Genomic DNA, 72,089 nt, shown 5'->3' with positions numbered 1-72,089 from the left:
TCAATATAAACATCAAAGTCAATGTAAATGTAAATATCAACCTTAAAATCCACATCAATGTCAACGTAAACGTGAATGTCATTATGAATGTAAATATGAATGTCAACATTAACGTGAATATGTATGTCAAAGTCAATATATATGTCTATATAAACACGAACTTAAAGTCAATGTCAACATCAACGTAACGTCAATGTCTACGTCAACATTAGCATGAATGTCAATGTAAATGTTAACGTCATAATAAATGTCAACATGAATTGCATTATCAAGGTGAAGGTCAATGTTAGCATCAACGTCAACATAAATGTCAACATGAATGTCATTGTCAAGGTGAACGTCAATGCGAATGTGTGCGTGAATGTGAATTTGAATGTCAATGTCAATGTCAATATTTATGTCAACATAATTGTTTATGTAAATGTCATTTTAAATGTCAATGTCAATGTCAACGTAAACGTCAATGTCAACGAAAACCTAACAATCAATTTCAAGGTGAATGTCATTATAAACATGAACATCAATGTGATAGTCTACATGAACGTCAACATGAATGTCTACGTGAATGTCAACTTCAAACTAAATGTCTATGTCAATGTGAAGTTAAATGTGAAAATCAACGTGAATGTTAACGTGAACGTGAATGTCAACGTCAATGTGAACGTGAATATGAATGTCAATGTAAATATGAACATTAACGTTAATGTCAATGTCAATGTAAACGTGAATGTGAATATCAACTCTAATATAAATGTTAACATGAACATCAACATAAACATTAATTCCCATGCCAATCTCGATGTCAACGTAACTATCAATATAAACGTCAATATTAATGCCAATGTCACCATCAATGAGAATAAAATGTGAATGTTACTATTTATATAGACGTGAATGTCAATGTCAATGTCAATGTGAACATTAATGTCAACGTCTATGGCAACGTGAACATGGACGTCAATGTTAATATTAACTTGAATGTCAATGTCAACGTCAATGTGATTGTCAACATGAGCATCAACGTCAATGTCAACATTAAAATCATTTTCAATATAAAAGTAAATGTCTATGTCAATAATAACGTCAATGTTAATGTAAATGTCAACATGAAGATCAACATGAATGTTAACATCAACGTCAACGTGAACATCAACATGAATGTCAATCTGAAATTCAACATGAATGTCAAAGTCAAAATAAACCTTAACGTCAATGTAAATATCAACATGAACGTCAACATGAATGTTAACGTGAACGTCAATGTGAATTTATATGTCAATGTAAATGTGAACTTTGACGAGAACATGAAAGTTAACCTCAACATGAACCTGAACGTGAGTGTCAACATCAATGTATATATAAACATCAACCTAAACATAAACATCAACATGAATGTCAACTTCAATGTTAACGTTAATGTGAACGTCAACATGAACGTAAATTGGATTGTGAATGTGAATGTTAACGTCAATATCTACGTCAATATCTACGTCAACATAAATTTGAAAATAAAGTCAACATCAACGTCAATGTCAAATTAAACATCTATGACAATTTAAACTTCAATATTAGCATGAACGTCAACATCAATATTAACATCAACAAGAACGTTATTTTAAAGGTGAACGTCAATGTGAACGTCTACGTGAATGTTAACGTTAATGTGAATGTGAATTCCAATGTTTGTCACATCCGAGTTTACCCCTAGATGTAACCGGCGGTGACATACTTTTCAAAGACTAAGACTAGCCTCTTAGTCTCATGTTATTACATTCATAGGTTAAAAAATGCAGAAAAATTCAAACTTTAATTATCACTACTTTGAGGTTCACAGAGACCTCTACATACACATAATATATATGCATATCGAGTATACATAGACTCCTCGTATAGGAAGGTTACATCGCCTTGTATTTTTATTGCACATACACATAGATAAAATATAGAAATAGTCTCGACAATTGTCTCATCTCATACCATCTTAACGATTATCACAATATGGGCTTATCCCTTACTTTATTTCAACAAGACCAGGTATAGGTCATACGAAAGTACAATAATCAATTCAAAAGGTAAGGAATGATACTGTCAACAATCTCATAACAAAGTCTGCAAGCTAGAGAATGGCATTGGCCGCAAAATTTGAGGACCTACCATAGTTGAATGAAACGAAGAATCCGAGCCTTCAACAATGTCGCCTTGAAAAATCTGCAGCCACCGGAACATAAAATGTTAGAAAAAAGTGAAGAAAGTGGGGTTGGTACTCCGCATGACTAAGTATAAGATCTTATGCACAATCACAAGAAAAATATATTAAAATGGATTTTTATCAAAACATGACAAATTACCCGTATAGGGACTTAATGCAAAGTCAAGTAAGTCATATCAATGAACCAAACATGCTTACTATCTTAACAAGTAATACTTATCCCTACATACTTGAAAACATGATTTACTACGACCCTAACATAAATGATTAAATATCACAACAATGGATAAAAATCAAATATATCATAATAAGAAAGACGACTACTCATAACTCCTTATCAAGTAAACAAGTGCAATGAACAAGCAAAGCCCCATAACATTTCTCAATCAAGTATCCTCAAAATGAAATATTTGACGATGTCCAACTTTACATATCATGGCATTTAGGTTTACATTTCAACATATATTAACATTATAACCCGAGGCATACTCATAAATAAACTAATCAACATATAGTATCAATAACATGTCATGATCAACATATATACATCAAATATTATCATAAAATAAACATATATAAGAAACTCATCAAAAAACTCCCCTCAAGGTTAACTAGTGCAATGTATAGGTAGAGTCCCATACCCCTACCTAGAATAATCTTGACCTCTTAGGTTATCAAAGTTAGAGTTGAAAATCTTTAATTCATTTTAACTTTTGGGAACATCTTTCCCCAATCTACATAAACCACATAAGCTAGCATGTAATCCGCTGTAATAAAACCCTACGCCGAAAGAACGTGGACTGCTTGCCAAGGTAGTCCAAAAACGTGAAACATAGCAACTACGTGCATCCACTAGATAGTATTACTATGTGAGCAACATAATCCTAGAACTAGGAGAAATAGTTGAGACCCACTTTATGTTCCATGCATTATAGTCTCCAATCTCAAGCGTTATGTACTATTTCTACCTTCCCTATGTTGGAATGGACACTCCTCTATCTAGTTCACTTGGTGCTAAGCTAGAGTCCTTTTTGAAATGTCTTTAAGCATTTAATTGTCAATCATACCTTAATTTAGGCCATACGGTCTACCCTTGTTTAATCATCATCATCAATAGCTCAATAAGAATTGTATAAGTCCTTTCATCACAACTCATATAAGTGAGGTCAAAACATTAACATTTCATAGCATATTAAGCAAGATTGATAGTTTTCACCATCCTTATGTCACATACACCTCAATCAACCTCGCAACATAGTCTAGAAATTTCAATTCAACATTATACCACCCTATAGTAGTAGTATAAAACATACTCCAATGTAATATCATAACATAAAAAACTTAATCACAAATGGAAGTAAAGATAGTGATTGTAAGACTTACCATGTCTTCCTCATAGTCTATCATCATGGTCTTACCATCAACTTATAACTAAACCAAACTTTGGGAGTAACATCATCACATAATTATAACTAATAGAATAATGAGGTGAAGTGCTTATCTATAACATAATTCAACATTATATCAGAACTTGAGACAAGATACATAGGCTAATTTCATATTATAATTGAAAACCTAAATCACATCTCAATAACTAGCATTATAGGACTATAATTCATCTTTATTTATTCATAATAGAACCATAGGATAGTAATCTTATCAACAACAAACTCAATTAAATGATCCTAATACAATATAGGTCAAGATCACAACCTAGGGTTAGGGATAGAGGATCATATTCTTCAATTAGGACCAAATCATCATCAATTACCATACATAGGTTGAATTACATGTTAATCTACTCAATATAACCTTTAGATATCAGCAACAACTCAATTCGTAACTTCAATTTCATAATTGAATGAAACCTATAAGAAAACTCATCTTTTTGAAGGAGGAAATAGACTCAACACTGGCAGCCCAACCAATCAATATTAAATAAACAAAAATCATATCATTTCAACAACGCAAATATAGAAACTCATATTATCACACATAAGGCTCAAAACACTCCATCATGAGGCATTTTCCTTCTCACAACAATCATGAGCTCCACATATATTACATGACTCAATTAGCACAATGTTAAGCTTAACAACATTCTACTTATCATTTAGGAAACCCCACCCTATCAAAATGCACAACACAACTCAAAACAAGCAAAAAGCATAATTTCATGTTATTAAGAGAAATACGATAGTAACTTCACTACAATTTTTTCAAAAATGCATAATGTGCAAAACATCACCCAAAAATCAAGAAACTTCAATTTTTAGTAATATTTATATCATTAAAAATAATTACTAACCTTAACTCTCAAAGAGATGAGCGTAATAAGAATTCATCTCGGCCTTGACCTCCCATGTTGCACCCTCAACTAGATGATTTTTCGATAACACCTTTACCAAAAAAACCTCATTATTCCTAATTTTCTTGACATACCTATCGAGAATTTTAACCGGAAAGTCAACATAAGAGAGATTATCCTTGACACCAAGACTCTCAATTGGAAAAATGGATTTGGGATCACCAATAAACTTTTCCAACATAGAAATATGGAAAACTTGATGAACCGAAGCCAATATTCACTAGGAAATTTCATTTTATATGCAACCTTAGCAACCCTTTGCAAGATGTCATAGGGAACCACATTATGACGACTCAATTTCCCTTTCTTTCCAATTATAACCACCCCTTTCATTAGTAAACTTTTTAAAATAAACCTTATCACCTTCTTCAAACTCCAAATCTCATTTCTTATGATCGGCATAAAAATTTTGCCAATTATAGGCTGTTTGCAACCGGTTTCTTATGATATATAACTTTTCAAAAGTCTTATAAATAAAATCGATACCAACAAAAGATGGCTCACCCACTTCAAACAATCCAATATGAGATCTACACCTCCTGCCATACAAGACTTCATAGGGAGCAAAGACAATAAATGAATGAAAAATATTGTTGTAGGAAAATTTACCAAAGGTAAAATGTGTATCCCAACTCCCTTTAAATTCAATGATGCACGTCTAAGCGTATCCTTATGGGTTTTATCATGACAGTAGTCTAGACCACAGATGAGACCGGCGTCGTTGACCTCTCAGAAGTCGCATAGAAGCATACATATTTCATCGGTAATTGATTTAGGTTAATTTTAGAGGAAAATTTGAAATTTTTGTTACTAAACTTTCATATAAGACATTCTACTTAATCTCATAAACGTTAACAATCAACTATTTAATATTAATCTCTTCAAATGAAAGAAATAGTTCCATACTACATTAAGTGTATACTTTCAAAAATGTCACCCATATAATGTCTGTAATAAGATGAGAAAGAAACACTTGTGGGTTAGGGATAGGCATCCTCGAAAGTATGAGGGAATACAAAGTCCGGATGAATGCTCCACGTCCGGATAACGTCAGTTTAGTCTTGTAATGCTTAAGAGTTCACTTGCACCATTACCTAAAAGTAGAGGGTTCTATCAGATTAGTACAGACTTGTACTGAGTACTGTAATATTCAAGCATACACCAAGCACATGCATGATTTAGAAGAGATCTTTCCTATCGATAGAAATTTTTGAAAGTCAAGTTAGTGGACTTGCAAATTTTGGAATAGGAAAGTCATGCCATGAGAGTAACATGTATGATCATACTTATCATTTTGCAAACAATACACAACATACAACATAAATAATATCACATAGATCATATAATTCATTCCTATGCCATGAGACCTTGAAATCATGGACTTCACATTAGGACATCCAAAAATGAGGGCTCAACATATCGGGCCTCAACTAGCGAGCCTTTTTTAACAAAGACATAGTTTGCTTCATTCATTCATACGTAATTCATTTCCATTCTTTCATATACTAGTACAGCCAACAATCATACCTAGGATCTAGTTTAAGACTCTCATCGGGTTCGCTGATATCACACCCGGAGACTAGACCCTAGATGAGACCGGTGTCGTTGACATCTCAGAGGTCGCAGACAAGCCTACTTATGTCATTCTTACTTCCTCTAGGATAATTTATATGGAAAATTTGAAACTTTTTTTGTTTTTTATCATGAATAAAGATCATTCTACTTACATTCATAATGATCAAAATCAACCATCTAACATTAAGATTATCAACTGAAACAAATAGTTCAATACCGTATTAAATGTATAATTTCCAATATGGCACCAATGCAATGTCTGAAATAAAAATGGAATGAAACACATGTTTAACATACTCCACTAGCTCTATGATATAAATAAGCTAGAATATTATAGGCAACCGTATACAAACACATGAGGGACTACAAAGTCCAGATGAATGCTCCACGTCCGGATAGTTTAAGTGTCATTCTATGGATCTAGCATCCACCTGTGCCTGCACCTAAAATTGTAGTGTTGTATAGGGTAAGTATACACTTGTACTAAAATTGCATGAGTAAAAATAGCTCTTTCATAACAATATTTTTATGAAAGTCAAGTTAGTGGACTAGCCAAATTCTGCCGACTCTAGGCAGTAGCCAACCTGTCCCTAATAAAACTTACCTTCTTTAAGGCCTCACGAATGATATCTGGACCTAAAATGGATGACTCTCTAACCTGAAACCACCCAACAGGAGACATACACCTTCTACCATACAAGGTTTCAAACGGTGCCATCCCAATACTGGAAGTATAACTATTAGTATACGAGAACTCTATCAAAGGTAGATGGCCGTCCCAACTATACTTAAAGTAAATAACACACTTCCTCAGCATGACGTCCAATGTTTGAATGATGCACTCTGCCTTCCCATCAGTTTGAGGATTAAAGGAATTACTAAGCTTCACCTACGTTCCTAAGCTCTTTTGGAAGGATCTCTAGAAATGTGATGTGAACTGAGCTCATCTATCAGAATTGATGGATAATCCTTTGCTGTGTAAGTATACCTCACAGGGATAAAGTGGGCAAACTTAGTCATCCTGTCATCAATATGCCATATCAAGTCATGTTGTGTCCTAGTCTTCGAAAGACCCATCAGGTGGTCCATATTAATGGCCTCCCATTTTAAAGGTGAAACCTCAATAATCTAAGTATGACCGCTAGACTTAAGATGTTCAGCCTTAACCTATTGCCAATTAGGACACTTGGCAACATAATCTTCAATGTCCCTCTTCATGTCATCCCACCAATAAATCTATTTATGATAATGATACATTTTGGTGGAAAATAGATGTATGGAATATCTGCAACCATGGGACTCTGCGATGAACCTTGTCCGCAAATCATCCACATTTTATACAACAACCTTTCCTTGTACCTGAAATTGTTGTCATCTTTAAAACCAAAAGACTCATTCATCATAACCAACACTAAGTCCTTCATCTCAATCAAAAGAGGATCAAGATGGTGACTCAACTTCATTTCAACTAATAAGGATGGTTCAAGACTAGGATGAATTGAAACACCCCCACAGGGAGAGTAAATAACTGCACACTTATTGTTTCTAGTCTGTGTAGATCTTTCACCAATCTCCTTCTTTCCATCCTCAACGTGGGCTATACTTCCCATACTCATCCTACTCAAAACATAAGTTACAACATTAGCTTTACCTGGATGGTAGTGAACGTTAATGTCATAGTCTTTCAACACCTCCAACCATCTCTGCTGACGTAGATTCAGCTCTCTCTTTGTGAACACATATTGGAGACTCTTGTGGTATGTGAACACATCCACATTTACTACATACAAGTAGTGCCTCTAAAATTTTAGTGCAAACAATACCACTGGCAACTCCAGGTAATGAGAGGGATAATTATTCTCATGCATCTTGAGCTATCTTGACGCATAAGCTATCACCTTACAACCCTACATAACAACACAACTTAAACCAAACCTAGATGCATCAAAATAAATATTGTATTTCTCAACACATTGAGGGAAGATAAGCACCGGGGCGGAAGAGAGTCTATCCTTGTGCTGCTGGAAACTCTTCTCACAAGCCTCCATCCATTTAAACTTAGCCTTCTGCATTGTCAATGTTGTTAGTGAGGGAGAAATGGAAGAAATATCCTTCACAAAACGTGTGATAATAACCTCCCAATCCAATAAAACTACGAATATTTTTGTGACTAAGAGGTTTTAGCTAGTTCATAACACCTTAAGTCATCCTGGAATCTTCCTCCACACGTTTGTCGGGCACAACATGACCCATAAAGGTCACTGATCTAACCCAGAATTCTCAATTGCTGAATTGGGCTTACAACTGATGTTGTCTATGTACTTGCAAGGTTAGTCTCAAATGTTGTTCATGTTCTTCCCTGGTTTTAGGGTGGAATATAATGTAATCAATTGATACCATGACGAAGGAGTAAATGTATTCACGGAAGACTCTATTGATGAGATCCATAAATGCAACAGGTGCATTTGTGAGACCAAATGACATATGTAAAAACTCGTAATGACTTTAACGGTTACGAAAGGCTGTCTTTCGAACATATTCATCCCTAACCCTGAGCTCATGGTACCGTGAAGGTACATCAATGTTCGAGAAGAAACTAGACCCTAGGAATTGGTCAAACAATTTATCTATTATGGGAAATGGATATTTATTCTTTATAGTGACATTGTTGATATGCCGATAATCTATATACTTTCTAAGGGTTCCATCATTCTTTTTAATAAACAATACTGGAGCTCCCCAAGGGGATATGCTCGGTTGAATGAAACCCTTAGTAGTGAGATCTTTTAACTGCAGGTTCAACAGTTTGAGTTAAGATGGATCCATTGTGTAAGGAGGAATTCAAATTGATTTAGTGTCAGGGTCTAAGTCGATACCAAAGTAAATTTCTCAAGGGGGAGGAACTCAAGGCAGATAATCAGAAAAGCATCTTATAAATTATTCCCTACCGGCGCTGAGTCTATGGAAGGAATGTAAAGATACAACTACTTAACACTTATAAGATTACATAATAACCCTTTGGACATCTGTTTGCTGTCCATAAGATTTGAAATTAACGGATTAGGATGACTCAAGTTGTACCCCTCGAAGACTAGCTCTTCTTCATTAGGGAAACAAATTCCCACAACCCTAACATGGAAATATATACAAACATAACTACAATGAAGCGTTTCCATGCCAAGGATAACATCAAAATCATGCATTAGTAACTCAACCAGGTCTGCACACATAGTCTTACAACATAAACTATTGGGCCATCCTTGTGTACTCTATCAGTTCTTATATTCTCTCCTAAAGGCGTTCTAACCAGTATAGGTTCATGTAGAGCTTTTAGGAAAATCCTAAAAGTTAGAGCAAGCAAATGAGTTACAAAGAAAAGTGTAGATCCTTAATCAAGTAAAGCATAAACAGATGTCCAGAATAATTGCATCATACCTGTGACTACATCAGCGGAATTCTCCTGCTCCTCCCTTCCCTCCATACATTTTGATGTTAAAACCTCGACTTTCAGCCGAAAGATCTTTTCCAAACACAAGTCCTACACCAAAATATCTACACCATACTTGACGAAAAACCTTCTCTATGCCTACATGATTGATTAGTTGTTTGTTTATAATTTTCTTTTGTGAGTTATTTAAGTTTGAAGAAATTTTGTTAAACCTAATGTTCTTGAAGGTATTTGGCAGAGAGAATCGTAAAAAAAATAGTGATTGAATCGTGAGAGTTGAGAGATTGAATTGAGAGAGTGGGTCTTTTATTATGCTTAGGAGTCTAGTTTAGGACTTAGTCAAATAAAGTTTAATTAAAAAAATGTTATTTCCATTTTATTTAAAATAAGATAATGAGTAATTATTATGAATGAATTACATTAATATAAAAATTTAAATTAAAAAAAGGTAATTCATAGCTTACCTGGGTTCGAACAAAGGTAGAGTAACACTTCAGTTTAAGAGCACATTTTTTGCCCTATATACCCAAAATTCCCTTCCACATTATAAATTAAATAATTAATTATATATTTTGGGTTATCATGACACTACCCTTAGCCTTGAAAAGACTAATTTACCCCTAGAACTTGAAAAACATTGATTTTCCCCTTTTAAGTACGTTAAAGACTCATTAGAGTAAATCTTAATATTCGAGATCCCTACATAGCTAGACTCAACTATTAGTAGCTCAACTAACTCCCCAAGTTTGTTGGCTTAACTGTCATAAGGGTTCCTACATCCTGTTCTACGCACATCAATCAGTGTGAACTTTAGTCTAATCGTAGCCATTCTAAAAACATTAGGCATTTCTTATCATATCCATTTTACGGTTGATACAATTTTCCAATGATCAAGAATAACCTTGTCTTGTTACAAGTCTAGCTCACCTCTTGATTATCCTATCCTAACACACTTTCTATCCGTCATTTCATTATGTGCTTCATTTGAGGCTGGCTTCATTCTTTCTTCGGGAACTTTGACCTTAATCGCCATAAATAATGAGAAAATCATGAAATCCACTGTGTAATCCCGACATCGAAAAGAGGTAGAATCACCGGCCACAATGAACCAAAAAATTCAAGCGTTTATAGGGGATTGAACCCTGCTAGATCCCTATATTGGCAGTATGGGTTAAAAGACTAGGAGATATAAGGAGACCCATACCCGGAAATGCCGTACAGTCTCATATCATTAGAGTTACATGAACCTACGCCCTTTCTTAAGGAATGCATCTACGCTCATAGCTAGCCTATCGGTGCTCAATATAAAGTTTCATTACATTCAACTAATACATCATGGAAGTTGGTTCTAGCATTAGGACATCATAGCTCATTTGATTATTTCTCATCTCATAATTAGTATTTAGTATTCCCTCAATTTAATAATTTCATTAAAGTGTTCATAGAGACTTATCTCTTCATTAGCTTTACACTATAAAAGGTGAGTAAGTGTTGGTAATATTTACTTAGGCTTATTTGCTATTGAAACCGACTCAATCGAAGGTACTTGGGTAGTGTCATCATTGAGATGTGCTAAGAAAGATAAACACCTTTTACTAATCATTTTCTTAGCAAGAAGAAAGGAGACGATGCGGACCGGATTGGAAGTGTAGTCACCCTCTCACACTAACGGGTCTATCCCAGGCTTGGCTAACGTCACCGTTTTAGCATTACAATCCAAGATTGCAAATTGCGGAGAAAGCAAAGTCATACCCAGAATCACATCAAAATCATCCATTGCCAAGATAACCAAATCTACATAAGTGTTGCTCCCCACAAAGTTTACGACACAAGACCTATATACTTTTTCAACTACCTCAGACTCACCCACCGGAGTAGAAACACGAATAGGCATATCAAGAAATTCACAATGTAAATTTAGACCATTAGCAAATGAGGAATTTACATAAGAAAACGTGGATCCAGGATCAAACAATACAGAAGCCATGCAATTACAAACCCGAAGATTACCTGTGATGACAGCATCAGATGCCTCCGCTTCAGACCGCCCAGGGAAAGCGTAACACTGGGCCCTATCGTTCGTCTGTCCGTTGCCCCTACCATGTTGTAATGTAGTGGCAACAGTTTGCCCATTACCTCTGCCGTTTTGGTGACCACCATTTCCTCGACCACCACGTCCTCCAGAATAACGGCCTCTGCCATGACCACCTCTACCTCTAACATTTGGAGGTCTGTAACTCTATTTTGGACAATATCTCTTAATATGTCCAATCTCCCCACATCTATAGCACTCTCTGGGTTCATGCATAGGTCTCTCAGAGAAATGTTGACCGGTCGGAGGTGGACCCCCAACTACAGTCTGTAGTGAAGACTGAATTGGTCGGACTGAGTAACTTCCCGAACCCTGTCCTCTAGTGTAAGAACCATTAAACTCACCTCCCTTTCGAAACCTTTTTGATGTCGATGTTGTGGTGAAGTCGTCTGGTTTCACTCCTTCCACTTCTATCACAAAGTCTACCACTTCTTGGAAGGATTTTGCCGTTGCCGCTATCTCTAAGGCTGAAATCCGCAATTCTGACCTCAACCCCTTCACAAACCGGTGAATCCACTCTTGTGGACTGAAACACAGTTGGGTGGCATACCGGGATAATGCACGAAACTTAGCCTCATATGCATTGACCGACATCCTACCTTACTCTAGGCTCAAGAACTCATCTCTTTTCCTATACCTCAAAGTGCGGGGGATATACTTCTCCATAAACAAGCTAGAGAATGAGGCCTAAGTCAAAGGTGGTGCCTCTGTTGGTTGACACTCAATGTGTGACCGCCACCACATTTTGGCGTTCCCTTGAAACTGATAAGTCACAAACTCCACACCAAACCGTTCTACTATACCCATCCTGTGTAGTAGCTCGTGACAGTCAACCAGAAAATCATAAGCATCCTCCGATTCCGCACCCTTGAAGACCGGAGGTTTCAATTTCAAGAACTTACTGAAAAGTTCATGCTGATCATTTGTCATTATAGGCCCAGTAGTCAGACGTGGAAATGTACTTTTTCCTAATGGAACATCCATGCGGGGAGCCATAGTAGCCGCATGTTGTACCTCTGAAACTGGAGGTGTTGCCATAGAAAACACTGGAGGTACCTGACCTTGATCAGACAACCCACTGAGATAGGCGAGAACCTGATTGATCATCTCTGGGGTAGGTTGGGGTGGCAATCCCTCATCCTGCACTTTTTCAGTTTCCCCATCCTCCCCTTCTCTTATTACCTACTCAGTCGGTGGAGGAGTCACTGCCCTAGTATCAGATGGGCTAGGTGCTCGTCCTCTTCCCCTAGAGGACGTCCTCCCACGACCTCTACCACGGCCCCTTGCCGTTGTTCTTCCTCGAGCCACAGCCCCAGTGGCTGGCTCAGTTGTTTCTTGTCTAGCCGGTGTTGATGTTGACATAGTCGTTGCTCGAGTTCTAACCATCTGCGAAAGAGAGTGAAGATGGTCAGATACCAATTCGTATCGCCTAGATACCAATTGGACTCAAGTAGTAGCACGAAAGAAAGAATGAAAGAATGGAATTTTCCTAAAGTCTTATAGCCTCTCGAGGAAAAGTAAAGGCATCCCCCTACCGTTCCTTAAGACTCTACTAGACTCGTTCTTGTGTGATGAGACCAACGAACCTAATGCTCTGATACCAAGTTTGTCACGACCCAAATCTGGGCCGCGACTGGCACCCACACTTACCCTTCTATGTGAGCGAACCAACCAATCTAAACCTTAACATTTCAATGCAATAACAACAGAAAGTAATGCGGAAGACTTAAACTCATTAATAAAAACCAATTCAATAACTATCAATATTCAACATCTATTATTCCCAAAACCTTGAAGTCATCATCACAAGAACATCTACTTTAAATTACTAATTCTAAGAGTTTTTAAGAAGCTAAAAATACATAAGAAGCTAGTCCATGCCGGAAGTTCAAGGCATCAAGACATGAAGGAGAAGATCCAGACCAAGCTAGAAGCGTTAGCTCACCCTGAAGATCCGGTGTGACGAAAATTGGCTTGAGTTACTGTTGAGTCGAACATGACGGCAAGTTTGCTACACTCCACAAATAACAAGAACAAAAACATAAAAGTAGGGGTCAGTACAAAACATGAGTACTGATTAGATATCATCGGCCAACTCAAAATAGGGAACAGCATATATCAATATTATCGTAAATGAACTATAAAACTCAACATGTAGCAAAAACAAGTATTATAATCATCAATAAGTACCATCAAGTTCATCCATGAGGGCTCAAGCCTCAACACCATACTCATTTGGGAATTATATTCATTAGATTGAGTATATTAACATCTTTCAAGATTCATTATCTTTCTTCCTCTCGTGTCGGTACGTGACACTCCGCTCCTCAATATACTATCCTGGTGACGGAACGTGACACTCTGATCCTCATATACTATCCTGGTACCGGAACGTGGCACCCAATCCATATTCTATCCTGGTGTCAGAACGTGACACCCAATCCATATTCTATCCTGGTACCGAAACGTGGCACCCGATCCATATACTATCCTGGTGTCGGAACGTGACACTCCGATCCTCATATACTATCCTTGTACCGGGACGTGGCACCCGATCCATATTCTATCCTGGTGTCGGAATGTGACACTCCGATCCTCATATACTATCCTGGTACCGGAACGTGGCACCCGATCCATATTCTATCTTGGTGTCGGAACGTGACACCCGATTCATATTCTATCCTGGTACCAGAACATGGCACCCGATCCCCTAATCTCACCACTTTCGTTCATCAAGCCTTCTTTTACACAAAGGCATCATCATTAACAAAGTAGATTAGGGTTTCTTTTCAAGGTTTGGGATTTAATAGCTTCACCATGCTCATTTATTCACAATTACATAATCACATCATTCATGCAAGCATACAATTAAGCATATGTAAGGTTTACAATACTACAACACATATCATTCGCTATTAAGAGTTTACTACGAATAGCATGAAAACCATAACCTACCTCCACCGAGGAATTGAAATCAAGCAAGTTAATCCTCAAAGCTTGGTGTTTTTCCTCTTCTTCTTGATCGTTTCTCTCTCTCCCTTCTTGTTCTTTCAATTTTCTTATTCAAACCCTCTTTCTTTTACCCTAATTAGTAGATAATTAAGAATAAAAGATGGCAATAATACCCCACTAATTAACTTAGGGTTACCTCTTTCAACCCCCAAGAATTTGGGTTATTAATATAAACCTACGAAATATATAATTAGAGCAGGAATAGTCCAAAACGCCCCTTTAAAACTTAACCAGAAATCCGACTCCAACTGGGATTACGCAAGCTGTCTGTTTCAGATTTTCTAAGTGTTTGGAAACGAGACCCTGCGACAGTCTGTCGTGCCCATGATGTTCCGTCGTGGGGTCTGTCACTTCTGCCAGTTTTTCCAGAATTGAAGTCTATTGCTCAAAACTACTAAACGGGTCGTTACATCATACTTAGTACATTTGGATTACTAACCCCATTTTCCTTCTTTTCAAAAGATTTTAGGTTCCGCTTGGATTCTTCCTTTCATCCAAGTAGGGTAGGTCCTCACCTTTGGAGGGAAATGTCATCCTCAAGTTTTGGATTGTGCTATGAACTTATTGACTCTATTATTCCTCAACGTTTTAATTGAATATTGTACTTTCATATGACTTATACATGGTTGTGGTGAATTGATTTAAGTGTCATGCCCATATTGTGATATTCATTTAGATTGTATGAGATGAGACTATGGTTGAGACTATTTCTATATTCTTATATATGTATGAGAAATAAAAGTGATGATGAAGTGTCTATGTATACTCGATATGAATATATAATATGTGTATGTAGAGGTCTATTTAAACCTTCAAGTAGTGATAGTAAATGTTTAAAAATTTTGCTGCATTTTTCAACCTATGAATGTAATTACATTAGACAAAGAGGCTAGTCTTTGCCCTTGATAAGAACGACGGTGCGGTTACATCTAGGGGGTAAACCTTGATGTGACAAATGTAATGTTCCTACCTACACGATGTGGAAAGGGAAACTCCTCTATCTAGTTCACTTGGTGCGGAGCTAGAGTTCCTTTTTAAATGTCTGTAAGCCTTTAATTATCAATCATAACTTAATTTAGGCCATAGGGTCTACCCCTTCTATAATCATCATAACAAGTAGCTCAAAAGGTCTTTACATTACAATTTATATAAATGAGGTTAACGCATTAACATTTCATAGGCAAAAGGATAGTTTTCACCTTTCTCATATCTTATACAACATAATCAACCTCACAAACATAGCCAAGAAATTTAAATTAAACATCATACCACCCTATAATCTTATTATAAGGAATACTCCATTGTATTATCATGACTTAACAACAATTAATCACAATAAAAAGTAATGACAGAGATTGTAAGACTTAACAATTCATCCTCATAGTCTATCATCAAGGTTTTATTGTAAACTGATAATTCAACCCAACTTGGGGAGTAACATCATCACACAATGATAACTTGTAGAATAACAAGTCCAATTGCATCTCTATCACACAATTAAACTTTAGATCACAACGTGAGACAAGATACATAGGCTTATTTCTCATTATAATTCATAACCTAAATAACATCTCAAGAACTAGCATGATAGGCCTATAATTTATCTTTATTTTATCATAATGACACCATAGGAATAGTAATCTAATAAACAACCAAATCAGGTAAATGATCACTATATAATATAGGTAATGTTCACTACCTAGGGTTTTGGAAAGGGGATCAGATTATTCAATTTAAACCAAACCATTAACAATTACAATAAACAAGTTTAATTACATGTTAATCTAATCAATATAACCTAGAGAAATAATCAACACTCAATAAATAACTTTAATTTTGTAATTGAATGAAACCCATAAGAAAACTCAAATTTTGAAATCTATTTTTTAAGGAACACATTGAGATAAGAGTATGAAAGGTTAATTGAACCCATACCTTAACGTCTTTCAAAAATTTTATATGGAATTCATCCCTTTTATAGATTCCAGATCCTAATCCAGGGTATTCTTCAATGGTGAATCCATGTAGAGAGAGAAATAAGAGAAAAGGAATAGAGTTTATTTCAGAGTTGTCGTTAGGTTAATGAGGGTGGGGAGTGTTTCTATTGGGTCTTCAATCAATTTTATTAGACTCCCTTAACCCCTATTTAAACCATCTAACCCCTATTTAGGCAGGAAACTTGACCCTCATAGATGAAAACTTGATCGACGATCTGTCTGTGAGTCGACAAACATCTCCCCATCTATCCTTCACTCCGTCGTCTTGGTCAAAGAATGTGCAAGTGAGGGGCTTCGTCCATTCGTCTAAGTGTGGGACGAAGGTTCCATCGATGCCCCGTTAATCCACAAAAGGAAATTATCCTGCACCTCTACACACCGTCGATGAGTTTAGAGGTTGTGTGGGTGAAGGGTCCTCATCCACAAGCCTAAGTGTGGGACAGCGGTGGACGGCCCGTCGATCCACAAACAGGCCATCTTTTGTCCCGTCAATGCACACTTCTAGGTAGTGTACCATAAAACTACAAGGCTCATCCTCAAGGGCCCTTGGTTGGTCCTTGGTAAGTCGTGCTCAGACTTTTCAACCATGTATGAACAGAAACACCTACTATCTACCTTTTAACAATTTTTTGTACATTTTCAACTCTGAAAAGTTAGTGAAAAAGGATAAAGCATACTAACATCCGTTTGAATCAACTTCCTGGAAGTCATGTACATTTGGTTTCTTAAACATCCTAAATGACCTTTACTCATTAGATTTGGACTTACTAAAATTACTTTGACGATATGACACCTATGTTAGTCTTTACAATGCGTCTTGGATTTTCAAAGTGTTACAATGTCAATTTGAATACTAATTTCAACGTGAACATCAATGTCAACGTCACTGTCAACGGTAATGTCAACGTCAATGTCAATGAAAACATAAACATTAATGTTAACGTAAATATATTTGTATACATAAATATCAATTTGAACTTCTACATGAACCTCTACATGAACGTCAACATGAATGTCAACGTGAATGTCATCTACAACGTAAACATCCACATCAAAGTGAACGTAAATGTGAACATCAACATCAATGTGAACGTGATTGTTAATGTAAACACAAACGTCACCTTGAACATCAAAATAAACATGAGCACCAATATGAATGTCAACATTAATGTCACGTCAATATGAATATCAATGTCAATGTTAATATTAACATGAATATCAATGTTATCATGAACGTGAACGTCAACATCAAACAGAACGTCAATATTAAACTTAACATCAACGCAACATGAACGTGAACATGAACATCATTATGGACATCAACATGAATGTAAATGTCAATGTGAACATGAATGTTGACGTATACTCGAAGATGAATGTGAATGTCAATTTCGATGTCATTGTTAACATTAACATGAACGTCAATGTCAAGATCAACATCAATGTCAATGTAAATGTTGACGTAAAAGTAAACATAAATATCATTGTCAGTGTGAACTCAATGTGAATATGAACGTCAATATGAACATCAACGTCAATGTCAACGTCGACATCTACATGAATGTCAACATCAAATTGAACGTGAACGTGAACTTATCAAGAATGTGAACATCAACATCAATGTTATCGTTAACTTTAACATAACCATAAATGTCAATATCATTGTCAACGTAAATGTGAATGTCAACATTAATGTGAACGTCGGTGGAAATGTCAATGTGAACGTTAATATAAAAGTTAATATTCATGTCAACATCAGCGTGAACGTTAATATCAACATGAACATCAACGTAAACATGAATGTGAATAGCAAGGTCAACGTCAACATCAACTTAATCATAAACAACAATTTTAACGTCTACGTCAATGTCAACATGAAAGTTAACGTAAACTTCAACTTGAATGGCAACGTTAATATCAATGTGAACGTGAATGTAAATGTCAATGTGAATATCAATGTCATAGTTTACGTAAATGTCAACGTAAACGTCAACGTCAATGTGAACGTGAACGTCATCATCAATGTTTATGTAAACCGCTCTTCTTTTTGTCTCTTAAACCAATTTCTTAGGGTAGGTATTTCAAGTACTTTTTCAACACTTAAATCTAATTCTATTCCTTTTATTTGTTCAAATATTGTATTATCAAATATAATTTATTTTTCTGATAATTCTTCATTTTTATAATCTTCCTTCGATATTATTTTTATTTCATCTTCAGACATTATATTTCTCCATCTGTTTCGTTATTATCTATATTAATATTTTCTTCTTCATTGTTAGTTTTTATATCTGATACTTCATATATACTATCGTTTTCACTTAATTCATAGTTTATCTATTCTATCTGCATATATTCGTCATCATCTATAACTATTTCTCCAATTTTTTTTCTTTTTTGATTTTTAGGTAATTTACAGTCTCTAGCTATGTGTCCTATCTTTCCGCAACTATAACATGAACATTGGGATATTTTTCTTTTAGGTTTATATGGTCTTTTTATTTTATAATTTTTTACATAATACCTTCGTCTTGGTTGTTTATATTTATACTTAGTTTTATTTTTTCTATAATTTTTATATCTTTTGGATTTTTGTTTTTTATTTGTACACCCAAACTGTGGTGCCATTTAATTTTTACAACATGATAAATTTTTATTTAGTACTTTTTCCATTTTTTATTTTTCTTTTTGGTTCTCACATAATTGTGTAAATCAATGAGAAAGAAATTTTATTCTAGCTCCCAAAGTATCTACCATTCCTTCATTATTCCAATCCTTTATTATTTTTGTACTAAATGTTTGGTAATTTTGTAAAATATTGTTTTCTTATTTCTTTTGCTTCGTCTAAATTGTATTTAGCTTTGTAATAATATTCTTTGAATGCACAAGTATATTCTTCTATATAACACGTTTTACATATAGCTAATTTTGTCATAAATTGTATATTTATTATTGTTTCTCTATTTTGTTCTCTTATATCCGTGGTCATACCTCCAAATTCACTTCTTATTGTTGATTCATATTTGTCTAGTATATCTATATTTGTTGCTGATGGGGATTCATCAATTTTCTTATCATTCCTAAGTACTTCTAAACTTTCTGAGGGTAGATTTTCTATCCATAATTTTGTTGTTCCTATGAATGTTCTTTCAATGTATCTCGGTGTTTTTGTTGTTTCTATTTTGTTATCTATTAACTGTTTAGATATATTTCCTGTCCATAGTAATATTGCTTTATTTATGTCTGTGACACAATCTAAATCTAAGAAATTATATTGTTCACTTATTGGTTTTGGTATCCAATTTTTATTTAATCTACTGTTCCAAATTGCTTTTTTTCTATCCGATTGCTGATAACTTTCCGTATAATAAGTTGGTGGTGTCCATCTAGGACTACTTCTAGGACTATTTCTGGGACTATTATCTGGGCTTTTAACTATTGACGTACTAGGTCTATTCATATCTCCTGTGTTTATTTCTAATTTTTTTGGTTTATTCACCCGTTCTAAAATTTCTGTATATGTCTCACCTATGTCACTTATTTTTTATTTTTAATCATTTTCATTTTCATCAATTTCATTTACTTCATTTATCTCAACATCTTTATTTAATTTTTGTTCCATTTCGTTTATTTTATTTGTTAATTCTTTTTCTTTTTCTATCTGTTTTACTTTTTGTTTATTTTCATATAACAATTTTAATCTTGCAAATTCTTTTTCTAGTTCGTTTATTCTTGTATTTTTTATTTCTTCTAAATGTTGTACTTCTTGTTTTGCTTCTACTTTTATTTTTTCTACTTCTCTTGATTTATCTATTTCTTCATTTTCTTTTGTTATTCTTATCATGGCTGTTAAACTATCTTTTATTTTCTTTTCTTCATTCAGTTTACAGATTCAGGTACTTCTTTTCGCCCTTGTTTTTCTTCTTATGATCGTTCGAGGACGAACGATGGGTAAATTGGTATCTAATATAACGACCTGTTTAGTCGTTTTGAGCAGCAGACTTTGATTCTGGAAAAACATGCTGAAACAACGGACCCCACGATGGACCGTCATGGGCACGACGGACCGTCGAGGGGGTCTTGTTTCAAAACACTTAGAAATTCTGAAAATTGGGTACTGAAATCGACTCTCTGAACTTTGTAACGGAATGGCAGGAAGGAGGGTCACAGACTCTTCAGAGAATTGAGTCTCTGAACTCTGTGACGGAGCAGCAGGACGGATCGTCGCAGGCACGATGGCCCGTCACAAGCTGCGTAATCCCAGGCTTGGTCGAATTTCTGTAATTATTTTAAGGGACGTTTTGGACTATTCCTGCTTTAATTATAAAGTTAGTGGGTTAATTTTAATAAGTCTACTTACTTGGGGGTTAAAAGAGGTAACCTTGAGTTAATTAGTGGGTTAATGTTCTCATCTTCTATACTTAATTATATGCTAATTACGGTAAAAGAAAGAGGGTTTGAATAAGAAAAAGAAAAGAACAGAAAGAGAGAGAGAGGATCGAACGAGAAGAGGAAAACACAAAGCTTTGGGGAATTTGCTTGCTTGATCATTAATCTTCGGTGGAGGTAGGTTATGGTTTCTATACTATACGTAGTAAACTCTTCATAGAGAATGATATGTATGGGTAGTATTGTAAACCCTTCTATATGCTTAATTGTATGCTTGAATGATTGTGATTATGTAATTGTGATAAAATAAGCATGATGAAGCAATTGAATCATAAATCTTGAGAAACCCTAATCTACTTTGTTAATGATGATGCCCTAGTGATAAAAGAAGGCGTGATGAACGAAAGTAGTGAGATTAGGGGATCGGGTGCCACGTTCTGGTACCAGGATAGAATATGGATCGGGTGTCACGTTCCGACACCAGGATAGAATGAGGATTTGAGTGCCACGTTCCGGTACCAGGAAAGTATATGAGGATTGGAGTGTCACGTTCTGACACCAGGATAGTATATGGATCGGGTGCCACGTTCTGGTACCAGGATAGAATATTGATCGGGTGTCACGTTCCGACACCAGGATAGAATGAGGAACGGAGTGTCACGTTCCGACACTAGGATAGTATATGAGGAGCGTAGTGTCATGTACCAACATGAGAGGAATAAAGATAACCAATCTTGAAAGATGTTAATATACTCAATCTAATGAACCTAATTCCCAAATGAGTATGATGAGGAAGCGTGAGTCCTCATTGATGTGCTTGGTGTTGTAACCAAGGGTTATGGTAATTGTAATTGCTGCATGCTAAGGATATTAGTTGATTTTATGATCTTATCTGATATATACTGTTTTCTATTTTGAATTAGACGATGATACCTACTCAGTACTTGTGTTTGTACTGACCCCTACTTGTATTTGTTTTCTTTGTAAATTGTGGAGTGCAGCAAACGTACCGTCGTCTTCAACTCAACCGCAACTCTAGCCAGTCTTCATTACTCCGGATATCAGGGTGAGCTAATGCTTGTAGCTTGGACTGGATCCTCCTCTTCATGTCTTGATGCCTTGAAGTTCCGGCATGGACTAGCTTTTACTTGTTTTAGCTTCTTAGAATACTCTTAGTTTTGTAATTTGATCATAGATGTTCTAGTGATGATGACTTCCTTATTTTGGGGATAATGATATGTTTTGAGTTATGGAAGTTGATTATTGATTTTGTTAATGAATTTAAGTCTTCCGCATTATTTCCTATTTATTATGTTCCAAATGATTATGTTTAGATTGGTTGGTTCACTCACATAGGAGAGTAAGTGTGGGTGCCAGTCGCGGTCCGATTTGGGTCGTGACAAAAACCCCAGATAATAGTCCGAGAAATAGTCCTAGAAGTAGTCCTAGATGGACACCACCAACTTATTATACCGAAAGTAATCAGCAATCGGATAGAAATAATGCAATATGGAACAGTAGATTAAATAAAAATTGTATGCCAAAACCAATAAGTAAACAATATAATTTCTTTGATGTAGAGTGTGTCACAAACATAAATAAAGAAATATTACTATGGACAGGAAATATATCTAAAGAGTTAATAGATAACAAAACAGAAACAACAAAAACACCGAGATACATAGAAAGAACATTCGTAGGAACAACAAAATTATGGATAGAAAATCTACCCTCAGAAAGTGTAGAGGTTCTTAGGAATGATAAGAAAATGGATGGATCCCCATCAGCAACAAATATAGATATACTAGACAAATATGAATCAGCAATAAGAAGTGAATTTGTAGATATGACCACGGATATAAGAGAACAAAATAGAGAAAAAATAATAAATAGACAACTTATGACAAAATTAGCTATATATAAAATGTGTTATATAGAAGAATATACTTGTGCATTCAAAAATATTATTACAAAGCTAAATACAATTTAGACGAAGCAAAAGAAATAAGAACACAATATTTTACAAAATTACCAGAACCATTTAGTAAAAAAATAATAAAGGATTGGAATAATGAAGGAATGGTAGATACTTTAGGAGCTAGAATAAAATTTATATCTCAATGGTTTACACAATTAGGAGAGAACCAAAAAGAAAAATTAAAAATGGAAAAAGTACTAAATAAAAATTTATCATGTTGTAAAAATAAAACGGCACCACAGTTTGGGTGTACAAATAAAAAACAAAAATCCAAAAGATATAAAAATTATAGAAAAAATAAAACTAAATATAAATATAAACAACCAAGACAAAGGTATTATCTAAAAAACTATAAAATAAAAAGATCATATAGACCTAAATGAAAAATATCCCAATGTAGATGTTATAATTGCGGAAAGATAGGACACATAGCTTGAGACTATAAATTACATAAAAATCCAAAAATAAAACAAGTTGCAGAAATAGTTATAGATCATCACAAATATATGCAGATAGAATACATAGACTATGAATTGAGTGAAAACGATAGTATATATGAAGTATCAGATATAGAAACTGACAATGAAGAAGAAAATATTAATATAGATAATAACGAAACAGATGGAGAAATATAATGTCTGAAGATGAAATAAAAATAATATCCAAGGAAGATTATCAAATTGAAGATTTATCAGAACAAAAAATTATATTTGATAATACAATATTTGAACAAATAAAATGAAAAGAATTAGATTTAAGTGTTGAAAAAGTACTTGAAATACCTACCTTAAGAAATTGGTTTAAGAGAATGTTAACTTGAATGGTAAACGTGAACATGAACGTGAATGTAAATGTGAATGTGAATGCCAACGTCAATGTCAATGTGAAAATAACGTAAACGTGAACATCAATGTAAACGTCAACGTGAAGGTCAATGTCAATGTTAACATCAAAATGAACATCAACGTGAGCGTCTATAAAAATGTAAACATGAATATGAATGTCAACGTCAATTTGAACATTAACTTTAACATGAACATTAATGTTAACACAAACGTGAACAACAACGTCAACGGAAATAGAAATGTCAATGTTATAATAAACAACACCGTGAACTTCAATATCAATGTCAATAAAAATGCTAACGTAAACTTGTACATCAAAAGTCAGTGTTAACATCAGTGCCAAAGCCAATGTTTATGTGAACATTAAGGTCAACATGAACGTAAAATTTCAATGTGAATGTCAAGATCGATTTTAATGTCAACGTTAATGTGATCATACTGTGAACGTCAACATTATTACAAAAATAAATGTAAATATCAACTTTTGCAAAAACTTCAATATGAATGTTATCATGACCATGAACATCAACGTCAACAGCAATATAAACATTAACATGAGTATCAACGTTAACATCAACGTCAATATCAATTGAACGTCAATGTGAACGTCAATGTGAACATCAATGTGAACGTCAATGTAATTGTCAATGTGAACATCAACGTCAACGTCTATTTGAACATCAACATAAAATGTAAACGTAAATGTTAATGTGAATGTCAATGTCAATGTCAACGTCAACATGAGAGTCATCATGAACATGAATGTGAACATCAATGTCAATATTAACATGACTATGAACGCGAACATCAACTTTAACATCAACGTCAATATCAATGTGAAGGTTAACTTGAACTTCAACATAAGCATCAACAAGAATGTAAATGTGAACGTAAATGTCTACGTAAATGTGAACATCAATGTCATTGTCAATATGAACGTTGATGTGAACGTGAACGTCAATGTAAATGTTAACTTGAACGTTAGTGTGAACGTCAATATCAACATTAACATCAACGTGAACAACTACGTGAGTGTGCATAAAAATATCAACGTGAATATCAATGTGAACGTGAATGTCGATGTCAATGTAACAATCAAATTCAATGTCAATTTAAACGTGGACATGTATGTCAATGCTAATGTCACATCCGGAATACCCCGTAGACGTAACTGGCTTCATCATCCTCTTCAGACTTAGACTATACTCTTAGCTTGTAACAGAACATTCATATGTCAAAAGTGTGCAAAAATTAAAGCTTTTAATTACTTCTACGTGGAGGTTTACATAGGCATATCGAGTATACATAGACCCTTCGTATATGAAAATATATTCTTCTATTTTAATTGTGCATAGACATATAGAATATAACGAACTCTCAAAGTTTTCGTCTCATCTCATAACCATCTAATACGAGTATAGAAATTGGGGGTAGCCCATACATCAATACAAGAAAACCAGATATAGTTCATAGAACATTTAGTATCCAAGTGATATGGAAAGAAACATAAGAGTCTTAATACCAAAAACAACTTCATATCTTGATAGTGGCAGTGCCCTCGAAAAGTGAGGACCTACCCAACTTGGATGATTAAGAATTTCAAGCCTACTACAAAGTCGTCATTAAAAGTCTTTCAACGATCGGAACCTAAAATATTGGGGAAAATGATGAAATGGGGTTAGTACACAACTTGTACTAAGTATGAGACCATATGTACATATATCATGAAAACATGCTATGAAAAGGGATATTTCATAAATTATGCACTTCTTATTAAAAACCTTTATGCACATTCAACAATACCATACAATAGGACATGTCCATTAAGTGATAGGCATGCATATCACAAGACAAACAACATCCAAACTAGTCAAGTCAACATGCATATCATATAATTGAATACAAAGTCAAGTAACTCTACCATCAAGTCTTAAAAGCAACAAGCATAAATAACAGTAAATTATAACACAAACATAGCAAGACAATTACCCATGAACCCCAATAAAGTAAAATAGTTAAAAGACCAAATAAAGCCCCGAACCTTTCTCAATCAATTAACCCTACACAACACATGACCACCCTCTTACTTTACATAGCGTGGCATTTAAGAGTACATATTATCACGCCTTAACAATATAGACTAACACATATTCATATGTGAGACTAATCAACATATAATATCGACAATGAGCAAGTTCGTCATATACATATCATATATTATCCTAAGAATATTCATTCATAACTACAACCTTCTAAAGTTCCCTTCAAAACCAACTAGTGCAAGACATAGGTAGATTAACATACCTTACCTACTGTCAACCATCTTAAGTCCCTTAAGTTTGTTTGTACTTCATTACTTAATTTTAGTTTAGGGAACACTTGGCTTAACCAACATAGACCACAAGAGAGCGATCTCTAATGCGGGTTTGTAATTCTTAAACAGAAGGAACGTGGTCTACTGGCCAAAGTAAACCAAACATAAATGTAGGTTTCTAGGTGGGTCTAATAGCTAGTCTGCCTATGGGGGAAATATAGTTCAAGAACTAAGAGATAGGTATAATCCCTATACATACCACTTGGCTATTGGGAGCTCCTGTCATGCGAATCCATTGGATGAGTATCCACATTGGGGAGTCAACACCACATATGGAACAATAGGGTGAATTTTCCTCTATGGTAGTCATAACCACCCATTGTCAACTTCACTTGGTGCTAAGCTATGTCCCTTTTGAAATGTCTTTAATATCTTTATTAATCATCATATATTTTTTAGGTCATAGGGTCTAACCCTTATATATTCATCATTATCATCACTGGACAATAAGAATTTAATGGGTTTAGTCCTTTCATTACAATTCATATAAGTGAGGGTAGCACATTTACATATAGCTTAATGATAAGACACATTAGTAAATCATTCAAAATCTTTATAACATATACATCTTAGTCAACACCTCACAAACCATAGTCAAGAAATTTCAAATCAACATCATAAAAATTTCTTATTCCTAGTACAAGGCATACTCCAATACAATATAATGACTTAATAACAATTAATCATAAATTGAAGCAAATGATAGGATCAAAAAGACTTACTCAATATCCTTCAATATCCGTCATCATGGTCTTACCATCAACAAACCAACTTCATCCAATCTATAGGTGTAATAACATTAATCAATAGTAATTTACACAAGAACTAGGTCAATTGCATAATCACTACCCTAATTAAAATCAATTCATAACATAGGGTTAGGGGAATTAGGATTTATCTTGAATTGATAAAAAATTAGATCCAATCGCAACTATAAAATACCCTAGTCAATCCATACATGATTTATAATTGATAAAAGATTTGGTAAATTGGGGAAGGAAACATTATCAACATGAAATTGCATCAATTAACATCACTTAACCAACAATCATACTCAATTAGTCATAGTAAATCAAAATTCATCATTAGTTTGAAGCTTAGAAGAAAACCTATTAGAATTGGAAAACCCCATGGAATTGGGTAATTTAGAAATCAATTTTGAGAAGATCTCTTGGTGAAATGAATACAAATTGTTAACAACTCATACCTTAATGAAGATTAATCAACGAAATTGAAGTGAATTCCTTGAAAATTTGAGCTTGTTAATTACACTCTCTTCCTTCTTCAGTAAAGGATTTGGGGAGAAAGAAAGTAAGAGTTAGGTTTGAGATTTAGGGTTTGTTTTGGGAATTTGGGTTTGAATGAGTGATAAATGACTTAAAATGACCCTTAGGCTATATTTAATCACCAACTAAATTACCTAAAACAGTGCTCACTTAAATTGGTGTTTATGTGAAGACTTAATCTCAAAAGTTCAATTTTACAACCTCCAGGAAGCACCTCGTCGTGGAGCCAACACGCATTTTATAATTTGAGGTCCGTTTGGAATGCGTGTTTGGGCCTGCTCGCGCAAGTTGGGTCCTCCTCAATGACTTTTTGGGGGGTCCTTAGGGTTTCTTTTTCAGACGTTTATATATCTACACTACACTATACAAAACTAATGTTGTGTTACATGTTTTAGACTTCATTTTACCCTCCGAAACAATCCCCAAACATAGAGACATCAACTAGTTCAATTAGGCTAGTTTCTGAATGTCATGGACATCCTTTAACGTGTTGGCTCTAAAACTAAACGAATGAATTCTAATTATTATTTTAGGTCATAAAATATTATCTAAAAATTTGGAAAAACATTTTAGGATCTACATTAGGTCTTGACTTTTCAGAGTATTACATTATTCCCCCCATAGGAACATTCATCCCCGAATGACACTATCATTTGAATGGGACAGGATAGACTCAAGACAAGAAGCCCAACCAATAATATACAACATAAACATTATTTACTAGTCAAATCAACATTACATTGTGGCATTTACACAATGACTCAAAACATCTATTTTAACATATAAGACTCCAAAGTCACAATGTGAGGAAATTCCTTCTCACAATAACATCATGAGATCAACATGCCTTACCTGAGTCAATTATATCAAGGTTGAACTTTTCAACATGCTACATATCATTTCATAAACACTAACCATATAAGAATGCACAACATAACTCAAAAAAGCAAAATTATAAAATTTCCACAACATAAAAAATAAACATCTTTGTTAGATTAATGTGAACGTGAACATTATGGTCAATGCTAACATCAACATCAACGTAAATGTCAATGGCGACATCAATGTGAAGGTCAGCATGAACTTCAATGTAAGCATCGACATCAATGTTAACATCAACATCAATGTCAACATGAACATCATCGTGAACTTGAACATGAACATGAATGTAAACATGAATGTGAACGTCAACATGAACGATAACGTCAATGTAAACATTGATGTCAATGTGAACACATATGATAACATAAACAAGAAAGTTAACTTGAATATGAAAGTGAAACTCAACATGCTTGTGAAAGTGAATGTCAACATCAACGTAAGCATCAACATCACGTAAACATAAACATCAATGTGAATGCCAACATCAATATCAACGTAAATATGAACATCAACATGAACATAAATCTGAATATCAATATGAACATAAATGTGAATTTAAACATCAATATCTACGTAAATTTAAACGTGAAAATAAAATTAACGTCAATATCAATTTCAACGTAAGCATCAATGTAACATCAAAATCTATGTCAACATTATCGTGAATATCAATGTGAACATCAAGGTCAACATAAATGTCAATATGAATGTGATTGTCTTGGTGATAGTCAACGTGAACGTCTACATGAATGTCAACGTGAATGTAAATCTGAAAGTCAATGTCATTGTGAATGTTAGTATGAACATAAACGTCAACGTGAAAGTCAACCTAAATTTTAATGTCAACATCAATGTCAATGAAAACATAACTCTAAACGTTAATGTGAGTGTCATTATCAATATAAACGTCATTGTCAACGTAAACATCTATGTGAACATTTACATGAATGTCAACAAGAAGCTAAACGTGAATGTCAAATTCAACATAAACGTCAATGTCTATGTGAACCCACATCAACCTTGTAGTGTTTTGGACCTACATGGGTCTAACCCAACTACCTAGGAAACTAGCAATGCAAAAGCACCTATGTCAAGGGTGGTAAAAATGGCAATTTCAAACATTTGTAACCTATGTTAGAGAGAATCGTCTAAGGTAAAACACATACGAAGAGGGACTAAGCATAATACTAACTAGTAAACCAAAAGGCTCAATAAATGAGTATAAATTTAGAGACACATACCTTAAAGATGGAGAAAAACAAATGCACAAGTACTCGGTAGCAAGGTAGACATTCACAGCACTAGTTTCAACTAGTAGGCAACACTTTAGTGCTTTGGAGAATTGTGAGAGGGCAATGATCGGTGGTTGAGAGAATGTGGAAGTTGAAAAGAGAGGGGAGATGAGAGAAATAATGAAGGAATGTGGTGAAATGAGGGGTTGGGGGGGTTTAAACTGACTATTTTTGAAAAAGGGTCCCGTCGGGTCGGGTCGGGTATAACTAATTAATCACGCGACGGTTCCCCGACGATGGTCAGTCGCAGATGTGATGACCCGTCGTTTGTTCCGTCGCGTATGCAATAGTTTCAAAATAACAGAAAAACATACTTAGTACGATGGATGCATACGATGGTCCGTCGAAGGCACAACGGTCCATTGTTGGCGCAACGGTCCGTCGATGTGTCCGTCAATGACTGCTGCAGAGTAATTTTATAAAGAATTTCTTGGTGATGCGCCTTCAAATTTAAAACCCATTTGTAGAAAAATGCTACCATTACTAAAAGAAATGATAAGTATTGGGTTGCCTCCCAACAAGCGCCCGATTTAATGTCGCGCCACGACTAGGGACCCTTGATTACTCAGACTTCATCAAGATGGTATGCCTCTATCACTTCATTTGCCGATGCTTTATTCTTTTAATAGAGTTTTATTCTATCTCTATTCCTATGAAACAACATTCCCTCCTTGACTTTTAACTCAACTGCTCCATGAGGTAATACGTTGGTAATCAGGTAAGGGCCAGTCCATTTGGACTTGAGCTTGACTGAAAGACAAGGCACCCCATAACTGTCTACAAGCACCAAATCCCCAACCATAAACTCTTGTTTTGCATTTTTCTATTCAGTCTCCTTCTTCATCTTTTATCTGTGGGATATGGCTGATACCAATTGGAGCTCACCACTCTGCCTCATGTTCCTACAAATGTTGAAGGTCGCTTTATCATTATTCAATAGAAATGTCATCTGTCCCTTCTCCATATAAACTAATGCTCAACCTGTAGCAAGGAATGGCCTCCGAAGAATAATAGGCACTTCAAAATCGACGTCGCAATCATGAATAACAAAATCAGCCGAAAGGATGAATGACTCCACTTTTACTAGCACATCATGGAGTATCCCTATGGGCCTTTTAACTGTCCGATCGGCCATTTGGAGCCGCATCGCAGTGGGTTTTGGATCCCCTAAACCAAACTTCTTGTAAATTGAGATGGGCATGAGATTTATTTTTGCCCCCAGATCACATAATGCTTTAGCAAAATGTAATGACCCAACTGTACATGGAATAGTGAATGCACCTAGATGTTCTTTCTTTTGTACTAGGAATCTTGTAGCAATAGCACTACAATGGTGCAATCTATCATCATCCTCAAAAGTGACCGATCTTTTCTTGGTGACCATATCTTTCATATATTTGGCATAACCGGCTTTTGTTTTAGAGCTTCTCAAAAAGGGACATTGATAAAGAGCTGCTTCGACATTGTTATGAAGCACCGGTATTTACCATCCTCAGTCTTTTTCACTAATCTCTGAGGGAAGGGTGGTGGTGGCCTAGGCATGGGACTTACCTTGATAGGTACTTCTACATACTTTTCATTACTTCCCTCCGCTTCACCACTTCCCTTTACCACATTATCATTAAACTTTATCACATTTTCCTCAGTAAATGACATAGGGGGGTCAATGTTTTGCCTACTACCGCGAGTAGTGATTGTCATAGACTTCGCATCATTCATGCTCGGTTGCGGTGTGTTCACTGTCGCAGATAATTGGGTCACTTCCAATTCGATCTGTTTAATTGAAATTGCATGTGTATAAACTTTTTTCCCAATACTAGCTAAATCACACCTCAACTCTTTAATGTGTCGTCACTAGTGTCGAACATCCTCATCATTTTGTGCAACATATCCCCAACTCGCGCCATACTACCTCCCCCATCCCTAGGAGTAACTTCACGATTATAAGGAGGAACATAGGGTTTATTCCTGTCGTTTCTATTACCATAGTTACCCCTGCTGAAGTTGTTGTCGCGATTGTAGTTTCCATCTCGGACATGATGAACCTCATGATTGTATTTACCATAGTTTTGACCTTAGCGCCAATTCTTCTTATTAGAGACTTGGGCACTTGGTCGGAAACCCCCCATCTGTTCTTTTCCTGCATAGGAATCCTCCTCATAATAACACTCGTCGTTTGGAGGTGGTGGTTTAGCCAAGTTGTTAACTGCATTTATCTTTTCTGCACCCCAATGCCATGTTTTAGAACAAACAAAAGCTGAGTCCTCATCTAAGCCATTTCTTGCCGAATCTCATCTGTGGCTGGGTTGTGAGTGGACTGCACTGCGAAGGTGTTTCTCCCTGTATCAGACTTCCTAGTACTCCAAGCTTTGTTATTCCAAGAGATTTTCTCTAATTTTTCAGCAAACTCAGCATAGGGGTATTCTCCATAAGATTCACCTGCTATAGTGTCCAACACCGCTTTGTTGTTATCATTTTGTACCCGGTAGAAGTATTCCTTCATTGACTCATCATCTATATGGTGATTGGGAACACCTCTCAAGAATGAGGTAAATCTATCTCAAGAACTACTAACTGATTCTCCTAGTAGTGCCACAAAGTTGTTCACTCTATCTTTGTGGTTTAGTTTCTTAGAGACCGGATAGTAGCATTCTAAGAAGACATCTCTTAATTTGGTAAAAGTGAAGATTGAGTTGTATGTTACCTCAGTGAACCATATAGCAGCCTCTCCCATCACTGAGAGAGGAAACACTTTCAGACCTATTACATCTACATCCAAATTCGGCCACCCCACAAAACTTTTACACACTGCCCTTAACTTAGCTATATGGGCATATGGATCCTCGTATAGTAGCCTTGAAACAAAACCTCTCGCAGTGAGCATTTGCATCAGGATACTAGTTACCACAAAAGTGTGGCATGTGGGTATAGGGGGCAAGACAAGTGGTCCATCCGAGTCTGCTATGTTATCATACCCTCTGTAGTATGCTTGGGGTCGTTGAACAGGATTTTGTCCCCTTTGTTGATGTTCACCCGGAGAATCGGGTAACATCTGACCATGAATATCATCCGGAGATGGTATGTTTTGGTTCGGATCCTCGTCATTTACTCCCAAGTTTTGATTCATATTGCGCAGTGTACGCTCTAACTCATGATCGTAGGGAAACAAAGGTTCTCTTCCTCTCCGTGTATTTGGCATACAAGGAGGATAGTTATGAAAAGAAATCAAAAAAAATAAAACAAAGTAAAATCAAGAAAATATCAACTAATCTATAGTTATAGGTTCAAGTTAATCTAAAAGCTATAATCCCCGGTAGCGGCGCCAAAATTTGATACGCTCAAACTTACTTCTCAAATAAGACGTAAAGCGATCGTGTAAAGTAAATTACCCAACTAGTGAGGTTTAGCTCGTTCCCATGAGGAAAATAGTCTACACTTAACTTCAACGTGTTATTAGTGTTGTTTGGTCAATTACTTTCTTGTAAAGTAAAAACAATAAAGGGGAGTTTCTATTTCTAAATTAGTGAAAATAAATAACGAACTTGAAAGAGACACTTAACCACTTTGAATGATGGGTTTTATTCAATTAATAAAAGTAACTAGGGTTTACGTGTTCCCCACAGGTTCATAACTTGATAATTCTATGTTAATAATTCTTTTCCTATTGTCTACCTCCTTTGTCTGGGAAGTAGCATTAAGGCGATTTCTAACGTTGGTCATCCATTAAAAAGACTTTTAAGTGAAAGAATTATTAATACATGGAAGACACTAATCTAGAATTGTTATTTTAGTAAGGGTTTATCTCATTATTTGCCTATGGTTCCCACAACCCTAGTTATGGAGTTTAGTTACTCATAGCCATAAACACAATATTCATATATATTAAATACGAATTCATGTACTTACTTTATTGAGAAAGAATAAAATCCAAAGTTTGCTTGATTAATCTCCTAAAATCACTTGCAAGAATCTCAAAATCTAACACTAATACACAAAATCTAATAATACGGAGTCTAACTATCTGGTGTCTAACAATATAGAGTTTAACTTCAAAAACGAGGTTTTTCAAACTACTTATGAAAAACAAAAATCTAATTAAACAAGGATTTTAATTGCAAGAAATGTGCAAAAACGCGGCTGGTTCGACGGACCTCGCGACGGACAAACGAGGTCACGACGGACTTTCATGGATTCTGTCGTCCCATACTTGTGCAATTTCTTCTACTTTTTTCTTCATTCCCCTCGATGGCACGTATGACAAACCTTCATTGGCACAACGATCCGTCGAGGGCCTTCATTCCAAAACACTTCAACTCTTGCAATTTGGGTACTGAGATCACTTCTCTGAACTTCACGACAAACTTTCAAGACGGACCATCATAGCCACGACGGACCGTCACAAGCTTCGTAATCCCTCACTTGGTCAGACTTCTCCATCTTCCTTCATTAGGTGCACTACGCTGCCACCTACGGACCATCACAAGCACGATGGACCGTCATATTCTATGTAGGTGGTCTCTTTTGCATTTCTTCGCTCAAAATCTCCGCATTCAGCTTTGGAAAGATTTCCTGCAAAACAAAGAGAAACTTTTATAAAGATTAGCACAGAAAGTCTTTTGGGCACACTAATCTTAAGGAAAAAGTATCAATAAAACTGTGAAACCACGGTATATCAAACGTAAATGTGAACATTAATGTGAATGTACTATAAACGTCAAAATCAACATTAGCATCAATATTAATGTCAGCATCAATGTCAATGTTAAGGTGAACGTCAATGTCACTGTGATTGTTAACTTGAATGTCAACATCATCTTCAACATGAACGTCTGTAACGACCTGTTTAGTCATTTTGAGCAGCAGACTTCAATTTTGGAGAAACTGGCAGAAACGACGAACCCCACGATGGACCGTCATGGGCACGACGGACCGTCGTAGGGTCTCGTTTCAAAACACTTAGAAAATCTGAAATTGGGTAATGAAAATCGACTCTCTGAACTTCGTAACGGAATAGCAGGACGTACCGTCAGAGGTGTGACAGACCGTCAGAGGTGTGACGGCCGTCAAAGACTTTTCAGAGAAATTGAGTCTATAAAATCTGTGACGGGGCCGCAGGACGGACCGTTGCAGGAGCGAAGGGCCGTCACAAACTGCGTAATCCCAGTCTTGGTCGGATTTCTTTCTATGTTTTAAGGGGCGTTTTTGATTATTTCTTCTTTAATTATAAAGTTAGTGGGTTAATGTTAATAAGTCTAATTACTTGGGGGTTGAAAGAGGTAACCTTAAGTTAATCAGTAGGTTATTATTGCCATCATTTATTCTTTATTATTTACTAATTAGGGTAAAAGAAAGAGGGTTTGAATAAAGAAAATAGATAGAACAAGAGAAAGAGGGAGAAAGTTGAACGAGAGAAAGGATCGAACGAGAGGAAAAACACAAAGCTTGGGAAATTGCTTGCTTGATCACGAATCTTCGGTGGAGGTAGGTTATGGTTTTTATTCTATTCGTAGTAAACTCTTAATAGCGAATGATATGTGTTTGTAGTATTGTGAACCTTGTATATGCTTAATTGTATGCTTGCATGAATGATGTGATTATGTAATTATGAATAAATAAGCATGATGAAGCTATTGAATCCCAAATCTTGAAAACAAAACCCTAATCTACTTTTTTAATGATGATGCCTTGGTATAAAATAAGGCTTGATGAATGAAAGTAGTGAGATTAGGGGATCGAGTGCCACGTTCCGGTACCAGGATAGAATATGGATCGGGTGCCACGTTCTGGTACCAGGATAGTATATGAGGATCGGAGTTTCACGTTCCGACACTAGGATAGAATATGGATCGGGTGCCACGTTCCGGTACCAGGATAGTATATGAGGATCGGGTGTCACGTTCCGACACCAGGATAGAATATGGATCGGGTGCCATATTTCGGTACCAGGATAGTATATGAGGATCGGAGTGTCACGTACCGACACGAGGGGAATAAAGATAAAGAATCCTGAAAGATATTAATATATTCAATCTAATGACCCTAATACCCAAATGAGTATGATGAGGAGGCGTGAGTCCTCATCGATGAGCTTGGTGTTGTAACCAAGGGCTATGGTAATTATAAATGCTGCATGCTAAGGATATTAGTTGATTTTATGATATTATCTGATATATACTGTTTTCTATTTTGAGTTGGCCAATGATATTTACTCAGTACCCGTGTTTTGTACTAACCCCTACTTTTATGTTTTCTTCTTGTTTATTTGTAGAGTGCAGCAAACGTGCCGTCGCCTTCGACTCAACAGTAATTCAAGCCAGTCTTACTAACCCGGAAATTCAGGGTGAGCTAATGCTTCTAGTTTGGACTGGATCTTCTTCTTCAAGTCTTGATGCATTGAACTTCCGGCATGGACTAGCTTCTTATGTATTTTTAGCTTTTAGAATACTCTTAGTTTTGTCATTTGATCGTAGATGTTCTTGTGGTGATGACTTCCAGATTTTGGGGATAATAATAGTTATTGATTTTATTTATGAGTTTAAGTCTTCCGCATTACTTTCTGTTTATATTATATTGAAATGTTAAGGTTATGATTGGTTGGTTCGCTCACATAGGAGGGTAAGTGTGGGAGCCAGTCGCGGCCCGGATTTGGGTCATGACAAACATGGTATCAGAGCATTAGGTTCGTTGGTCTCATCAAACAAGAGCGAGTCTAGTAGAGTCTTAAGGAACGGTAGGGGGACGCCTTTACTTTTCTTCGAGAGGCTATAAGACTTTAGGAAAATTCCATTCTTTCTTTCTTTATTTCGTGCTACTACTTGAATCCAATTGGTATCTGGGTGATACAAATTGGTATCTGACCATCTTCACTCTCTTTCGCATATGGTTAGAACTAGAGCAACGACTACGCCAACATAAAAACCAGCACCGGCGGGACAGGGTGCGTCTGAGCCAGCCACTGGGGCTATAGCTCGAGGAAGAGCAGCGGCAAGAGGCCGTGGTAGAGGTCGTGGGAGGACGTCCTCTAGGGGAAGAGGACGAGCACCTAGCCCATCTGATACTAGGGCAATGACTCCTCCACCGACTGAGGAAGTAATAAGAGAAGAGGAGGATGGGGAAAATGAACAAGTGCAGAATGAGGGATTGCCACCCCAACCTACCCTAGAGATGATCAATAAGGTTCTCGCCTATCTCAGTGGGTTGTCAGATCAAGGTCAGGCACATCCAGTGTTTTCTTCGCCAACACCTCCGGTTTCAGAAGTACAACATGCAGCCACTATGGCTCCTCATATGGATGCCTCATTGGACATAGGCACATTTCCACGTCTGACTACTGGGCTTATAATGACAAATGATCAGCATGAACTTTTTAGTAAGTTCTTGAAATTGAAACCTCCGTTCTTCAAGGGTGCTGAATCGGAGGATGCTTATGATTTTCTGGTTGACTGTCACGAGCTACTACACAAGATGGGTATAGTAGAACGGTTTGGTGTGGAGTTTGTGACTTATAAGTTTCAAGGGAACGCCAAATGTGGTGGCGGTCGCATATTGAGTGTCAACCAACGGAGGCACCACCTATGACTTGGGCCTCATTCTCTAACTTGTTTATGGAGAAGTATATCCCCCGGACCGTGAGGGATAGGAAAAGGGATGAGTTCTTGAGCCTAGAGCAAGGTAGGATGTCGGTCAATGCATATGAGGCTAAGTTCCGTGCACTATCCAGATATGCCACCCAACTTTGTTTCAGTCCACAAGAGCGGATTCGTCATTTTGTGAAGGGGTTGTGGTCAGAGTTGCGGATTTCAGCCTTACAGGTAGCGGCTACGGCAAAATCCTTCCAAAAAGTGGTAGATTTCGTGGTAGAGGTGGAAGGAGTGAAGCCAGATGAATTCACCATGGCGTCGACATCAAAGAGGTTTCGAAAGGGAGGTGAGTTTAATGGTTCTTACTCTAGAGGACAGGGTTCCGGAGGTTACGCAGTTTGACCCATTTAGTCTTCACTACAGACTGTAGTTGGGGGTCCACCTTCGACCGGTTAACACTTCTCTGAGAGACCTATGCATGAACCCAGAGAGTGCTATGGATGTGGGGAGATTGGACATATTAAGAGATATTGTCCAAAACAGAGTTACAGACCTCCAAATGTTAGAGGTAGAGGAGGTCATGGTAGAGGCCGTTATTCTGGAGGACGTGGTGGCCGAGGTAATGGTGGCCACCAGAACGGCCGAGGTGATGGGCAACCTGTAGCCACTACATCACAACATGGTAGGGGAAACGGACAAACGGGTGAGAGGGCCCATTGATACGCTTTCCCTGGGAGATCTGAAGCGGAGGCATCTAATGCTGTCATCACAGGTAATCTTCTGGTTTGTGATTGCATGGCTTCTGTATTGTTTGATCCTGGATCCACATTTTCTTATGTATCTTCCTCATTTGCTAATAGTCTAAATTTACATTGTGAATTACTTGATATGCCTATTCGTGTTTCTACTCCGGTGGGTGAGTCTGTGGTAGTTGAAAAGGTATATAGGTCCTGTTTGGTGAATTTTGTGGGGAGCAACACTTATGTAGATTCGGTTATCTTAGAAATGGATGATTTTGATGTAATTCTTGGTATGACCTGGCTTTCTCTGCAATTTGTGATCTTGGATTGTAATGCTAAAATGGTGACGTTAGCCAAGCCTGAGACAGATCCGTTAGTGTGGGAGGGTGACTACACTTCCAATCCGGTGCGTATCATCTCCCTTCTTCGTGCTAAGAAAATAGTTAGTAAAGGGTGTTTAGCTTTCTTGGCGCATCTTAAGGATTACACTACCCAAGTACCTTTGATTGAGTCGATTTTGCTGGTCCATGTGTTTCGGGATGTGTTCCCTGCAGATCTTCCTGGTATGCCACCAGATAGGTATATTGATTTCTGTATTGACCTTGAACCGGGTACTCTCCCCATTTCTGTACCCCCTTATAGAATGGCTCCCGCGGAGTGAAGAGAGTTAAAGGCACAACTTCAAGAGTTGTTGAACAAAGACTTCATTAGACCAAGTGCATCCCCTTGGGGTGCTCCGGTTTTGTTTGTGAAGAAAAAGGATGGGAGTTTTCGGATGTGCATAGACTACCGGCAGTTGAACAAGGTAACCATAAAGAACAAGTACCCTCTTCCTCGCATTGATGATTTGTTCGATCAGTTACAAGGTGCTTGTGTCTTCTCTAAGATTGACTTGAGATCCGGTTATCATCAATTGAAAATACGGGCAACGGATGTGCCAAAGACTGCTTTTCAAACGAGGTATTAGTATTACGAATTGGTAGTGATGTCTTTTGGTCTTACGAACGCCCCTACTGCGTTCATGAGCTTGATGAACGGGATTTTTAAGCCATATTTGGACCTCTTCGTGATCGTATTTATTGATGATATACTGTTATACTCAAACAGCAAGAAAGAACATGAGGAGCATTTGAGAATGGTATTGGACATGTTGAGGGAGAAAAAGCTTTATGCCAAGTTCTCTAAGTGTGAGTTTTGGCTAGATGCAGTGTCCTTCTTGGGTTACGTGGTTTCAAAGGAGGGAGTGATGGTGGATCCTTCTAAAATCAAGAGAGTGATGAATTGGGTAAGACCTGCTAATGTGTAAGAAATAAGGAGCTTTGTTGGGTTAGCTAGCTACTACCACCGATTTGTCAAGGGATTCTCTTCTATTGCTTCCCAAATGACGAACTTGACTAAGAAGAATGTTCCATTTGTATGGTCGGATGAGTGTGAAGAAAGCTTTCAGAAGCTCTAGACACTTTTAACTACTGCACCAATTCTCACCTTGCCAGTGGAGGGTAAGAATTTCATTGTCTGTTGTGATGCATCCTATTCGGGTTTGGGTGCAGTGCTAATGCAAGAGAAGAATGTGATTTCTTATGCTTCAAGACAATTAAAAGTGCATGAACGTAACTATCCAACTCATGATTTGGAGTTGGCTGCGGTAGTGTTTGCATTAAAGCAATGGAGACACTATTTATATGGGGTTAAGTGTGAGGTCTACACGGATCATTGTAGCCTTCAGTATGTCTTTACTCAGAAGGATTTGAACTTGAGACAAAGGAGATGGATGGAGCTACTAAAGGACTACGATATCACTATCTTGTATCATCCGGGTAAGGTGAATGTTGTAGCGGATGCTTTAAGTAGAAAGGCGGGGAGCATGGGAAGTCTAGCTAACATGCAAGCTTCTACACGCCCATTGACTAGAGAGGTTCAGACTCTAGCTAATGACTTGATGAGATTAGAAGTAAATGAGAAGGGAGGATTGTTGGCTTCTGTGGAGGCAAGATCCTCCTTTCTTGACAAGATTAAGGGAAGACAGTCTGATGATAAGAAACTGCGCAGAATTCAAGATAAGGTATTGCAAGGAGAGGCTAAGGAAGCACAAATCGATGAGGAAGGTTTTTTGAGGATCAAGGGAAGGATATGCATACCCCGCGTCGATGATTTTATCAACACTATTCTGACAGAGGCTCATAGTTTAAGGTATTCGATACATCCGGGTGCAACCAAGACGTACCGTGACCTAAAGCAACACTTTTGGTGGAGTAGAATGAAGTGTGACATTGTGGACTTTATTGCCAAATGTCCAAACTTTCAACAAGTAAAGTATGAACACCAAAGGCCCGGAGGAACACTTCAGAGAAAGCCCATTCCGGAATGGAAATGGGATAGAATCGCAACGGACTTCGTGGTTGGTCTTCCAAAGATGATGGGTAAGTACGATTCCATCTGGGTGATTGTTGATAGGTTAACTAAGTCTTCTCATTTCAATCCGGTCAAGGTGACTTACAATGTAGAGAAGTTAGCCATACTTTACATCTCGGAAGTGGTGCGATTGCATGGGGTTCCACACTCCATTATATCAGATAGAGGTACGCAGTTTACTTCTAAGTTTTGGAAAACACTGCATGCGGAATTGGGTACTAGGTTTGACCTTAGTACCGCGTTCCATCCTCAGACCAATGGTCAGTCTGAGCGAACGATTCAAGTGTTGGAGGATATGCTTCGCGCATGTGTGATAGAGTTTTGTGGCCATTGGGATAGCTTCTTACCCTTAGCAGAATTTTAATACAATAATAGCTATCACTCAAGCATTGATATGGCTCCATTTTAAGAACTGTATGGTAGGAGATGTAGGTCCCCATTTGTTGGTTTGATGCGTTCGATGTTAGACCTTGTGGTACTGATCTTTTGAGGGATTTGATGGAGAAGGTAAAATCTATTCAAGGAAAACTTCTAGCGACGCAAAGTAGACAAAAAGAATATGCAGATCGGAAGGTTAGAGACTTGGAGTTCATGGAGGGTGAACAAGTCTTACTGAAAGTCTCACCAATGAAAGGGGTGATGCGTTTTGGTAAAAGGGGTATATTAAGCCCAAGGTATATTGGTCCCTTCGAGGTTCTGAAGCACATAGAGGAGGTGGCTTATGAGTTAGCTTGCCTCCAGTGCTGTCCAGAGTGCATCTGGTATTCCATGTGTCGATGTTGAAAAGATACCATGGGGATGGAAACTACATTATCCGTTGGGATTCAGTTTTGCTTGATGAGAATATGTCTTATGAGGAGGAACCTGTTGCCATTCTAGATAGGGAAATTCGCAAGTTGAGATCAAGGGAGATTGCATCCATCAAGGTGCAATGGATGAATCGGCCGGTTGAAGAAGCAACATGGGAGAAGGAGGTCGATATGCGAGAAAGATACCCACACCTGTTTACAGATTCAGGTACTCCTCTTCGCCCTTGTTTTCCTTTTTGTGATCGTTCGGGGATGAACGATGGGTAAATTGGTATCTATTGTAACGACCTATTTAGTCGTTTTGAGCAGCAGACTTCAATTTTGGAGAAACTGGCAGAAACGACGGACCCCACGATGGACCGTCATGGGCACGACGGACTGTCGTAGGGTCTCATTTCAAAACACTTAGAAAATCTGAAATTGGGTACTGAAAATTGACTCTCTGAACTTCATAACGGAATGGCAGGACGGACCGTCACAGACTTTTCAGAGAAATTGAGTCTCTGAACTCTGTGACGGGGCAGCAAGACGGACCGTCGCAGGCACGACGGACCGTCACAGACTGCGTAATCCCAGTCTGGGTCGGATTTCTTTCTACATTTTAAGGGGCGTTTTTGACTATTCCTGCTTTAATTATAACGTTAGTGGGTTAATGTTAATAAGTCTAATTACTTGGGGGTTAAAAGAGGTAACCTTAAGTTAATTAGTGGGTTATTATTGCCATCTTTTATTCTTAATTATATACTAATTAGGGTAAAAGAAAGAGGGTTTGAATAAAGAAAATAGAAAGAATAAGAGAAAGAGGGAGAAAGTTGAACGAGAGAAACAATCGAACGAGAGGAAAAACACAAAGCTTGGGAAATTGCTATCTTGATGACGAATTATCAGTGGAGGTAGGTTATGGTTTTCATGCTATTCGTAGTAAACTCTTAATAGCGAATGATATGTGTTAGTAGTATTGTGAACCTTCTATATGCTTAATTGTATGCTTTCATGAATGATGTGATTATCTAATTATGAATAAATAAGCATGATGAAGCTATTGAATCCCAAATCTTGAAAAGAAACCCTAATCTACTTTGTCCATGATGATGCCTTGGTATAAAAGAAGGCTTAATGAATGAAAGTAGTGAGATTAGGGGATCGGGTGCAACGTTCAGGTACCAGGATAGTATATGAGGATCGGGTGCCACGTTCCGGTACCAGGATACAATATGGATCGGGTGCCACTTTCCGGTACTACGATAGTATATGAGGATCGGAGTGTCGCGTTCCGACACCAGGATAGAATATGGATCGGGTGCCACCTTCTGGTACCAGGATAGTATATGAGGATCGGGTGTAACGTTCCGATACCAGGATAGAATATGGATTGGGTGCCACGTTCCGGTACCAGGATAGTATATGAGGATCGGAGTGTCACGTACCGACACGAGGGGAATAAAGATAAAGAATCTTAAAAGATATTAATATATTCAATCTAATGAACCTAATTCCCAAATGAGTATGATGAGGAGGCGTGAGTCCTCATTGATGAGCTTGGTGTTGTAACCAAGGGTAATGGTAATAATAAATGCTGCATGCTAAGGATATTAGTTGATTTTCTGATATTATCTGATATATACTGTTTTCTATTTGGAGTTGGCATATGATATCTACTCAGTACCCGTGTTTTGTACTGACCCCTACTTTTATATTTTCTTCTTTTTTATTTGTGGAGTGCAGCAAAAGTGGCGTCGCCTTCGACTCAACAGTAATTCAAGCCGGTCTTACTACCCTAGAAATTCAGGGTGACCTAATGCTTCTAGCTTGGACTGGATCTTTTTCTTCAAGTCTTGATGCCTTGAACTTGCGGCATGGACTAGCTTCTTGTGTATTTTTAGCTTTTAGAATACTCTTAGTTTAGTCATTTGATCGTAGATGTTCTTGTGGTGATGACTATCAGATTTTGGGGATAATAATAGTTATTGATTTTATTTATGAGTTTAAGTCTTCCGTATTACTTTATGTTTATATTATATTGAAATGTTAAGGTTTAGATTGATTGGTTAGCTCACATAGGAGAGTAAGAGTGGGTGCCAGTCGCGGCCCGAATTTGGGTCATGGCAACGTCAATGTGAAACTGAATGTCAATATCAACATGAATGTTAATGTGAGCATTAATGTTAATATCAATATGAACATCAATGTGAATGTCAACTTCAATATGAATTTCAACGTGAATGTCAATGTCAACCTCAACATGAACATGAGTATGAAAGTAAATGTCAACATCAAGATGAAAGTCAACATCAACATTAATGTATACTTGAACGTCAATATAAATGTGAGCATGAATGTGAACGTGAATGTGAATGACAATGTAAACATTAATATCAATTTAAATGTCAATGGAATGTCAATGTCAATGTAATTGTCAACATAAACATGAATGTCAACGTGAATGTCAATGTCATTGTCAACATAAACATAAACGTCAACGTGAATGTGAACGTCAATGTCAAGATCAATGTCAATGTGCATGTAATCGTCAATATTAAAGTAAACGTAAATATCAACGTCAGTGTATACTTAACGTGAATGTGAATTTGTCACCATGAACGCAAATGTCAATGTCAACAACGACATAAGCGTGAATGTGAACATAACCTTAACATGAACTCAATATGAACATCAACAAGAATGTCAACGTGAACGTTAACATAACCATAAACATCCACATGAACGTCAACCTCAATGTCAATGTTAATGTCAATGTAAATATGAATGTCCTGTTAAATATTACTGTTAATGTCAATGTCAATGTTAACATTAATTTGAATGTGAACGTAAAAGTAAATGTAAATGTCAAAATCAGTGTGAACGTCAACATCAACATGAACGTGAACAACTACATCTACGTCAACATAAACTTGAACATCAACATAAACATTAACGTCAATGTCAATGTAAACATAAATGTTAATGTAAATGTCAATGTGCATATCAATGTGAATATGAACGTTAACATCACGTCATTTTTAACATCAATATTAAGGTGAACGTGATTTTTAATGTCAACATCAACATGAATGTGAATGTCAACATCAACGTTAATGTCAATGTTAATGTCAACTTGAATGTTAACCTGAACGTAAATGTGAACATGAACGTGAATGTAAAGGTCATCGTCAATGTCAACGTTAATGTCAATGTCAATGTCAAGATATAAATCAATGTGAGCGTCTATAAAAATATGAATGTTAACGTGAGCTTGAATATCAATGTCTACGTTAATGTGAACATCATTGAGAATGTTAATATCAATATGAAAATTAATGTGAGCGTGAACGTCAATGTCAAAGCCAATGTGAATGTAAGTGTTTACAATATCAATGTCAACGTCAATTTGAACATCAACGTGAGCGTCTCCAAAAATGTCAACATGAATATCAATGTCAATATGAACGTCAACGTCAATGTTAATATAAATGTGAACCTGAACGTCAACTATAATATAAACGTTAATGTGAACGTCAATATTAACGTCAATACGAATATTAATGCCAACGTCAATATTAATGTTAATGTAAATGTCAACATCAACATCAACATCTACGCCAATGTCAGCGTCAATGTGAATAAAAACGTGAACGTCAATTTTAATATTGATGTAAATGTCTACATCACTATTAACGTTAATATCAAAGTGATTATTAGCGTGAGCATGAACTGCAATGTTAACGTCAATGTTAACGTCATTTTAAACGTAAATGTCAATGTGACCATCAACGTGAGCGTCATAAAAACGTCGATATGAATATCAACGTGAATGTCGATGTTAATGTTAATGTGAACATCAACGTCAACAACAATGTAAATGTGAACATGAACATCAATTCTAATATGTTTGATTATCTCTTAGCTAAACGAATCCATGAAATTGCACCTAAACCGTTCTAAATGCACTATAAAATTTCCCTAACCAATAACACGTAATGGAATAGAAAAGAAGCTGAAAATGTAACTCAAATTTCCAGCACCTTAGTGATTAACTACAGCCAATTGTTTAAAATGTCATGAAAAGTGAAGAAAAACAAGTGAGGACACTGAGGGTCAAACCCGTGACCTAACAATGTTAAAAGTGGTGAAACAAAGAAGTTAAAAACAATGTGGTAAAGGGGAATCAATCTGTGCTCCTAGCAGAAAAATAAAGTATGAAAATAATAAATGAGAGGTGTGGGATTTGAAACCACAACCTGTCGGTCATGATTAAGTAAATTTTAAAAGAAAATAAGTGTAACGCGTTGGAATCAAATAGCAACATCGACGCAGAAAAAGGAGAATTAAAAGAAAGAGGTTGTTGGAGTTTAATCCCACAACCTCATGCTCAACTAAAAATAGTCATGGAAAAAGAAATTAAAATAAAAGGGGTGTGGGGGTTCGATTAAAGAGAAGATTTAAAGAAAATAATTTAAAAGAAAATGAAGTTGTTGGAGTTTCATCCTGGGTCCCCAAGCCATGTAGGCAAAAATAAAATAAATGAAAAATATAAGTGTTGTCAAAGGGATTTCAAATAGGATTCCCTTGCCAAAATTCCATAATGATACATATCATACGTGGATTTTATGTTCAAGAAAAATTCTTCCTACATAGATCCGCATCGAGATCTTGATATACATACAAGATGCATCAATCTTGTCCCACATAATCTTAGGAAGATATGAATAACTTAAACGAATCATGATTGAAGCCTCATGGCTTGTATGTATAGACCCATAAGTCTGGCATACGTTAGAAGTACGTGAATTTTAGATGTATGTAATGAAATGATGATTTGAACAATGAAATTATGAAACCCTAGACTGGTTAAGTAGCAGTGTGAAACACACTAAATGGCCAAGTTCATTGCCATATGATGAAATGAACATTCACGTAAAAAGGGATGAGTAATTATGAAGATCAAATGTGCTAAAGTTTATGAATGTGTTGACAACATGATAAGATGCTAATGTAAAAGATGAGAACAATCCTAAATTAGCCTAAATAAATGATATTAAAACATACTCACCTATGATAGTGTAAAGTTAATGAAGATACTCTTCTCTCTGAACACTCTAGTGAAAGAATTGATATTAATATACACTTAATAATAATGATGAGATGAGAAATAATCTAGTGAGCTGTGATGCCTCATACTAGAAGCCAGCTTCCATGATGTATGAGTTGAATGTAATGGAACATTATACTGAGCATCGATAGACTTGCTATGATTAGTGATGCCTTTTTTGGGAAGTGCAGAGGTTCATGTAAATCTCATTAGATGAGATTTTCTTGCATGCCGAGTATTTGTCATCTTATATGTCCTAGTCTTTAAACCTATACTGCCAATAGAGAGATCTAGTGGGGTTCAATTCTCATGTACGCTATCATGTTTTGGATCACTTTAGCGAGTGATTCCACCTATTTCTGGTGTTGGGGAGACACTGGATTTCATGATACTCACATGATCTATGTTAGTTAAAATTAACGCTCCCAATGGATGAAACTGGCCAGCCTAAAATAATGCACATAATGAAATGAATGATACCAAAGGTGGTAGGATAGGATAATCAAGAGGTGAGCTAGACTCAAGTAAAGACACGAGGTTATTCTTGATCATTTCACAAAAAACCCAATGAGAGTCTTAAAATACATCCTCGGTATGACTAGAAGTTACACTAGTATTTGAATGAATGAAATGAAGTACGTACGAATGAATGAAACAGAATATGTGTTTGCTAAAAAACTCTCCCTAGTTGATGTTCCATATGTTGAGCCCTCATTTTGTGAAGTCCTAATGTCATGTCCATGATACTAAGTATTTTTTAATATGTTATGTGCTTTTTTGAAAATGATAAGTATGATGACGCATATTACTCTCATTGGATGAATTTCCAAAAAAACAATAGGCAAGTCCACTAACTTTCCTAATTAAAATTTTGCATGTCTCTTCACTTTCCTAATCCCAATTTGGCAAGTCCACTAACTTGATTTTCCATAAATCATGTTGTTAGGAAAGAGTTATTCTTACTCATGCATGACCTTGGTGTGTGATTGCATATACCCATACTTAGTAGAAGTATATACTAATCCCATACAATTTTACATTCTTAGGTGCAGACATAGGTGGACATTCGAACTTAAAAATACACGATAAAGTTTTCCTGACATTTAGCATTCATCTTGACATGGTAGGCCCTCATGCTTTTAAGGGCGCTTGCCTATTATATTCTATCTTAGTTATTGGACTGAGCTAATGGAGTATGTTCGACTAGCGTTTCCTTCCCGTTTTATTTCAAACATTGTATTGGTGCCATTTTGGCAAGTATACACTTAATGCAGTACGAAACTATTTCTTTCATTTGATGTTCTCAATGTTAGATGGTTGATGGTGAACGTATATGAATTTAGGTAGAATGACATACATGCATGTTAAGAAACAAAAAGTTCAAATTTTCCACTAAAATTAACCTACATGAAGTAAAGATGACATATGTATGCTTGTGTGCGACTTTAGAGAGTTCTATGACGCCGATCTCATCCGAGCTCTAGATTATGGTTGTGACACTAGTACACCTATCAAGTCATCCTAGCTAAGGAAATACATGTCATGCTTTCATAAACATCATCTTGACATGAATAGTAGTAGACACTAGTGAATATGAGAATCCCTTTCATTTAGAAACCATGACCTTTACTACTTTTAACATGCATGTAAAGAGAGTGTGTGTGTACATTGGTCAACATGAACACATAATGTCTATCAACAAAATATTGGGGAAGACATCTTCTTAGACCATAATACTCTATCAAGCATAAACAATAGAACACACAATAGTATATGAGACAAGTAAACTTCATATTACACTTAAGACTCCTAACTTCTGTTATTCATGCATTCACATAGGAGTATATAGGTAATGGATTATTAACTATTTTTACTCATCAATGTAAGCACCTATACTTTACCATAACATTGATATTACACATGCTTGAACAATAGCCATACAACCTAAATCACAACTAGAATAGGAAAGTTGGCATAAGCTTCACATAGTATTACATAGGCACATGTGCATATATTCATAAATTTGCCTTCATGGATATGGTTAACACATATATAGAGTGACAATGATGTACAAACCATCACCATAAGTGCATCATACCACACAATGCCATATAAGGCTTCATCAACTACAATACTATTAAAAAGTATAAGACATAAGCATTCTTACCAATTTCTCAACATTTGATAATCCTTGATAAATACACCTTTTTCATCAACAATTCATATATATGGTAGCAGATAGATGTACTCTAATCGTAAAAGAAACCATGTACAAGTTGCAAAAATATCATACTATAATATAATGCGACATATCTCTCATGTTCTACGAAGTAGAGAGTCCTAAAGCATCACTAACATACCAAATTTAGTTAATAATTCATCATATATCAATAATATACATTAAGGGCATTATCTAAATAGATCTAAGTAAAATATAAATCATGCTTCATATGCCCTAGAATTTAAATCACATAAGGTTCATTACAACATTTAAATTGTTGACTAAAAGAACCTAGATCAATTTATGCCGAGATTTCTTTTCTTTGATCATCAAGAATTCATACCCACAATCCATTAATATCATAAATATAAGTCAGTAGATAAGGACAACATGCTCAACAAAATTTTTCTACCATTGCTATAACGCTTAGAACACAATGAATATACTATTCACGACATCAATGGAAAGTAGAAGAATCATAGGCTAACATACATTGATCAACATGAATCATTTAATACAATTAAACAAATTTAATAACCTAAGGCAGAAGCTACATGAACCACACCATAATTGAATTATACTTTGATCCACATGGATTCTTCAACTTCAATTAAGCATAAATTAATGTAAATAAAAGTAGATATAACCACTTCAACGTAATAAAATCATAATTCGATCGATAAAAGGTCAAGATCACAAAGCCCATGAAAGGATGAGGAACATGGGTTAATCATGCAATTGGAGTGAAATCACTGTATTCACTTCAATTTATCATGACTTAATCATTCCAATCGTTTTTAGAAAGAACCCATTTCTATATTAAAGAAGAAGAAGAAATTTGATCATAAAACCATATTTAAAAACATGAGATAAACACTCCAAGTGAAAGATTAGTTAGAGATGAAGGATTACCATACATTTGTTCAGTTGAAAACCTCAAAAATTGGATTATTTATCCATGGAAAAACCTAGATCCAAGCAGTTCATGAGCTTCACCAACAATGGTGGTGTGAAGAGAAATATTTTTTGAGTGAAAGGCTTCAATCATGTGAGTTGATTTTAGAATAGGGTGATAACGTTTCTTATGACATATATACACCCAAAATCAGCTAAATAATCAAACTAGAGTCTGTTTAGGACGTGGGGTTAATTTCCCATTCACCCCTTTAATGAAAAAGTACCCAGGCTTCAGTTCACAGGCCACCATCGATGGACAAACATACAAACCGTAGATCAATTGACGGGTCGCGCCTTGCTTCTTTTATTTGTTAGTTAGCAAATTTTTTGCTTGATACCTACCCAAGATAAGTGAAAAGCGACGACACCTCACTGACAGGCTGGTTGTTGACCAACTGGCCGTCGTTTTGTCTGTCTATTGACACTGCCAAGGCAATGTCTCGACCAGGCTTGGGGCCTTCTTGTGGGAACTTTTACGAGGCCCTTTAGAAGTCATACCCGATTGTTTCCAACGTGAATACAACACTAAAAAAAATTTTACCTTCCACATAAGTTTAACCAAAAACAAACTTCTTCAACTCGTCCTAAAAGGCTAAGCCCCATAAAGACACACATTGAGCGTCTTAAGGTCTATCTTTCAAACGCCTTTGACATTCTTGGTCGTTTGACCTCCAAACTTTTTGAAACTCCATATAACAAAATTAAACATATTTATAAATCATTTGGAGTCTTCACAAGCTCATGAAACACAAATGTAAGAATTTATTGACACAAGAGGCACATAGGCGACTAGTTGTCGAATGTTTTGGTCATCCCTTGACGCTTGACTCCCAAATCTTCATAAACTTTACTATGCTACATCTAAACCATATTATAATTAATTTAGAACCTTAGAATCTTAAGACAAACATGTTAGTCTCTAGAAACCGTATCTTATTTTGGGGTCTTCCAATATCAATGTCAATGTCAATGTGAACATCAACGTCCATGACATTGTCAACATAAATGTGAATGTCAATGTGAATGTGAACGTCAATTTCAATATAAACGTCAACTTGAATGTAAAAGTCAACGTAAAAGTAAACATAAATATCAATGTTAGCATAAACTCAACATGAATGTGAACATCAACATGAACGTCAATGTCCACTTCACCGTCGACATATACGTGAATGTCAACATAAAAGTGAACATGAACGTGCACGTTAACGCAAAAATAACATACACGTCAATGTAAACATTAAGATGACCATCAATTTTAAAATCAATATCACCCTCAATGTGAACGTTAATGTCAATGTCAATATGAACGTCAAGATAAATGGGAATGTCAATGTCAATGTCAATGTGAATGTGAATGTTAAACTCAATGTAAAATTAAATGTAAATGCAATGTCAGCGTTATTGTCAATTTCATAATGAACATCAACATAAAAATGAACATGAACATCAACTTCAACAACATCATGAACTTGAACACCAACATCAATGTCAACATCAACGTCAATGTCAATGTGAACATTAACATGAACAGCAACGTGAATGTTACTGTTAATGTTAATATGAACGTGAAGGTGAATGTAAATGTGAACATCAACGTCAATGTTGAAGTGAATGTGAACACCAATATCAACAACAATGTAAATGTGAACATCAACATCAATGTCAATGTCAACTTGAATGTTAACGTGAACGTAAACGTGAACATGAACGTGAATGTCAAGGTCAATCTCAATGTGAAAATTAATGTAAATGTGAACGTCACTGTTAACATCAATGTGAACGTCAATATCAACGTCAACGTCAACATGAACATCCACTTGAGGGTCTATATAAAGGTAAACGTGAACATGAATGTCAATGCCAATTTGAATATCAACGTCAATGTGAACATCAACATTAACATGAACGTGAACAACAATGTCAACGTAAACATAAATGTCAACATCAGGATGAAGATTAACATAATTATAAACATCAACGTGAACTTCAATATCTAAGTCAACATCAACGTAAATGTATACTTTAATGCCAATCATTAGTGTTAAAGTCAATGCTAAAGCCAATGTTAATGTGAATGTCATGGTCCACGTGAACGTCAATGTCAATGTGAATGTCAACATTAATATCAACATCAATGTGAACTTCATCATAACGTGAACATCAATGTCATGATAAATTAAAATGAAAATGTTAACATGAACATGAACATCAATGTACAAATCAACATCAATTTGAACGTCAACATAAACGTTAATGTCAACGTCAATGTCAATTGAACAGCAATATTAACATCAACATGAACATCATCGTGAACGTAAACGTGAATATCAACGTGAACCTGAATGTCAACGTCAATTTGACCATCTACATCAATGTCAATGTGAACGTTAATGTGAATGTTAAAGTCAATATCAATGTCAACGTGAAAGTCAGCATGAACATGAACGAGAAAATCAATGTCATCATCATTGTGAATGTGAACGTCAACAAAAACTTTAACGTCAGCATCATTGTCAACCTAAACATTAACAAGAAATTCAACGTAAATATCAATGTGAATATCAATGTGAATTTGAATGTCAATGTAAATATTAACTTCAATGGCAATGTCAACATGAACATAACGTGAACGTGAAAATTAATTTGAATGTCAATATGAATGTCAGTGTGAACGTTAATGTCAACATTAATGTCAACACGAACATCAAAGTAAGTGTCGATAAAAACCTAAACGTGAATGCCTACGTGAACGTGAATGTCAAGTCAATGTTAGACACAACATCAATGTCAATGCAAATGTGAACATGAACGGCAATGCTTATGTTACATCCGGGAATGCCCCCTACATGTGCCAAACCTAGTAGTCGTCTTTGAGGAATAAGACTAGCCCTTAGCTTACATCATTACATTCATCGGTCAAAAACGTGGAAAAATTAAAGAATTTAGTTACTTCTACGTGGAGGTTTACATAGACCTCTACATATACATAATATATATATCGAGTATACATAGACACTTCGTATAGGAAAATAACTTATTGTTTTACTTTTATTGCACACAGACATATAGAATATAACAAAGTCTCAAAGTTGTCATCTCATCTCATAACCATCAAATAACAGTATATCAAATTGCCGTAGAATGTAAATCAATACAATTAAACACATATAGGTCATACAACATTTGGTATCCAAATGAAATGGAAAGAATCATAATAGTCTTACTACTAAAAAACCATCATAGCTTGATAGTAGCATTGCCCTCGAAAAGTGAGGACCTACCAAACATGGAATATTAAGAAATCAAAGTCTGCTATAAATTCGTCTATAAAAGTCCTCCAACGATCGGAACCTAAAGTTAAGGGGATAAGAAAAAAATGGGGTTAGTACACCACTTGTACAAAGTATGAGACCATATACACACATACCATTAAAACATGCTAAAAAACCTTAATTCACATTAAACAAGACCATACCAGTCAATAGGACATGTTCATTAAGTCACATGAATGTATATTACAAGACCAACAACATCAAAACTAGTTAAGTCAACATTCATATCATATGATTGAATACAAAGTCAAGTAACTCTACCATCAAGTCATCATAGAAACAAGCATAAATAAGAGTAAATTATAACATAAACAAAGCAATACAATTACCCATGAACCCTTATCAATTCCACAAGTGAAATGACCAATATAAAGCCCTTAACCTTACTCAATCAAGTAACTGAACAATTAACATGTCCAACGTCCTGCTTTACATAGCATGGCATTTAAGAATACATATTTTAATGCCTTAACAATTTAGACCAACACATATTTGTAATCGAGACTAATCAACATATGGTATCAACAATGAGCAAGTTCATCATATAAATATCATGTATCATCATAAGCGTATTTATACATAACCACTACCTTCTAGAGTTCCATTCAAGGCCAACTAGTGCAAGGCATATAGTACATTAACATACCCCTACCTAGGCTACGTCAATCATCTTAAGTACCTTTAGTTAGTGTGTACTTCATTACTTTATTTTATTTTAGGGAACACTTGCCTTAACCGATATAGAACACAAGAGATCATTGTGGAATCCGGGGTTGTAAAATTGTAAACTGAATGAAGGTGGTCTACTGGCAAATATAAAACAAAAAATTAACATATTTTTCTAGGTGGATCCACTAGTTCATCTTCCAATGGGGGAGACATAGTTCAACAACTAAGAGATAGGTATAATAACTCTACATACCACTTGGCAATTGGGGCCTCCTCTCATGGGAATCCATTTGATGAGTATCCCTCATTGGGGAGTCAACACCACATATGTATCTATAGGGTGGATCTTCCTCTATGGGAACTCATCACCTCGTAATGTCGAGTTTACTCTATACTAAGCTAAGTCCCTTTTGAAATGTCTTGAATATCTTTATTAATCAACATATCTTTTTTTAAGTGATAGGGTCTAACCCTTGTATAATAATCATCATCATCATAGCAAAATAAAAATTTCATGAGTATATTCCCTTCATAACAATTCATATAAGTGAGGTTAGGACATTTAAATATCACTTTATGATAAGGAACATTTGTAAATGATTCACTATCCTTATAAAATTTACATATTATCTAGCACCACACAAACCATAGTCAAGACATATCATTTCAACATTATACCAACCTATCAATCCTAGTACAAGCCATACTCCAATACAATATCATGAATTAATCAAAATTCAAAATAAATTGAAGCAAATGATAAGACATAAAGACTTACTCAATATGCTTCAATAGCCATTATCATGGTCTTACAATCGACCAACAAATTTCATCCAATTAATACGTGTAATAACATCAATGAATAGTAATTAACAGAAGAACTAGGTCAATTGAATCATCACTACCCCAATTAATATCAATTCATAACACAGTGTTAGGGCAATTAGGGTTTATCATGAATTGATTAAAAATTAGATACAATCCCAACCATATATTACCCTAGTCAATCAATACATGAATTAGAATACATAAACCAAGTCTTATAATCAATGGATTCTTCAATCCCCATAATATCATGACCAAGATCAAAGAATTGGAAAATATGGGAAGGGAACATAAACAACATGAAATTTCATGAAATTGCATCAATTAAGTTCACTTAACCAACAATATATACTCAATTAGTCATACAAAATCACAATTCATCATTAGTTTGAATTTTAGAAGAAAACCCATTGGAATCGGAAGACCCCATTGAATTGGGTAATTTAGAATTAAACTTTGAGAGGACCTATTGGGGAAAGGAATCCCAATAGTTAAAAACACATACCTTAATGAAGATAAGTCCAATAAATTGAATAGAATTCCTAGAGAATTTGACCTGCTTCCTCACGTTTCTTGTTTCTTCAATAGAGGATTTAGGGATAGAGAAAGTAGAGAGAGGTGAGAGCTTTTGGGTTTTGTTGGAAATTTTCCTTTGAGTGATAAATCACATAAAATGACCCTTAGTCAATATATAATCACCAACTAAATTATCCAAAACACCCCTCACTTAAATTTGTCTTTTTGTGAAGTTAAAATGTCAAAAATACGATTTTACTGAATCTCCAAAGTGGCACTGCGTCGCGGAGCCAACACACATTTTTATGTTTTAAAAGATAGATTAAATAAGTAAGGTCCGTATGGGCTGCGCGTTGCAGCATGTCCGCCCATGTTTGGTCCTCCTCAATGACACTTCAGAGGGTCCTTAGGGTGTAATTTTAGGACTTGTAGACTCTATACTACACTATACCTAACCAAAGTCATTTAAAAAATATTAGAACTCATTTAACCCTCCGAAACCATCCCCAAATATAGAGATATCAACTAGTTCAATTATTCCTATTTCCGGACTTTATGGATCTCCTTTGACGTCTCGGCTCTAAAACTACTCCGATGATTTCTAAGCATTATTTTAGGTCATAAAACAGTATGTAAGACTTTGGAAACTCGTGATAGGGTCTAGATTATGGCTTGACTTTTTGGAGTGTTACATTATCCACCTCTTTAGAACATTCGTCCCCAGTGACACTAACTTTTAAATGGGACATGATAGACTCAATACTTGTAACCCAATAAACAATATACAATATCAACATGATAAACTACTAAAATCAACAAAACAATATGGCATTTACACAATGACTCAAAACATTAATTTTAACACATAAGGCTCAAAAGTCACAACGTGAAGAATTTCCTTCGCACAATAACAACATGAGATCAACATGCCTTACCTGAGTCAATTATGTCATGGTTCAACTTGTCAACATGCTGGATATCATTTCATAAAGACTCACCATATCAAAATGCACAACATAACTCAAAACTAGCAAAATTGTAAAATTTCCACAACATAAAAAATGCACATTTTTCAAGATGAACGTCAACATGGATGTCAACGTCAATGTAAACATTAACATCAATGTCGATGTCAATGTGAACGTGAGCATGAATGTCAATGTCAACATCGACATCAATGTAAACATCAACATAAACATCAACGTGAACGTTAGCATGAACGTGAATCACAACACGATTGTCAACGTGAACATGAACTTTAACGTGAACATTAATATCAACGTCAATATCAATGTGAACATTATATCAAAATCAATGTTAACGTTAATGTGAAAGTCAACATGAATGTAAATATGAATGTCAACATCAACATAAATTCCAATGTTAGTGTGAATGTCAACCTTAACGTAAACATGAACGTAAATATTAACATCAAAATTGACATTAACATGAATGTCAGCATCAACGTGGCTTCAATGTTATGTCAATATAAACGTCAACGTGAACACTAATGTTAATGTAAGCATGAACCTCAACATGAACATTTATGTTACCTTAACGTGAACATCAGAGTGAACATTAACGTTAAGGTGAACGTGAACTTCAATGTGAATGAAAAAGTCAATGTCTATGTAAATGTCAATGTGAATGTCAACATCAATGTAAATATCAATGTTAGCGTGAACATCAACATGAGCGTAAACGTCAACATGAACGCGAACGTAGCATCAACATCTACATAAACATAAATGTCAATATCAACTTGAACATAAACATTAACGTGAACGTCAACATGAACCAGAACATCAATGTTAACGTGAACATGAGCGTCACGTGAACACCATTATTAACGCTAACATGAATGTCACCATCAACATAAACTTTAACATGAACGTGAACATCAATGTGAACTATAATATAAACGTAAAAATAAATGTCAACGTCACCATGAACGCCAATGTCATCATAAACATCAACGTGAACTTCAACATAAATGTCAATGCCAACATTAACATAAATTTGAATATCAAACGTCCGCGTGAACATCAATGCCAACATTAATGATAACATCAACATCAACGTGAACGTCTGTAGTATTTCTAGAAAATTACATGTCTTGTGAAGAGCCCAATAGGTCTTTAACAATGTGTATTAGTGGTACATAGGAATCCCAATGCCCAATATTTAGAAATATTGGAAATATCATGGAAAATTCGATAAGTGGTATTAGCCAATTTCTATATAATAAACAAATAAGCAAAATATTTGGCATATTAGAAAATATTGGCTTAAATGGTTTTAGCAATTTTCTAACATAAATAAGATTGTTTAACAAATGTATTTGCAATGAAGACCCTAAGCTAAAAATATATTTATATTCTAGTATTTGCACACAAAGTGAAGGCATCCAACTGTCAAGCCTAGTACCATAGAACATGTAGACTAAACACTGCCAAAAGACATAGTCAGGATCCATGGGACAATAAGTAAAAGTTTCCAAATGAACCATTAATAATACATAGTTAGGAAAGTGCAACAAACCACTGTGAAAGCACATGTTGAAAACAATTGAAGAAGTTTCCAAGGAGAGGACTACCCTAACAAAATTCAGTTAGGGTAGTTTAGGGGAAAAACGTTCATAAGGGACCACTCCTTCTGGGTCTTAACCTTCCTACAAATTCTAGACTTCAAAATACTGCCATAAATAACTAAATAACCTAGGACTAACCGATTTGGAAAATTAGTTCACCTGACAACCTATGAAGAAAATTGGGTTAACACAAACCTAGAACTTGTAAAAGAGAAAATCTAATACCTAACCTACGATGGTTCAAAAGAATAGTTATGGTCCTAACAAATTTGGGGCGCTTTAGTAATTACCATAGTTAACGTAATTAATCAATTTATCAAATAAATTAATTAATTTGAAAGTCCTAAAACGGAAAAGAAAAAGTAAATTTTCAGATTTCGGTTAAGACAAGAAATGGACAACCTAGTACCTAACCTACGATGATTCAAAGATTTGGTTAAGATCTTAATGACATAAGAGTACTTTACTAATTACCCTAGGATAATTAGTTAATTAATTTTTAAACTTAATTAATTATTTTAAAGGCTCAAAACCACAGTCCCGAAGAAATATCCAGATTTTTGTTAAACCAAGAAAAAGACAACCTAGTACCTAATCTAGGATGGTAACTATTGTCTTTGACCAAGTATTGTCTTTTCCTAGTACTAGTTAATCTAGGAGGTGCTTTTTAGTAATTACTTTGTTACTTTATTTAATTACCTTATTAAACGCTAAGTTGAATGAGTCAAGATCAGTTCTGAAACCTAAAAATCACGTTCAAACACATAGTCAAAAAGGATGCAAAAAAAGTAAGCAACGAACTCAAGAAAAATGCAAAAAATTTATCGATTCCTCCAGGGCGATTTCAAGGTTTCTTAAAAATTGTGATCAAGGTGGTCTTTGAAGATTAAGTTCTACATAAAGTATGGGTTTCTGCTGCTATTGTGATGTTATGAAGGTGTTCAATTAATCAAATATTAATATAATTCCGTTAAATATTTCTTAAAAACGTTACCCTAAAGTCATGAAAGATTATTGGTTAAGGGAATGATACTATGTTAAGATGCGTCCGAAACTGTTATGTATGAAGATGACTATACTTTGTTGTGCATACCTAGTGCAAATGTGACATGTTGATGATGTTGTGTTCGTTAAATGATCAGATTATGCTGTTAAAGATTTTTGAAAACGTTATGCATAAATTTATGTTATGATGTTGTCTGAAAACATCTCCGTAAAATCACAATTCGAGTCATTGTTTGGATTATGCCAATAAAATGTCTAACAATACATTGTCCAAAAGGGATACAATAAAATTGCTATAATATTATATTATATAATTAAATAATTTGCTAATGAACATTATACATATCTAATCATATGTCAATCTTGTATAGTAAGAGTATCAAATATATAATAAGGGCCATAACAAAGGGCATGTCATCCATTGGGACAACTCCCAACATGCTCGAAAAGAATGAACTATGAACATATGTAACTCATTGAAAGAAGTGTTCATCGTCTATAAACGATGAAATGTAGATACTATGCTAAACAAAAAAAGTAACTTGAGTTATAACTTATTTAAAGGGGTCTAAATCAATTGACCAAAATGGGGTGTTAAAGTAAATGAGGTAAGTCTTATTTACACCTGAGCTACTATGTTAAAACAATTCTCACAAATGAAGGTGTTAGAATGTGTGAGACTAGATACTTTAACACCTAAGGATGATATGTAAGGACAATTCACATTTCATCAATGTAATGTAAGGATGATAAGGATAATTCAAATTTCATCAATGTAAAGCAAGGAAGATATGTAAGGAAAATTCACATTTCATCAATGTAAATTAAGAATGATATGTAAGGACAATTAATATTTCATCAACGTAGTGTAAGGATGACAAATGATCAAAAGAGTAAGTAAATGTCAATCTAGAAGCAAGACTGCATTATGCTTGAGTCAACACCAGAAGATAAAGAATAAATGACCATTCATGTAATGAGGTGCGTAACTAAGTTAATCTATGATTCTAATGAAAATTGTAACAACATGATAAGAGGCTAATGTGAAAGATGATACCAATCACAAATCACCCTAAGTATAAGTTAGCATAACGTACTCACCTATTAATGTGCAAAGTTAGGGAAGAGTCCAATCTCTATAAACATTCTAACGAATGTATTGAAGTTAATGAACTGTTAATACTAATGATGAGATAAAAATTCATTTAATGAGCTATGATGTCCTCATGCTAGAAGTCAATTACCATGATATATGAGTTGAATGTAATGGAACATTATACTTAGCACTAGTAGGCTAGCTATGAGCAATGATGCATTCCTTCGGGAAGGGTGGAGGTTCATGTAGCTCTCATGAGATGAGATTTTCCAGCATGCCAAGTATGGGTGTTTTGATATCTCCTAGTCTTTGAACCTGTAATGCCAATAGAGGTATCTAAGAGGGTTCGACTCCCTATATTCGCTAGCATGTTTGGGTCACTTTGGCCAGTGATTCCACCTCTTTTCGATGTGGGGCAGATACCTTATTTGATGATGCTCACATGATATATGTCAGTTAAGGTTAAAGTTCCCAAAGAAAGAATGAGGTCATCCTCACAGTATGAAAGATAACTAAATGATCGATACCGAAGGTTTTTGTGCAACAGAATCACAAGGTAAAATAAGATTCAAGTAATGACATTTGGCCATTCTTGGTGATTGCACTTTATGATCCCGACGAGAGTCTTAATCTTCATCAAAGGTATAAATGGTGTTTACATCAGCCTACGAATGAATGAAATGAATATTGTGAAGTACGAATGAACGAATGAAGCAGACTCTGTGTTTGCTAAAGACGACCCTCTTGTTGACGTCCCATATATAGGTCCATCACTTGAGATGTATTATGCTACATCAACTCTTCCAAAATTTCATCTATATGAAATGTAAAATATATAAAACATGAATGTAATGATATCAATGGCATTATAAATAGAAAATTTCTTATGAATGGTAATGAATATATAGTGTAAAGAATGAGTCACTATTAAGTAGGGAAATCATTCCTTAGTCCTTGGATTAATTAAATAGATTCATTTTTTGTATGGGACTACAATGAATCATTGCACTAGTAATTAAAACATAGCACAAAACTAATTGTGAACTACACAACAACAACAAGAAAAAGACTAAAAAATAATTTAAGTGTACAAAGAGGAGCTCTCGGCTTAACGGGATCAAAAATCTCAAATCTTTACTCGAGTTGTTCTATAATTTTGTTGATGATACTTATATTTCGTAATCATATAGAATATGAGTTGTGTGCTTTGAATGCATTAAAATATATCATATTCGTACCACAATTCACAACTAACAATTTTGGAATGTTTAGTGACTAGGCTTTCTAGAAATATCATATTGTTTAGGATGAGCTTTATTCGATCATGCATATCCTTATGTTTATGTGTGCATACACCCGTACTTCGTCTTTAGCATTTCTTTCGTACATTCATTTCGATGCTTTTGTAATAAGGCCATGTTTGGGAAACTTATTTATGATATATCCTTATTCTATTTCAAATTGATTGTTATGATAGATTGTTTTTATATTTATGTTGAGCTTAGTATATGATGAATTCATGCGATAACTATATGAAGTGTATGTATACTTCATACGTTTCAAAGATTAAAACTTTTCCGCTAAAAATAATCGTATGAATGTGATGAATGCAAGATGAAGCATCTTTCTTTCCTCTGAGGGGTAAACGACGTCGGTTTCGATTCGAATTCAAGAATTCGGGTCGTGAAAACATTGTATCAGAGCATGATGTTAAAGTACCTATGAACTAAAGATCAACACAACCACGTTACGTAGTTTCTAGCTTATGGTTGTGAAGCGCACCACAATCATGACTTAGAGACTACGCGATGATAGCAAATTCTCCCTTCTTATACTCTTTATCGTGATATATATAACTTTGACACTTTTTGTCATTATAAGTATCTAACTTCCTTCTAGTGTGAATGCGTAGAAGAATACACACAAGAATTAGGAAGGCCAAATGGTCTAAGGCATCATGCAAAGATAAGACCATCCCAAGAAATGTCTATAATAGAAATGCCCAACGTGGACGAACGACGTGTTGTGAGTGTGGTTGTTCACATGGAGATGAATGCATGGTAATGTCTAAAAGCCTGCTATGCGTATTGATGAGAAGGAAAAGGTTAAGTTGCCTACATACCTACTCAAGAATATAGCTTAGACATGGATTTGCTTCATAAGTGTTATACTATAATAGACTATAGAAACAAGGTAGTAAGGCTACGGTTTCCAAATAAGTTGGACTAAATGAGAATGGCATGGTTTAAATCCAACATGCCAAGGAATATGGTCAGCCTCGGCAATATTCTCTAGCCGAACCACTCAAGAGAAACTTGTTCTATGCGTTGATAGGAAAAGATGACCAAGGGAAGTCCACGGATGTGGATAGTGGTATCTTTGGTGTCTTCTCCTTTCCTTTTTATGCATTATTCGATCAGGATCTACGTTGTATATGGTAACTCCTTTTCTAGATAATCAATTTGACTTACTTCGTGAAATCTTAAATGAACCGTTTCTAGTTAGTACTGTAACGACCTGTTTAGTCATTTTGAGTAACAAATTTTATTTCTGGAAAAACAGGCGGAGATGACGGAACCCACGATGGAACGTCATGGGCACGACGGAACGTCATGGGCACGACGGAACGTCATGGGCACGACGGAACGTCATGGGCACGACGGAACGTCGAGGGTGTCTCGTCCCAAAACACTTAGAAATTCTAAAATTTGGGTGCTCAAATCGACTCTCTGAACTTTGTAACGAAATGGCAGGACGGACCGTCACAGGTGTGACGGACCGTCACAGACCCTTAGTGGAAATTTGGGTCTCTGAACTTTGCGACGACCTGCAGGACGGACTGTCGCAGGCACGACGGCCCGTCACAGGTTGCGCAATCCCAGTCTGGGTCGGATTTCTTGGTACGTTTTAAGGGACGTTTTTGACTATTCTTGCCTTAATTATAAAGTTAGTGGGTTAATGTTAATAAGTCTAATTACTTGGGGGTTAAAAGAGGTAACCTTCATTTAATTAGTGGGGCATTATTGCCATGTTTTATTCTTAATTATAAACTAATTAGGGTAAAAGAAAGAGGGTTTAATAAAGAAAAAAGAAAAAACAAAGAGAGAGAGAGAAAAAGAAAGAGAACGAGTAGAGAGAGAGAGAGACGAAGAGGATAGCAAGGATTCTGAGAAGATAGCTTGTTGATCGCAATTCTTCGGTGGAGGTAGGTTATGGTTTTTATGCTATTCGTAATAAACTCTTAATAGCGAATGATATGTGTTAGTAGTATTGTGAACCTTCTATATGCTTAATCGTATGCTTGCATGAATGATGTGATTATGTAATTATGTATAAATAAGCATGATGAAGCTATTAAATCCCAAATCTTGAAAAGAAACCCTAATCTACTTTGTTAATGATGATGCCTTGGTATGAAAGAAGGCTTGATGAATGAAAGTAGTGAGATTAGGGGATCGGGTGCCACGTTCCGGTACCAGGATAGTATATGAGGATCGGAGTGTCACGTTTCGGTACCAGGAAAGAATATGGATCGGGTGCCACGTTCCGGTACCAGGATAGAATAAGGATCGGGTGTCACATTCCGACACCAGGATAGAATATGGATCGGGTGCTACGTTCTTGTACTAGGATAGAATATGGATCGGGTGTCACGTTCCGACACCAGGATAGAATATGGATCAGGTGCCATGTTCCGGTACTAGGATAGTATATGAGGATCGGAGTGTCACGTTCCGACACAAGGATAGTATATTGAGGAGCGGAGTGTCACGTACCGACACGAGGGGAGTAAAGATAATGAATCTTGAAAGATGTTAATATATTCAATCTAATGAACCGAATTCCCAAATGAGTATGGTATTGAGGCTTGAGTCCTCATGTGTGAACTTGACGGTAATTGTTAATGATATAGTACTTGCTGTTGCTACATGTTGAGTATCATAGTTGATTTTATGATATTACTTGATATATATTGTTTATATTTTGAGTTGGCCGATGATATCTACTCAGTACCCGTGTTTTGTATTGACCCCTACTTTTATGTTTTTCATCTTGTTATTTGTGGAGTGCAGCAAACGTGCCGTCGTCTTCCACTCAATAGTAATTCTAGCCAGTCTTCGTCACACCGGATCTTCAGGGTGAGCTAACGCTTCTAGCTTGGACTGGATCTTCTCCTTCTTGTCTTGATGCCTTGAACTTCCGGCATGGAGTAGCTTTTATTTGTTTTAGCTTTTTAGAATACTCTTAGTTTAGTACTTGATCATAGATGTTCTTGTGGTGACGACTTCCAGATTTTGGGAATGATAATAGTTATTGATTTTATTTATGAGTTTAAGTCTTCCGCATTACTTTCTGTTAATATTATACTGAAATGTTAGAGTTTAGATTGGTTGATTCGCTCACATAGAAGGGTAAGTGTGGGTGCCAGTCACGGCCGGGATTTGTGTCGTGAAAAAATTGGTATCAGAGCATTAGGTTCGTTGGTCTAATCACACAAGAACGAGTCTAGTAGAGTCTTGAGGAACGGTAGGGGGACGCCTTTACTTTTCTTTGAGAGGCTATAGGACTTTAGGAAAATTCCATTCTTTCTTTCTTTCATTCGTGCTACTACTTGAATCCAATTGGTATCTAGGTGATACAAATTGGTATCTGACCATCTTCACTCTCTTCCGCAGATGGATAGAACTAGAGCAACGAGTACGCCAACACCAACACCAGCACCGGCGGGACAGGGTGCGTCTGAGCCAGCCACTGGGGCTGTAGCTCGAGGAAGAGCAGCGGCAAGAGGCCGTGGTGGAGGTCGAGGGAGGACGTCCTCTAGGGAAGAGGACGAGCACCTAGCCCATCTGATACTAGGGCAATGACTCCTCCACAGACTGAGGAAGTAATAAGAGAAGGGGAGGATGGGGAAACTGAACGAGTGCAGAATGAGGGATTGCCACCCCAACCTACCCCAGAGATGATCAATCAGGTTCTCGCCTATGTCAGTGGTTTGTCTGATCAAGGTCTGGCACCTCCAGTGTTTTCTGCGCCAACACCTCCGATTTCAGAAGTGCAACATGCAGCCACTATGGCTCCTCATATGGATGCCTCATTGGACATAGACACATTTCCACGTCTGACTATTGGGCCTATAATGACAAATTATTAGCATGAACTTTTCAGTAAGTTCTTGAAATTGAAATCTCCGGTCTTCAAGAGTGCTAAATCGGAGGATGCTTATGATTTTCTGGTTCACTGTCACGAGCTACTACACAACATGGGTATAGTAGAACGGTATGGTGTGGAGTTTGTGACTTATCAGTTTCAAGGAAACACCAAAATGTGGTTGCGGTCACATATTGAGTGTCAACCAATAGAGGCACCACCTATGACTTGGGCCTCATTCTCTAGCTTGTTTATGGAGAAGTATATCCCCCGAACTTTGAGGGATAGGAAAAGGGTAAGTTCTTGAGCCTAGAGCAAGGTAGGATGTCGGTTAATGCTTACGAGGCTAGGTTTCGCGCACTATCTAGATTTGCCACTCAACTTTGTTTCAGTCAACAAGAGAGGATTCGCCGGTTTGTGAAGGGGTTGAGATCAGAGTTGCAGATTTCAGCCTTACAGATAGCGGCTATTGCAAAATCCTTCCAAGAAGTGGTAGATTTCGTGGTAGAGGTGGAAGGACTGAAGCCAGATGAATTCACCATGGCACCGACATCAAAGAGGTTTCGAAAGGGAGGCGAGTTTAATGGTTCTTACTCTAGAGGACAGGGTTCCGGAGGTTGCGCAGTTCGACCCATTCAGTCTTCACTACAGACTGTAGTTGTGGGTCCACCTCCGACCGGTCAATACTTCTCTGAGAGACCAATGCATGAACCCAGAGATTGCTATGGATGTGGGGAGATTGGACATATTAAGAGATATTGTCCAAAACTGAATTACAGACCTTCAAATGTAAGAAGTAGAGGTGGTCATGGTAGGGGCCGTTATTCTGGAGGATGTGGTGGTCGAGGTAATGTTTGATCCTGGATCCACATTTTCTTATGTATCTTCCTCATTTGCTAATGGTCTAAATTTACATTGTGAATTACTTGATATGCCTATTCATGTTTCTACTCCGGTGGGTGAGTCTGTGTTAGTTGAAAAGGTATATAGGTCTTGTTTGGTGAACTTTGTGGGGAGCAATACTTATGTAGACTTGGTTATCTTAGAAAAGGTTGATTTTGATGTAATTCTGGGTATGACTTGCCTTTCTCCGCAATTTGCTATCTTGGATTGTAATGCTAAAACGGTGACGTTAGCCAAGCCTGGGACAAATCCGTTAGTGTGGGAGGGTGACTACACTTCCAATCCGGTGTGTATCATCTCCTTTCTTCGTGCTAAAAAAATGGTTAGTAAAGGGTGTTTAGCTTTCTTGGCACATCTCAAGGATGACACTACCCAAGTACCTTTGATTGAGTCGGTTTCAGTAGTCCGCGAGTTTTTGGATGTGTTCCCTGCAGATCTTCCTGGTATGCCACCAAATAGGGATATTGACTTCTATATCAATCTTGAACCGGGCACACGCCCCATTTCTATACCCCCTTATAGAATGGCTCCCACAGAGTTAAGGGAGTTAAAGGCCCAACTTCAAGAGTTGTTGAGCAAAGGCTTCATTAGACCAAGTGCATCTCCTTGGGGTGCCCCGGTTTTGTTTGTGAAGAAGAAGGATGGGAGTTTTCGGATGTGCATAGACTACAGACAATTGAATAAGGTAACTATTAAGAACAAGTATCCTCTTCCTCGCATTGATGACTTGTTCGATCAATTACAAGGTGCTTGTGTCTTCTCTAAGATTGACTTGACATCCGGTTATCATCAATTGAAAATACGGGCAACGGATGTGCCAAAGACTGCTTTTCTAATGAGGTATAGACATTACGAATTTGTGGTTATGTCTTTTGGTCTTATGAATGCCCCTGCTGCGTTCATGAGCTTGATTAACGGGATTTTTAAGCCATATTTGGACCTCTTCGTGATCGTATTTATTGATGATATATTGGTATACTCAAAGAGCAAGAAGGAACATGAAGAGCATTTGAAAATGGTATTGGAACTGTTGAGGGAGAAAAAGCATTTTGCCAAGTTCTCTAAGTGTGAGTTTTGGCTAGATACAGTGTCCTTCTTGGGGCACGTGGTTTCTAAGGAGGGAGTGATGGTGGATCCTTCTAAGATTGAGACAGTGAAGAATTGGGTAAGACCTACTAATGTGTCAGAAATAAGGAGCTTTGTTGGGTTAGCTAGCTACTACCGTCGATTTGTCAAGGGATTCTCTTCTATTGCTTCCCAATTGATGAACTTGACTAAGCAGAATGTTCCATTTGTATGGTCGGACGAATGTGAGGAAGCTTTCAGAAGCTCAAGACCCTGTTGACTACCGCACCTATCCTTACCTTGCCAGTAGAAGGTAAGAACTTCATTGTTTATTGTGATGCATCCTATTCGGGTTTGGGTTCAGTGCTAATGCAAGAGAAGAATGTGAATGCTTATGCTTCAAGACAATTAAAAGTGCATGAACGTAACTACCCGACTCATGATTTGGAATTGGCCGCGGTAGTGGTTGCATTAAAGCAATGGAGACACTATTTATATGGGGTTAAGTGTGAGGTCTATACGGATTATCATAGCCTACAGTATGTATTTACTCAGAAAGATTTGCACTTGAGATAGAGAAGATGGATGGAACTACTGAAGGATTACGATATCACTATCTTGTATCATCCGGGAAAAGCGAATGTTGTAGCGGATGCTTTAAGTAGAAAGGCGGGAAGCATGGGAAGTCTATATCACTTGCAAGCTTCTAGACGCCCATTGGCTAGAGAGGTTTAGACTCTAGCTAATGATTTGATGAGATTAGAAGTAAATGAGAAGGGAGGATTGTTGGCTAGTGTGGAGTCAAGATCTTCTTTTCTTGACAAAATTAAGGGAAAACAGTTTGATGATGAGAAACTAAGGCGAATCCAAGATAAAGTATTGCGAGGGGAGACTAAGGAAGCACAAATCGATGAGGAAGGTGTTTTGAGAATCAAGGGAAGGGTATGTGTACCCCGTGTTGATGATTTGATCAACACTATTCTGACAGAAGCTCATAGTTCAAGGTATTCTATACATCCTGGTGCAACCAAGATATATCGTGACCTGAAACAACACTTTTGGTGGAGTAGAATGAAGCGTGATATTGTTGACTTTATTGCCAAGTGTCCAAACTGTCAACAAGTAAAGTATGAACACAAAAGGCCCGGAGGAACACTTAAGAGAATGCCCATTCCGGAATGGAAATGGGAGAGAATCGCAATGGACTTCGTGGTTGGTCTTCCAAAGACAATGGGTAAGTACGACTCTATTTGGGTGATTGTTGATAGGTTAACTAAGTCTGCTCATTTCATTCCGATAAAGGTGACTTACAATGCAGAGATGTTAGCCAAGATCTATATCTCAGAAATCGTTGAATTACATGGGGTTCCACTATCCATCATATAAAATAGAGGTATGCAGTTTACTTCTATGTTTTGGAAAACATTGCATGCGAAATTGGGTACTAGGTTGGACTTTAGTACTGCGTTCCATCCTCAGACCGATGGTCAGTCTGAACGGACGATTCAAGTGTTGGAGGATATGCTTCGTGCATGTGTGATAGAGTTTGGTGGCCATTGGGATAGCTTCCTACCCTTAGCGGAGTTTTCATACAATAATAGCTATCACTCAAGTATCGATATGGCCCCATTTGAAGCATTGTATGGGAGGAAATGTAGGTCTCCCATTGGTTGGTTTGATGCATTCGAGGTTAGACCTTGGGGTACTGAACTTTTGAGGGATTCGATAGAAAAAGTGAAATTTTCAAGAAAAGCTTCTAGCGGCGCAAAGTAGACAAAAAGAATACGTAGATCGAAAGGTTAGAGACTTAGAGTTCATGGAAGGTGAACAAGTCTTGTTGAAAGTTTCACCAATGAAAGGGGTGATGCGATTTGGTAAGCGAGGTAAACTAAGTCCAAGATACATTGGACCATTTGAAGTACTTAAGCGAGTAGGAGAGGTGGCTTATGAGTTAGCCTTGCCTCCAGGGCTGTCCGGAGTGCATCCGGTATTCCATGTGTCTATGTTGAAAAGATATCACGGGGATGGAAATTACATTATCCGTTGGGATTCAGTTTTGCTTGATGAGAACTTGTCTTATGAGGAGGAGACTGTTGCTATTTTAGATAGAGAAGTTCGCAAGTTTAGGTCAAGATAGATTGCATCCTTCAAGGTGCAATAGAAGAATCGACCAGTTGAAGAAGCCACTTGGGAGAAGGAGGCAGATATGAAAGAAAGATACCCATATCTGTTTACAGATTCAGGTACTCCTTTTTGCCCTTGTCTTCCTTCTTGTGATCGTTCGGGGACGAACGATGGGTAAATTGGTATCTAATGTAACGACCTGTTTAGTCTTTTTGAGCAGCAGATTTTATTTCTGGAAAAACAGGCTGAGACGACGGAACCCACGATGGAACGTCATGGGCACGACGGACCGTCGAGGGTGTCTCATCCCAAAACACTTAGAAATTCTGAAATTTGGGTGCTGAAATCGACTCTCTGAACTTTGTAATGAAATGGAAGGACGGACCGTCACAGACCCTTAATGGAAATTTGGGTCTCTGAACTTTGCGACGACCTGCAGGACGGACCGTCGCAGGCACGACGGCCCGTCAGAGGTTGCGCAATCCCAGTCTGGGTCGGATTTTTTGATATGTTTTAAGGGACGTTTTTGACTATTCTTGCCTTAATTATAAAGTTAGTGGGTTAATGTTAATAAGTCTAATTACTTGGGGGTTAAAAGAGGTAACCTTAAGTTAATTAGTGGGGAATTATTACCATCTTTTATTCTTAATTATATACTAATTAGGGTAAAAGAAAGAGGGTTTAATAAAGAAAAAAGAAAGAACAAAGAGAGAGAGAAAAAGAAAGAGAACGAGTAGAGAGAGAGAGAGACGAAGAGGATAGCATGGATTCTGAGAAGATAGCTTGTTGATCGCAATTCTTTGGTGGAGGTAGGTTATGGTTTTCATGCTATTCGTAGTAAACTCTTAATAGCGAATGATATGTGTTAGTAGTATTGTGAACCTTCTATATGCTTAATTGTATGCTTGCATGAATGATGTGATTATGTATTTATGTATAAATAAGCATGATGAATCTATTAAATCCCAAATCTTGAAAAGAAACCCTAATCTACTTTGTTAATGATGATGCCTTGGTATGAAAGAAGGCTTGATGAATGAAAGTAGTGAGATTAGGGGATCGGGTGCCACGTTCCGGTACCAGGATAGTATATGAGGATCGGAGTGTCACGTTCCGACACCAGGATAGAATATGGATCGGGTGCCATGTTTCGGTACCAGGATAGAATATGGATCGGGTGTCACATTCCGACACCAGGATAGAATATGGATCGGGTGCCACGTTCTGGTACCAGGATAGAATATGGATCGGGTGTCCCGTTCCGACACCAGGATAAAATATGGATCGGGTGCCACTTTCCGGTACTAGGATAGTATATGAGGATCGGAGTGTCACGTTCCGACACCAGGATAGTATATTGAGGAGCGGAGTGTCACGTACCGACATGAGGGGAGTAAAGATAATGAATCTTGAAAGATGTTAATATATTCAATCTAATGAACCGAATTCCCAAATGAGTATGGTATTGAGGCTTGAGTCCTCATGTGTGAACTTGACGGTAATTGTTAATGATATAGTACTTGATGTTGCTACATGTTGAGTATCATAGTTGATTTTGTGATATTACTTGATATATATTATTTCTATTTTGAGTTGGCCGATGATATCTACTCAGTACCCGTGTTTTGTACTGACCCCTACTTGTATGTTTTTCTTCTTGTTATTTGTGGAGTGCAGCAAACGTGCCGTCGTCTTCAACTCAATAGTAATTCTAGCCAGTCTTCGTCACACCGGATCTTCAGGGTGAGCTAACGCTTCTAGCTTGGACTGGATCTTCTCCTTCCTGTCTTGTTGCCTTGAACTTCTGGCATGGACTAGCTTTTATTTGTTTTAGCTTTTTAGAATACTCTTAGTTTAGTACTTGATCATAGATGTTCTTGTGGTGATGACTTCCAGATTTTGGGAATGATAATTGTTATTGATTTTATTTATGAGTTTAAGTCTTCCGCATTACTTTCTGTTAATATTATACTGAAATGTTAGAGTTTAGATTGGTTGGTTCGCTCACATAGGAGGGTAAGTGTGGGTGCCAGTCGCGGCCCGGATTTGGGTCGTGACAAGTACTCCCATAGGAAACAGTGTTAAGGCCAAAGGGGTATGTAGAGAAGTAGAGGGCATAGTGGCATGTCCCTTTGAAATTAAGTTGGGTTTCATTACGTTCATATCATAAGGACAACACGATGTTATCTAATAGGTTAGATATACTCTTCCTACGTGTGGTAGATGTTTATGAAACTATAAGTTTAACTACTTTAGATTATTAGGTGTGGGAAGTCCCTAATTTTATGTCTTATCAAAGCACTATGTGAGTTCAAACGAAATTATGTTGCATTTTATGTTGCTATTTTTTGTAGCATAGGCATATTTTCTGTGTTGCATGATTTGTGATGTGTATTAAGTTAGGTGTAATTGTGAAGAAAACTCCTCCACCTCAAATATATAGCTTCAGAGAAGCTTGAAAGATACGCATCCTCCAAATAAGTATGAATCAGATATAGAAATGAAAAATATTTATGTATGCCCAAGTAAGTCCCCCTCTTTTTTTCAATGATGTATAAGTGCCATTCGGGGACGAATGTTGCTAAGAGGGGATAATGTAAAATTTCGGAAAATAACATGTCTAGTGAAGAGCCTCGTAGGTCTTTAAGAATGCGTATTGGTGGTACATCGGCATCCCAATGCCCAATATTGAGAAATGTTGGGAATTATATAGAAAATTGGCTAAGTGGTAATAGCCAATTTCTATATAATACACAATTAAGAAAATATTGGGCATATTAGAAAATAATGGCTGAAAGGGTGTTAGCAAATTTTATATCATTAATGAGATTGTTTAAGAACCTACAATGAAGACCCTAACCTAAAACATATATTTTCTTGTATTTGCATACAAATTACTAAGCATCCACGTGTCAAGCCTTGTACCATAGCACATGATCATTTAAAATGATCATGTAGATTAAACAATTCCCAAGGACATAGTGAGAATCTTTTTGGACGATAAGTAAACATTCCCCAATGAACCGTAATTAATAGTTAGTTAGGAAAGTGAAACAAACCCATGTGCAAGCACATGTGTAAGAAATGTGAAGAAGCTACCAAAGGAGGGGAGCACTCTAACCTAATTCGGTTAGGGTAGCTAGGGGGAAAAACATGCACACGAGATCACTCCATGTGAGGCCTAACCTTTCTACCAATTCTAGACTCTAACATACTGCTCCAAATAACTAAATAACCTATTAAAACCTAATTAGACCC

At 36.4% G+C, this 72,089-nt stretch overlaps 3 protein-coding genes across 3 annotated transcripts; all 3 read right to left on the bottom strand.

The window, feature by feature from the left end:
- Nucleotides 1–24,593: 24,593 nt before the first annotated feature.
- On the bottom strand, nt 24,594–31,776 carry LOC138341813 (uncharacterized). Its single transcript, XM_069293692.1, has 7 exons — nt 31,732–31,776; nt 31,299–31,520; nt 29,093–29,224; nt 28,909–28,980; nt 28,580–28,864; nt 28,426–28,462; nt 24,594–24,937 (listed from the first exon to the last, which is right to left on the bottom strand). The coding sequence occupies exons 1-7, from the start codon at nt 31,774–31,776 to the stop codon at nt 24,594–24,596; spliced, it is 1,137 nt and encodes a 378-aa protein (XP_069149793.1).
- A 2,521-nt stretch (nt 31,777–34,297) lies between these two features.
- Nucleotides 34,298–51,639, bottom strand: LOC138341812 (uncharacterized). Its single transcript, XM_069293690.1, has 5 exons — nt 50,781–51,639; nt 44,332–44,999; nt 43,961–44,059; nt 34,411–34,586; nt 34,298–34,316 (listed from the first exon to the last, which is right to left on the bottom strand). The coding sequence occupies exons 1-5, from the start codon at nt 51,637–51,639 to the stop codon at nt 34,298–34,300; spliced, it is 1,821 nt and encodes a 606-aa protein (XP_069149791.1).
- Nucleotides 51,640–51,734: 95 nt separating this feature from the next.
- Nucleotides 51,735–56,958, bottom strand: LOC138341811 (uncharacterized). Its single transcript, XM_069293687.1, has 2 exons — nt 56,758–56,958; nt 51,735–52,076 (listed from the first exon to the last, which is right to left on the bottom strand). The coding sequence occupies exons 1-2, from the start codon at nt 56,956–56,958 to the stop codon at nt 51,735–51,737; spliced, it is 543 nt and encodes a 180-aa protein (XP_069149788.1).
- Nucleotides 56,959–72,089: the final 15,131 nt, after the last annotated feature.

Source organism: Solanum lycopersicum, chromosome 1 (assembly GCF_036512215.1).
Source record: "Solanum lycopersicum chromosome 1, SLM_r2.1".
NCBI lineage: Eukaryota > Viridiplantae > Streptophyta > Magnoliopsida > Solanales > Solanaceae > Solanum > Solanum lycopersicum.
This window is presented reverse-complemented; position numbering and strand designations above follow the sequence as displayed.

Excerpts from the sequence above, each read along its gene's own strand:
- LOC138341812 (XM_069293690.1), bottom strand. The coding sequence starts at position 51,639 with ATGACATTCACATTAACATTGGCTTTAGCATTGACTTTAACACTAATG. Across the intron at positions 45,000-50,780 it reads CTTAATGTTTACATTGACGT|TTCATGCTCACGCTAATAAT; the intron begins GTATGTTATTTT and ends TTAACATTGCAG. Across the intron at positions 34,587-43,960 it reads ACGTTGACATTCTTGTTGAT|GTCGTTACAGACGTTCATGT; the intron begins GTTCATATTGAG and ends ATGACTAAACAG.
- LOC138341813 (XM_069293692.1), bottom strand. The coding sequence starts at position 31,776 with ATGGAAACTACAATCGCGACAACAACTTCAGCAGGGGTAACTATG. Across the intron at positions 31,521-31,731 it reads CTTCAGCAGGGGTAACTATG|ATCGAATTGGAAGTGACCCA; the intron begins GTAATAGAAACG and ends TCAATTAAACAG. Across the intron at positions 24,938-28,425 it reads CCTTGATATAATTGACTCAG|TTGTTCACGTTGATGTTAAT; the intron begins GTAAGGCATGTT and ends ACACTCACGTAG.
- LOC138341811 (XM_069293687.1), bottom strand. The coding sequence starts at position 56,958 with ATGTTGGCATTGATGTTCACGCGGACGTTTGATATTCAAATTTATGTT. Across the intron at positions 52,077-56,757 it reads ATGTTGATGGTGACATTCAT|GTTGACAATGATGCTGACGT; the intron begins GTTAGCGTTAAT and ends GTTAATGTTTAG.